The following is a 72089-nucleotide window of genomic DNA, read 5'->3' on the forward strand; positions in this document are numbered from 1 at the left end:
AAAAAATAGACAAGGGAGATAAGTGCCGGTGGTTACCAACGAGGGACTCTCCAATGCCTAAGTTAGGTATCTTTAGCAAACAGATGAAATAGTAAGAGTTTCAAGAATGTGATCCCCTTGCATGGGGTATTACCTCCCAATTTATAGGGTTGTTTCCCTTTGGTTGACATGGTAACGTAAAGGTCTTGATTTGATTGATGGTGGATCCCTCCTGTTATCAGGAGGTAGAGTGTTCATGTTTATCGGGTCATGGAGAGTCCTTATCTAATAAGACCTCCTACGGTCCTGGGAGCCTTGTTTGGTGAGTATCAGTAAATTCTCATTAATGCCATTGTGGCATAGGAAATGGTTTCCTTTACTGGATAACCATACTTAGTGGTTGATGATGTGCTAATGCCTTAGTTGAGTAACCATACTTAGTGGAAGATGATGTGCCAGGGCGTGTAGACTTGCCCTAGTCAGGCTAATTGACCAAATAGGTGCACCAGCTTCCTTTTGCTACCTCGAGCGGATCTTTAGGCCTTTGGGATGGGTCTCGCACGGGTATAATTTATCTGGCTTACCCGACCGATTGCCTTTGCTGATGCCATGTGTCATACTATTATTGGTAGCTATTATATGGTATAACATAAAAGCCCCCACTCTAACAGATTCCGTTCGGATATGTTGGAGTAGGACAGTTTTGGCATGCTCCCTACTTTTCATGCTTCATCTTCTTGGAGAACGCCCCAACCCCATGTTTTATGTTCTTCGCTGGGTTGGTTGAGACTCAGCTGCATAATTGTCGCGTTTACTCGAGTGGTGTGGCTTCCTATTGGTTCCTGGTTACCGCCAATCTTGGGATTGACTAGGGTAGCATCGGCATCATCATTTCGTAATGTGAGTTGTAACCGTCACATTACTAAGGCTCTTCTGGAGTGATGATTCTTATTCTCCGCCTTTACCTTTGTGAGTATCTATGCATTGAACCTGTGAGGATCTAACGCTTCACGTGGAGTAGCCGTCTTTTTCAATGAATCTTCATCAACGTTCTTATTGGAAAAGTCTCCATTTGGGGTACCCCGTTGTACTCATAGTCCTCCAAAGGGAAATTATCACATTTATTGGTGCAGTTATTTCCTCTGTAATCTTCTCAGGCGCTAGTCTATCCTTCCATCTAGACCATTGCATGTTCTTTCCATTTTAACCGTTCCTTCTTCTATAAAAGGGTGGTTCCTTAGTCATTCCATGTCTTCTTCCTTCGATTTCTTACTTTTATAAACGCCATGAAATCCACCTCTACTACTTTTGCTTTGGGTCATGGCACCCATTGCTCTAACTTTAAGTTTCTTGTTCTGGTATGGCGTCGCCTAAGAATCCTTCTCAAGTAGGGGTTGGCACTGTGCTGTAACTCTGCATGTGTTTGTTGTTTTCCTTCTGGTGGTTGTATCCCTAAAAACTTTCTTTCGGACTTTATCTTTCGATGGCCTAACAAACCTGGACTTTATCTTCCAATGGAACCTGGGGTACGTGGCCGTGGTGCTGATACAGTCGGGTTTGTTTTCCCCCTCAGTCGCCTTGAGGAGTCACCTGTAGCTCGAGTTCTGGGAGGGGGAAGAACACGCACCCTGGGAATTGCTTCCTGCTTCTCCAACTCCTTGTGTCTTTCTTAGGAGGTGGTCCCTGGGCACAGGGTGGATCCGGGGAACAACTGATCCTACTATGGTTCCCATGAGCATAGTGGGATCAGCTATGCCTTTGGGGCTCCTGTGAAGAACATCAAAGATTTCTTCATAGGACTGCCTGGCGGTGTTGGTCTGGTATCTCTTCACATGACCCGACGGCCGGATATTCCACATGTTGACCTTCTGCGAGAGCTTAAGAGGTTTGGTTGACCTTGGAAGCTTTTCACTTGTTGGAGACTTAGGAGATCCAGAAGCCCTGCCCGATGTTGAAGATTTAGAAGACCTCGAAGATCAGCCAGATGTTGAAGAATTTTTTCATTCTGGCCCTTAGCCTCTTTGTAATGTTGTATGGCCCTTGGCCTCTTTATAATGTTGTATAGCCCTTAGCCTCTTTGTATAATTCTTTTGTAATTACCACTATTGTTCGGCGCAATCAATAAAATGAACCTTTTGTTATATGTTTCCTTTGTTATCTTTGAACGGCTCTTGACTTTTTCTATTGCCTTGATATTCTCTAATCAAGGATGAGATTATTTTCTGACTCTTTTAGATAATCTTCTTTTCCCTTGGGTTTTCACAAGCGGTGGGAATACATCCTTGCCCCCCCGAAGGCTCGGTCAGCAACGGCAGCCTCTTGTGTCCAAGGCCATGACCGAGGATTCTGTTGGACAGTAGTTGCTCCGCTTGGTATCTTTGGAGTTGTCGCTTGTTTAATATGGTGTTGTGGATTGTTGATGTTTCTGCTACATGTTGGATTTTTCTAACTTCTACCCCCACCACTCTCGATTGAGCGACAGGGATGCCTTGGACAACCAATGCCCTCGATCAAGTGTTGGCCTTCTTTGAAATTTTATCCCCCATGCTTGACCGAGCGGTGGGGATGTCTTGGACAACCAACACCCTTGGTCGAGCGTTGGCCTTTTTTGAAATCTTACACCCCACTCTTGACCGAGCTGCGGGGATGTCTAGACAACCAATGCCCTCGATCGAGTGTTGCCTTCTTTAAAATCTTACCCCCCACTCTCGACCAAGCGGCAGGGATGTCTTGGACAACCAACGCCCTCGATCGAGCGTTGGCCTTCTTTGGAATCTTATCCCCATTCTTGACTGAGCGGCAGGGCTGCCTTGGACAACAAATGCCCTCGATCTAGCGTTGGACTTCTTTGAAATCTTACCCCATACTCTCGACCGAGTGGTGGGGATATCTTGGACAACCAATGCCCTCGATTGAGCGTTGGAATTTTTAAAATCTTTCCCCCACCACTCTCAACTGAGCAGTGGAGATGTTATGGACAACCAATGCCCTTGATCGAGCATTGGAATTTTTAAAATCTTACCCCCACCACTCTCGATCGAGAGGTGGGGATGTCTTGGACAACCAACATCCTCAATCGAGCATTGGCCTTCTTTGAAATCTTACCCGCTCCATTCTCGATCGAGCGGCAGGGGTGTCTTAGATAACCAATGCCCTCGGTCAAGTGTTGGCCTGTTTTGAAATCTTACCCCCACCTTCCTGACGTTTGAATTGCTCAGGGTCTCATCATAACTTCACTGCTTTCCAGGCGTCAGGGTAGGGTGGGAGGGTCTTACTTGTCACTTCTTGTGTCACCTTGGTAGGATGTGCGTTTGAATGGATGAATGGTTATGCGCCACATCTTCTCCTACGCTGCACATAATCATAGGAGATCCAAAAATGGCAACTGACTCATTCACGTCTTTTCAATGCCTAGTGCTGCTTTTGAGGGGCATTAAATGCCCTTTGATGAGCGTGGTTTGGGATCTTGTTTAAAACTTTCCTTCTTCCCTCTTTTTCCTATTTTCCTGCCACTGGGTTTCTTCTTTGTAGTTGATCTTTTGCAGGGACCATTTTCCTTGATAAAACGCTGGTTCTTTGCTTTTGCAGGCGTCTGATTCTTCTGGTTTTCACTATTTTCCCATCTCTCTCCTTCAAGCATGCTTTCATCAGTAGGGCCTTCTCCTTTCTAGGTTTCCTTTTGTACTTTCCTTTTTCTGCTTTTCTCTTTTCTTTCAACTTTTGTGCATAGCATCCTCTGGTAGGGCAAATCCTCTCTCCGGGAGAGGGCTGAGGAAGAGAATACTACCTCAGCATTAGGATGGGTGTACTCCTTAGGGGGAGTGATTGACCTTCCTAAATTTTTGGTTTTTCTCGTGGGACTTCTGCCTCTGATTGTGCCAGTAAGACTTCAACTTCTAGTTCCACATATCGGTGCTGCTTCCTTGCTGGAGGCGATTCCTGAGGACGGCCCTCTTCATCCTGTGGGGGCTCCCATGATACCTGTGAGTCCTCGAGGGCTCAAGCAGTCTAATGGTCAGTCCCCTCCTTGGGCTGCCAAGGATTTTGGTAGCACAGCCACAGAAGCTGACTTGGCCAACTCTAGGAGGAAATTCGGCATCCTTGACTGTCACACCCCCATCCCAATAAATGATATAATACAAGAAAAGGGGTGACTAGGCTGATAAGTGTCATCCCAATACTACCAAAATCACAGATACAGTGTCCTGATCCACAGCCTACCCAATATCAAGGCATGATAGTGTCAGGGTGCGTAAACCAATGGAGTAAATCATTCTAAAATAAAGAGATCGAATTCAGCGGAAGCGTAAATCATTTTTAAATCGGGTAATACAAGATATCAGTTCACTAATGATAACATACATTACAGTTACTATATCCCGTATCCATCTATTAAAATTCATAAATTTATACATGGAGTCCGTACATGACTAAAGATGAATACAAAAGTAAAGATTTAAATCACGTCACAAGAGCACCATTCTTGGGTGTACATCGACATCCAAGTCCAAGTCACTGGCTCCACTCGATTCGCATCAAAAGGAGCACATCAAGAGATTACCTGCATATCAACTAAAAGAGGTTGTACAACGGGGTTAGCTTCATAAGCTAGTGAGAGAGCAAAGGGGAATGCACATACACACAAACACACCAATTTGAAATCAATCCATGATGCATGCACATGTTAGATTCAATTTCCACCTAGCACACAAATCTAAGTCAAGTGTATGCTATTATGCTAACTTGGGAGACACTGCAGGTCACTTAACTTGTCGTCACAATGAAACCTCAGTTACCACATGGGAGCCTACACCGGTCGAAGCCATCAGACCACCCAATGGCAGACCCCAATAGCCATCACTACCCCTGACCTAGCCTCTCTCCCCCACAGGCAACAAGTGCTCAGACTATCCAATACATAAATCCTTGTTGGTAAGGGTTGTAGCATAAGGGAACAAGAATCCTAACCACAGGTATACTATATGCAAGTCCTATCGTCCCGAGAGGTATTCCAGGTGTATCAACGTCCCATTCCATCTAGTACCCGGGTACTAGCACGGCACAACGCATACAGATCAGGATGACAGTCAACATATTTATAAATAGTTCTGAGGTTCCGTACCGGTACACCCGACACCGTGACCCGATACAATAATGAAATAAGTAACACATCCACATTCGAACCAGTTCACAATCAAGATAAATAATGCAAATGTGTAAGATGCTTATAAGTCATATAATAGCATGATATTGAATGTTTAATATATATTCAAGCCCAAACAATCACCCATAACCCACTCACCTAATTCGGGTATCACCCGACGTGATTGACATGAATTTCACCGGTGCACATTCTTTCCATCGAGTTGGGTAGCCTAAGGATGCAAAAGCAAGTGTTAAAAGATGTATAGAGGGGTCCCATATTATGCCCCCAAAGTTAAAGTTGGATTTCAAACAAGACAGCACGAACGGACTCACAAACAGAAGCAACAAGGTGAGTCCATCCCTGACTCCATTCAGGCCAACAAGTTAAAATATGAGGGACGGATCCACAGATAGAACCTCCACCTAAATCCATTCCTGCATCCGTTCAAACCTTGAAACATACCCGAGAGTGAACTGAACCATGAGCGGAGGCAACAGAGTGAATCCATTCCTGGCTCCGCTTGAACCAGTTATCAATATACACTGGACGGACTTACGGACGGAACCACGACGGTGCTCCATTCGTGCATCCATCGAGGTTCTTTCCGAGATTTCATAAGATTTTCTTTCCCATCTTGGAACTTGGAGTTCACATGGCCCTCAGAGTCATGCAGGGGAGCCATAGGCCTTCCTAGGGTTACTAGAACCTAGTCCTACCTCATGGGTCAAAGATCATACAAAGATCTTACACCTTTTGGTCCAAAATAGGGCTTAGGGTTTGAAAACCATTAAATAGCAACAATGGTTGTAACTTGGCTAAGTAGAGCTTACATTAGGGATTGGTCTTCATTAATAGAGCCCCCATTAAGGGCTAAGTCCCACCTTGAGTCCCAAATGGAACCTTAGGTCAGATCCTCCTCCAAATAAAGCTACCTAAACCTAAAATAATGGAGAAGAGGGAGATCCCATGAGATGGAAACATACCTTGGTGAGTGGAGCTCAAACCCCAACTCCAGCCAACCTTAAAGATCCACCTTCTCCTCTCTCCTTCTTCCCTTTTTCTTCTTTTCTTCAATCCTTATCCGGACAACAAGGGGAGTGGAGGTAGGGCAGCAAGACTCCTCTTACTTTCCTTCCATTTTCTTCCTTCCCCTCCCATTCCTCTTCCTTTCTTCTTCTCCTCCATGGTTTGGCTTAGAGGGGAAGAGATGGGAGAGTTTAGAGCTGAGCCCTCTCTTTTAAAAGATAAAAATGGGCCTTAGGGCTTGTTTGCCTAGGTGCCCCCAAGGCTAATAATCTCTTAAGTTCAAGTGGGCTTTAGGGCCTGTTTAGCTAAGGTTACAAACCTTATTAGGTCTAATTGATTAGGGCACATTTGGTTTAGCCTAAGGTCCTATAAAGACATTTTAGTTTTAGGGCTTGTTTGGCTCAAGCTAAATAAAAGAACCCATTTTTCATTTAAGTCCTATGGGCCCACTTTCATGGCCCAATCAACTCTAAGAAGGTAAGGGTGGGAGTCCATCTTGTCCGAGGACCTAGTTATCATGTTCGGAACACGAGGACGTGGGTCCCACATGAAAATACAACAAAAGGGCAGGAAACAGTATGGATGGATCCACAAATGAAACAAGTCTGGTGAGTCCATTCGTGACTCCGTTGCCGCTGTAAGGGCCCAAATTACAAGGAAAGTTGCGGGGGCTTTGACCCACACTTCCAGGACTCCGAAGGGGATAAGTATAATAAAAATTCAGGGTTCAAGCTTTACCCATGGTGGGGTCCAATCGCCCATCAAGGTGTGAATGCAAACCTTGAGTTCGAGCTTTCCTCCTCTTGACTGTTATAGTCCAAGGTCACAGGTGTTGACCATTGGCATTGTGGCATCACCCATCAGTAAAAGTTCAATTTGACCCCAGGGTATTAGGGTGTATTTCAGGCACGGGTGTAACATTGACTCCATAGCCCTTAGGCCTCCTGAGAAAGAAGAATCTTCTTGTGATCTTGTCAGGGAGGAGATCTGTCTCTTTGAAGACTATCTTATCGGGGGGCTTAGGTATCCCATTCAGTTATTTCTTACCCAAGTTCTAGAATACTGTCACCTTTCTCCTTCTCAGCTTGTTCCCTAATCTAATCGGAGCATCATCGGCTATATTGCCTTGATGTCCGATCTTGAGTTGCCGATTTCCTTCAGCCTTTTCTAGTACCTTTTCCATATTTATGGTCATCATCGCTATCGGGGCTGGTATTTCATAAGACAACATGCAAGGGTAAAGGTCATTACCGGCCTGCCTTCTTCTAGTAAAGGATGGAAGAATCGATTCTTTTTCTCTCTAGGGTTGGTGGCATGCTGCTTGGTAATGTTTAGTCCAAACTAGAGGTCATGATACTGAATGTCAAGAGCGAGTCAGACCTCCAATCCTTAGAGAAGTTGGCAAATATGGATCATCCCTTTGATGTTTATTCTCTGACTGATGAGGATTTTCTTGCTCGGCATGGTCTCACTCCTGGTGAGGCTCCCTTTTTGCTCTTTTTTGTGTACTCATAGTGTTTGAGTCTTGTGCTGACACTTTCTCTATTGTGTAGTGCCTATTAACCAGTGCTCACTCCAGGAAGCTTTCAAGCAGCGTGTCATATGGCCCCCGAAAAGGGGTTCAGAGGAGGCAAGTCTCAAGTCCTCCCGTGGTGGAAAAAATGCTTAAAGAAGAATGCTACTTTGACGGCCAATAATTTGGAGCAGGTTGCTGATCCTCCTACCATTCTGGAAGATTGCGAGGATTCTTATATATCTACCTAGGGGAGTTTAACTGATACTTTTGGTCAAACAGATGGTGTGTCGATCGACCTAGAAGTCAAGGTAACTAACCCTCCCCTTCCTATGGACCAGAACGAGTTATAGCTGGTAGAAGATTCTTCTTGCTCGTTGGGGCTAACGAACGAGGATGAGGAGATACTACAAAATTCTCCCCGTTCATCCCCCCGATGCTCGGATGAGGATGCCCCCTCGACCTTCGTCCCTTAGTGACACCTCTCCACCTCTTGCTTTGTTCTCAATGATCTGTCATGGGCCAATTCCTAGGTTCAGGAAGGCAGGCTTCCCCAAGACCATGACTTGGTAGGGAAACTCTCCATTGAAGCTCTGGTACTGAACGGCCAGGGTGCCCTGGCTCAAGTAAATCCTGCTTAGGCTGTAAGTTGTGCCTGGGATTCTTATTAGCTCTTATCTAACTTACTTTTTCTGCTCCTTCAGCATGTTTCCTATCTTGGGGATGCTTTTGATTATTTGGTGTCCCTCCATGAGGAATTGAAGAAGAAAGACCTTCAAATCCTGGACCTTCAGGATTCGCTCCATCTGTGGACCGCTGAGCGTGATAGTGCCAACTACTCCCTCAAGACTGCCAATTCCCATAATAAGGAACTCGAGGCCTAGATAATGATGGCCATCCAGATGCACCACAATAAAGAGGGCCGTCGAAGGTGATTCATAGCTGGCTCATGCATGTGCAGGAGAACTAGAGAAGGCGCAAGCTTTTGTTGACTGTTACCTTTAAGAACTCGAGTCCAAGCTGAGGGATGTTGAGATAAGGCTGGCCGGGTTTGAAGAGCAGGAGAAGGCTATAATAGCTAGGGCAGTCACTGAGTTCAACGCTTCCAAAGAATACGATGATGCTCTGGTTGAGGCGGGCGTAGACTCATACATCCTCTGTGCTTGGAATGCTCGAGATCTTATTTGAAAGTCTATTCCAAATTTTAATTTTTGAGTGTCCTATGGCACTGGCAAAGACCTCTAAAGAGCAGGCAGAGGAGTCGGGTGGTGAAAAGGAAGGTGAGGGAGAAGATGGAAAAGAAGGCGGGGCAGAGGGGAGCAAAGAGAGCAAATAGAAGAACGCTTAGGAGCAAGAACAGGAGCTTGACAAAGTCTTGGAGGAAGGAAATGTAAGGGATGCTGCGGAGGCTAGCATTAATGAGGATGGCACTCATCATACTGCGGACGGTGCCAGTCTCATTGACTTGGTTGATGAGGGCAATAATGTAAACCTTCTTCCTTAGTGAAATGTTTGCTTTGTGTTACAACAGTGCTCAAACCCATACTAATTTAAACTTATGTTTAGGTACTGAACTTACCTACATCAGTGACCTCTGGACTATAACAGTCAAACCAACATACAAGATCATAGACCGATCGACGGGTAAACCTATGGAAGAAAGGTTCCTTGATAAGGATCTTCGTCGATGGTTGGAGAATACCTCCCTTCGGATACAAGTGAAGGAAGTAAAGCACATCGTAGAAAATACCTAAAACCTCCTTTTTCGGATGATTGAAGGTACGTGTCCCAAACTAGCATGCACATACCTTCCTAGTCATTTATGCATGATGTCGACACCCTAATTATGCCCCCATACAAATACCCTTGCATATGGCCTTGGACAGAAGCATTTAAACCTTAACATTTGCTGTTTGTAATGTCAGGTCAATCATGTGGTTGATCAAACCTGCATCAATCGGAAGATCAACTTGAGGGGGTCAAAAAGCCATTTTTCATATTGTGGGCCCCACTGATCCTTGGGGTGTGTGCCAAACCCTTATGGCATCATAATGTAGGGTTGTTCCTAGTCCAACCATACCCATTTGTGTGAAGCCTACCTCTAAATCGAGTCTAATTTGAACTTGTGAAACCTCAGGTTTGGGTTCAACTGCTGTAAGTGCCTCCGTATTGTTGGCCTTGTCTGTCGAAGTAGCGGATCGATTCCTCAATCCACCAGACTCCGAAGAACCATCCAACATAGCCCTAATGGAATTCAAAGAGCCTGGAGAAGCCTCACACATTGCCTCTGCATGCGAAAGATGCTGGACAGAACATATGCGAGGTCTATCCATTTTGGATGTAGAATAATAGGTAATACACCTCTCAAGTTATTCAAACAAAATTTCTTTTTTGTAATCCGTGCTGATCGGCTGTGTTTATCGGACTGCTACTAAAGACTGGCCTTGCCGGCTTAATACTTAGTTTTTACCCCGTGGGCCTGCACATTTTAATTTTGTTAAAAACCCTGTGTCATATATCAGTATGGTCTAAATAACACCCAAGGCATAATATTCCGATTTCGGCATCGGAATCCACTTAGAGCCAAAGTCATTTTCCAAAACCCATTCTCTTAAGTTCCCTAACCAAACATGCCCTAAGGGCTAGGATATATAAACAACACTTAGCCTTTGAGAATGAATTTTCAAGGGCTAAAGCTTAAATCAGTTTTGGAAGGAGAAGAAGCTTGGAGAGAGTGTTTGGAGACCCCTTTGTGGACTGCATGCTACCAATTTCTTTTCTCATTTGTGTTGATCATCAATAGGTAACCTCCTAATCCCTTCCATGGCTTTCAATTATGCTTTTAGGCATCAATTAAAGTCCATTTTTGTGTTCTTGAGTTATCACAACTCAATTCCTCCAATTGTTCTTCAATTCTTCCAAATTATTATTTGGATTTGTAATTGCAAGTGTAATCCTTTGATTATGCATGCCATTAGTTCTAATTAACTTTAATTGTGAGTTCATCATCTTCCCTAAGCCTCTGGACCCTTAGGACTGAGTTTGGAGACCAAACCAGCCAAACTCCTGTAAAATCTTGGTTATCGTCAAGGACCCGGATGGAAAGGACCAGACGTCCGGACCTTGACAGGGCCAGACAATCAAGGTCCCTGTTGTGTGGTGTTTTTGACCTAGTTTGGGCTGGGTTTGGATGCATGCCTTGTGTGACCTATTCTAACCCTCTGTAACATCTTACTAGGGCCTTCCTACTATCTTGAATTGCCTCTTTGATTTGGGGAAAACTCTTCTAGTTACTTGGCTCATTCCAAGATCTAAGGTGAGTTGGGGTTTGGCTTGACTTTTTATGTTTCCATATTTTGATACTTGCAATTCTAAGAATCCCCATGCGTGCACTATGTAATACATCTGATTCTTGTTCCTCATTTATCAATCATATACCTTATTGTTAAGACTAGGTTCTAATCATGACTAAGTAACGTATGTTAATACCATGTAATTACTATGCTTGCTGAAATTATGTGTTAAGAGATGTAGATTTCTTATGGATTGCTTCTATTGAGCATGATGGTTATGAAATCAGATGTTGTGGATATTTGTTAAGAAATGAATCATGTCTTGATGTATGCATATAAATTCCTATGTCTTTGAGTTGACGTGTATATGGAACACGGTGAACTCTTGGACATAGCATGTCATCATTTAGAACATGCATGGTTTCATTGGAAACCCTATGCTACAACCCTTACTAGCAGGGGTTTAGGTGCTGGGTAATCAAGCACTTGATGGTTGGAGTAGGGGGTATACCAGGGTCAGAGTGTCCTTGATTATTGGGGTCTGTCCGAAGGTTTGGTACTGGTATCAAGCGTGGAGGTGGGCTCCTTATGATAATGGCTGAGGAGGTATTGCACCAATGAAGGAGTAGTGACCCAAGATGCTTCCCGAGTCAGTATTGTAGCTTGAACTTAGTGACATAGCCTATTTGCTAGGTGGATAATTTAAAAAAGAAATTTTGCATGCATCATTGGAATGTCTATGTGTTTCCCTGTCATTGGGGTCAATGGAGCTCACATTCGTAGAAAACCTTTTTTAGATGTTTGTGCAGGTGATGGATCACCTGTATATGAGTATGTAGACAATGGTGGTGAGGAGTTTGCAGAACAAGAACCTGAGGGACATGACGGGTCTTACATCTGTGATCTATATGCCTTTTTGTAGGTGGGCCTAATGGTTTAGGCCAAACCTTTTGTTACCTTCCTTATATATATTACTTTTACTTTCTTCCGTTGTTTCAATTATTTATGTTAGTATTTGCCTGGGTAAGAGTGCTGCATTGTGCTCTTGGTAGTCTTGGGTGCAAGATAGCATCTGCTCATACTATACCCGGACTGGTCGTGCGGGGTGTGACAACTTGGTATTAGAGAATTTGCGCTTACCGGCACTCTAAATACCAATGTAACAACATTCTTGGTTCACAAATCCAAAGGTGAACCTATAACTTGGTTTAAAAAAAATAAAAGTCTGAACTAAAAACCATCATAAGTAATAGAGACTAATTAGCAAGATACTAAGTGGTAGTGAGAAACTGTAATGATGGGAAAGAAAAGAATAAAATATAACCAAACATGGGATTTTATTGAAAGAAATTCACATTAACATATAACCAATGAGTTGTAATACAAAATTCAGCAATGAGACTGTTGGATATAATAAGCAGGATTATAAGACATGAGAGGAGAGAAACTATATTAAAACCTAAAACTTAAGATAGAATTCTATAATACACACTGCTAATTACATAGTTCTTTCAAAAAAACCAAAAACTAAGAGGTTGGCACACTGGGCTGCCTCTATTGTGGTGGAGGTGGTGGTGATGGATGCTGTTAGAAGTAGGGAGTCCATTCCCTCATCTGCTTCTCCAGGGTTGCCGCCCGTTTGTCAAGACCTATATTTTGACCAATTTCCTGTCTCACCAATCCCTCTATGGAGCTGAGACGATCCATAAGTAGATTCCACCTCTAGTTCCCATTAGTAGGAGGTAGGGTAGAAGATGTAGAAGCACCCGTACGTGAAGGAAAGACACTGGGCTGAACACTTGTGTGGAAGCCACCCAGTGTTTCCACCTATGATTCCTCAGCCCTGAACCCAGTTCCATCCCCTTCCTCTTCCTCCTCTATTTCCATTAGAATACCCTCAGACCTTTCAGGAGATGCCCTAGAATATAACTCTCTTACATTTATGCCCATCTTGGAAAGAGAACTCGTAGTGAAGTTCACTACCCTTTTCCTAGAACTCTTCTATTCCCAAACCCCTACCTCAAAATGTCGAAAGACTTTTGTATGTAACCTTCCATAAGGAAGATTACCAGTGTCAGGATCATCACCATGTAGGGCCATATTCCACATGATCAGATACTGCAAGTTCATATTTTGATTGCAATAAAGACAGAAAGTAATGTAAGCATGAAGGAGGGACACCTCTATCAAGTGACCTATCTTGAGTAGAATGTTGTAGCTACAAATTCTTGAAATGATTCGAGCAGAAGTTTCAAACTCTAACTCAGACTTCACCATAGTCATAGATCTCCCATCAGTAACTACTAAAAATACCCACTCGTATTCTCCATCCTCAAAGAATTCTTCCACCTCAGTTTTGGGAGTACAGAATCTCCACTTTCCTTCGTTGGATATCCCTAGTATAGCTGCCAACTGACTTGTGTTGAAGGTGATAGTTACTCCCTTCATGTAACTCCTAAGAATGAACTCTCCATCCTAATGGGAAGAGCTTAAGTTGTTGTAGAAATGCCTTATTAACTTGGGATAGCATGACTCACTGAGCTCTAGCATAGGACCCCATCATAGATTCTCAAACCTCTCTTGAATCCTAAACTGCTCCAAGTCTTGTGTTACCACTTTACGCTCTAACTCAACTTGTTTTCCTGTGAAGTGAGCTTCGAATTGTTCTTCTTCCCCTATGCAAGTGAACTAGTAGTTGTCGTATGGAAAAAAGAGACCTTCATTCTCGTTAGCCATCTATTATAACCTGTAGTAAAAGAAGAGAAAATAGATTAAAAAAAAATTAGCAAGTAACCCAAGAGTTTAACACTCCATCCATATGAAACTATGTTGGGTCTGATGAGTTGAGAACCCAACAACCTTAAAGACCTTATGTAATCAACCCAATGGGACATATAACTTGAATAACCATGTAATAAAATTATCATGATTGTAAAGTCTTGCATTGATAAAAAAAAAAAATCTGAAATGTACATGAACCTAAGTTGAATGTAATGCAAGCTAAATGAGTGGAGAAAGAGAAAGTAATAGGTATGAATACCACATGGGAACATTCATGGGTTAAACATACATCTTGGTTTATTCCCAATTCCTAGAATTGTATGATAAAGATTCTTAGAGTTAGGTCAAGCATTCTGTCAAATGGTTTGTGGGCATGGGAAATAGATGAGATTTTCTCAAGATGCTAAAACTCTTCCATTAGGTAATGTTATGAACTAGAAACAACCATTGAAGAGCATAAAACACATAAGGCAACATACAATTCTAACTAAACCCAAAACAAAGCAAAATGTAGGGTAGAGATTTGAGAAACAAAAGAATTGCTGAAAACCAAGAAGGAAATTCATAGTTTGAAGAAAAGAAGGATGAAGATAGGTTAGGAATCTTACAAAAAAGGATTTAGATCCTTGGAATGGAGTTTGATCTTTAAAAACAAGTTGGAGGGCCTTAGGTTGAAGATTCCTCAAGTTGGAGTTCTTTGGAATTGAAGACAAGAGGAGACAATAAGGAGAAATGAGCCTTAGGCTCGATTTTAAAAACCCAGCAGTAAGGAGCCGGTCGTTCAGGTCATTTGACCCAGACAATCCGAGTCCCATCATCCGGGTGGCCTAGACTGAAAATCTGAATTTTTTTTCTTTTTGAGCCCCCTTATTGTGGACCCCACACCCAAGAATACTTCTAATAAATTAGCAAATAGAGAATAAAAAAATTATGATAATAATAATTAAGTAAATAATTTGATTAAAAAAATCATATTAAATCTCTTCCATAGTAGGTTATTTTGGATTCCATATTATGTTCCCTATTTATGAGAGATAGGAGCCATTTAAATTGTTACTGAAATACCGTAAATTTTAATTATGGATTTAATACCCTCTTCCATGTGAGATTATTAGTACCCTAGTGAGAGTACTTGACTTAATTCTAATAGGCTAATAACCTCCATCCTACAATTGGAAATGATCGTGGTACATGTGCTTAACCCATCCCCAGCACTATGAGGTATTTGAGGAGACTAAGAAAAAGGATAAGTCAACTTGAGAGGTCCAAAACCGAAGCAAAGGGTCAGTTAAGACAATACCTAAGTTATCCAGATGCTTGTGAATTTGAAGAAAGACAGTATTTTTTTTATTTAGCCAAAGACGTTAGAGACGAGATATTTGACATTAATTACAAACTATATATAAACAAAAGGAATCTCGAACAATTCACATTTTAGTATCATGATCGAGATACATAAGCCCATTAAGAAGAAGAATTTTGGAGTTGAATACAATCATAGAAACCACAAAAAGAATACTGAGGGAAAGTGAGGAGTCATATAAAACGTGTGAAGCCGGAGAACAAGTGAATTATCATCAAGTGATGGAAGAACAACAGCAAATAATAATTTCACATGACTGGGAGAAATACCACCTTGGACTTGATGAACTTCAATGGTTGGCCTCTTGAAGCTGTCAGGTATTCCTTACTATTATATATGCAAATCTACTCGAATAAATATAAGTCCAACTCCTTCTGCAATGTTTCAAGATGAAATTCAATACTTAACTGTGATCATTCATGCCATAAATTGATCTGAACTTTTATCCTACGATATATTATTCAATGTTAGAACACTTTGTCATTTTAGTAACGTTGTATATAAACCCTCTCAGGGAGTACCATAGTTAGAACAAGCTTCTTCTGTGACTATTCTCACTTTACTCCTCCAAAACAATGGTTCTACCTCCTCATGATCCTCTTCCTCCTATGAACACACAGTCACGCTCTAATGTAGCCTCTACATCAGGACCTAATGATGAAGGTCAACCAGCGGTGGGCATGCCTGATGCACCACCTATTCCATCTGCCCATGAAGTCACCTCCATAGTGGGTAACATGTTGGATCAACAACAACGACAAATGGGGGGATTGCTACAAGATATGCAACCCAATCCCAAACCTTATTTCCACTAAAATAAGCCTACTTCTATTATTGTCCAGCATCACTAAATAATTCTTAAGTCAGAACTAGCTAGAATTTTGGTGGAGTGGTCCGTGAAGATACTGAATCCTACATCTTGACATACTCATTTCTGAGTGCAACAGACAGGTGTGATAGATGTTAGGATGAATTTTAACAGGAAAAGGGATTTGCAATAATGGATTAATAGAACAGAGCACATAAATATAGATAACAGTATAATGATTAGATTATATGACTATGTCATGAACAAAATAAAATAAGATAGTGGAAGAAAAGAAATGCACACAGAAGAACAGGAAGAACAATTGAATATAAAATAGAGAAAAACAACCATAGTTATCATAGCCTATCAAAGCGCCCCTTGAGGTAGTAGGTGTGATTGCTTGCCTTAGGAACCTAAGCGTTTGGACCAAAAACCTGATGATCTTTCTTAGGCAGTGCTAATCTTAGGTATATGGAAATCAGTTTGCGACAAGATTGCAGGTATAGATACAACTCTGATATGCAAGAAATTTTATTTAGCCTATTTGTCAAGGAGAACAGGTCTATAAAATATTATGCTAAACTAATGATCAGATTTGAAGAAGAATAGTTCAACTTGAAAGATCCAAAGTTGAAGCAAGGAGACAACTGAGAGAACATCTAGATTGGGCTGACGCTTGTAGAATTGAAGAGTGGAGATACTTCCTATACCAAGCAGACGCGGTTAGGAGTGAAATATTTTATATTAACTCTCAGCTATACATAAATAGAAAAACACTTGAACAAATTGCACTTTAATCGCATGAGGTACATAAACCAACTTAGAAGAGAAATCTTCAAACTTAATACAATCATCGAAGCTTCCTGGGAGCGGGAAGATTTCATGCGGGAGAGATACCCTCATCTTTTTGGTTTGCCAGGTATGACAATTTTGAGGCCGAAATTTTTATAAGGAGGGGGGAATGTGAATCCCACCTCTAAATCGAGTCTAATTCAAACTTGTGAAACCTTAGGTTCAGTTTCAATTGCTATAAGTGCCTCCACACTGTGGGTGTTGTCTGTCGAAGTAGTGGATCGGTTCCTTGATCCACTAGACTTCAAAGAACCATCCAACATAGCCCTAATGGAATCCGAAGAGCCTGGCGAAGTCTCACACATTTCCTTTACATGCGAAAGGTGCTAGACAGAACACATGCGGGGTCTATCCATTTCAGATGTCGAACAATAGGTAATAACCCTCTCTAGTTATTCGAACAAAATTCCTTTTATGTAATCTGTGCCAATCGGTCGTGTTTATCGGACTGCTACTATAGATTGGCTGTGTCGGCTTAATATTTAGTTTTTACCCAGTGGGCCTCACACGTTCTAATTTTTTTTAAAACCCCGTGTTGTATATCAGTACGATCCAAATAACACCCGAGACATAATATTCTGATTCCAGCATCGGAATCCACTTAGAGCCAAAGTCAATTTCCAAAACCCATTCTCTTAAGTTCCCTAACCAAACATGCCCTAAGGGCTATGATATATAAATAAGACTTAGCCTTTGAGAATGAATTCTCAAAGGCTAAAGCTGAAATCGGTTTTGGAAGGAGAAGAAGCTTGGAGAGTGAGTGTCTGGAGACCCCATTGTGGACTACTTGCTACCAATTTCTCTTCCCATTTGTGTTGATCATCAATAGCAAACCTCCTAATCCCGTCCATGGCTTGCAATTCTATTTTTAGGCATCAATTAAACTCCATTTTTCTGTTCTTGAGTTATCACAACTCAATTCCTCCAATTGCTCTTCAATTCTCCCAAAGTACTTTGGATTTGTATGTGCATGTGTAATCCTTGGATTATATATGCAATTAGTTCTAATTGACCTTAATTATGAGTTCATCATCTTCCCCAAGCCTCTGGATCTTTAGGACTGAGTTTGGAGACCAAACCAGCCAAAATCCTACAAAATCTAGGTTTTGTCAAGGACCCGTATGGAAAGGATCGAACGTCCAGACCTTGATAGGGCCAGACAATCCGGGTCCCTTCTGTGTGGTGTTTTTTACCCAGTTTGGACTAGGTTTGGATGCATGCCTTGTGTGATCTATTCTAACCCTCTGTAACATCATACTAGGGCCTTCCTAGTTACCTTAAATTGCCTCTTTGATTTGGGGAAACTCTTCTAATTACTTCTAAGGTCTAAGGTGAGTTGGGGTTTGGCTTGACTTTTTATGTTTCCATATTTTGATACTTGTAATTATATGAATCCTCATGCATGCACTATGTACTACATCTGGTTCTTGTTCCTCATTTATCAATCATGTACCTTATTGTTAAGACTAAGTTCTAATCATGACTAAGTAACATAAGTTAATACTATGTAATTACTATGCTTACTGAAATTATGCGTTAAAAGATGTTGATTTCTTATGGATTGATTTTGTTTAGCATGATGGTTATGAAATCTGATGTTGTGGATATTTGTTAAAAAATGAATCATGTCTTGATGTATGCATATGAATTCCTTTGTCTTTGAGTGGACGTGTATATGGAGCATGGTGCACTCTTGGACGCAACATGTCATCATTTGGAACATGCATGGTTAGGTTGGAAACCCTATGCTACAACCCTTACTAGCAGGGGTTTAGGTGCTGGGTAATTAAGCACTTGATGGTTGGAGTAGGGGGTACACCAGGGTTGGAGTGTCCTTGATTATCGGGGTCTGCCTGCAGGTTTGGTACTGGGTACCAAGCGTGGAGGTGGGCTCCTTATGGTAATGGTTGAGGAGGTATTGCACCACTGAAGGAGTAATGACCCAAGATGCTTCCCGAGTCAGTATTGTAGCTTGAACTTAGTGACTTAGCTTGTTTGTTAGGTGGATAATTTAAAAAAAGAAAATTTACATGCATCATTGGAATGTCTATGTGTTTCCCTCTCATTAGGCTCAATGGAGCTCACATTCATAGAAAATCCTTTATAGATGTTTGTGTAGGTGATGGATCACCCATATACTAGTATGTGGACGATGGTGGTGAAGAGTTCACAGAACAAGAACTCGAGGAACATGACAGATCTTGCATCTGTGATCTGTGTGCCTTTTTGTAGGTGGGCCTTATCACACTCCAAACCACACCCTGGGAGGATTAGGTAGGTGACCCGTATTGCATGACAGCAATCCGCCAAATCCCACGGATCTAGAAGCAGTTAATCCATTCACAGACACACATCCACCATAATACATTATGTAAAACTCAGAGTGTTGCGAAAAAACTATAATTACATTAAAGCATTTAAAAGATAAGGTAGTTCAGGAAATGATAATATATACATAACTGTCTTTGATCATTCTCTCACCCATACCCACAAATAAAATAGTAAAACTTATATCTACCATATACAAAAAAAATATATACATGGCAAGGTAACCCGAGCCCCAAAAAGAAGAAAACAAAAAACTAGAACGGGGAGAAACTCCTGTCAAAAACAAAACTGTGTCCCCAAGACAAAAAGCATCAAGAACACCCTTCACGGGTCATCTTCAGTAGTCACCGAGAACACTCGTACCATCGGTATGACCTCCGTCTGGGTCCACACCAATATAGTCATAACCACCATGGCTCTCCTCCGGGTAATAAGCCTCCCCGCCACAGTGACATCCACCTGCAGAATCATCTAACATAAAACATGTATAACAGAGTGTGAGCTCCACCGAGCCCGTGAATGAAACACATCATCATGCATGCACATGCAATCACAACCACATGAATCCTACATGAGGTGCAGTTCAATTATTTATTAGCCACCTAACATCACAACTAAGGCAAGTTAGTGCTATTATAATCCCCAATACATGTATCCCTGGTGCGGGCTTTCAACCCCTTTCCACGATACACCCATTAAGTTGTCGAAGAGGACCAGTCAGCTCCCGCATCAGCCACCAAGGTCAGCCCGACTAGCCCTCTGTGATTAACCTGTGAGGCATTGATCGAGTCGTTGAACCAATAAAAAATAAACCTAACTAAACACTAATACAGTGGAAAGTATGGGTATCGAACTACAGGGAACAGAGGCTAAGTTGCATAAAATTAAATCAAGTCTAAGGTGGAACTAAAAATGCAAATTAATTAAATTAAAGCTAACACTAGAAACTGATTAAATCAAATAAAAGATGGTGAGAAAATACTGTTTTTAGGTTGAATCAACATTAATTCAGATTCATCATTCAAACTGTCTCATATTCGGCTCATGGCGACTACAAGCCCCATGGTAACCACAGAAAATAGGGTCCCTTCTAGGTATAAAATATCTTGGCAAAATTATCGTCCGATCGCTACAATGAATCGAAAGTTCAAAGAACTCGGGTTTGCACAATCCACTCAAGTATACCGTATCATCGATACGACCACATGAATCAATTCAATACTATTGTTTGGTAGGTTAAATTGAATCACTGAAACAAATTACCGTAACTAGATGCAAACATGATTACACAAAAATCACAATGAGATGCCTAAGTCTTTTCCAAGCAATCAATAATAAAAGAGAATGAATAATTAACTCATCCTTAAAGTATCATCTTCCCAAAAACAGCAGCAAGTTTAGTTACTCATTTAACACAAGTGAAATGAAGAGAAGTTAGGGATACAAGCCAAGGAATTAGAGGGAACAAGAGAGTAGAAGCAATGGCAGCAATGGCGATGGTAGATTCTCTTCCTCTCCTCTTCTTCTTCTTCTTCAAGTCTTCTTCTCCCAAAATCGTAGAGCTAGCCTCCTCTCAAAAAACTAAGAACGAACTCCCCTCCTTTTCTCCCTTGTTGAATATATATATCCCCTTTTTAATTCTCCCCCCTTCCTTTTGAAATCCAATCTATCTCCCTTCTTTTTGAAATCCATCCCTCTTTTTTAGGGGAGAAGTGATATGGGTTTTGAAATAAAAAACCAAAAAAATAATCCAAGGGAATTGGGTTCGACTAGGAGAGTAAGAGAGAGGGAGGGAACGTGCGAGATGGGAGAGATGGAGAGAATGAGTGAGATGGGATGACTTAAAAAAAGTAAAAAGATGTTTAAGAGTTTTTGAATTAACAAACTAGAAGGAGAGAGAGAGAGAGAGAGATTTACGTGGGAGTAGGGCTGTAAACGGCTCGGATTCACTACTATCCGAATCCGAATCCGTTTAACGAATGCAATATCCGAATCCGATCCGATCCGATATCCGATGGATATTTAAAAGGCATTACCATATCTGAATCCAAGAGTTTATCGGATATCTGGACATTATCCAATTCGATAAACTATCCGATTTGTGAACATTACACTTATGGATTTCTGACTCCGATTACATTCTACACCCAATTTTGTCATCCATGCTTTTGCCCTCTGTCACCAAGAGCTGTGAATAACTGTAAAAAAAATCATCTACAGCAGCCCCATTTCCCCAAACCCCCCTCTCGACTGTAAAGAGCTGTAAAAAAAATCATCTACAGCAGGTCAGCAGCCCCATCTCCCCAAACCCCTCCCTCTCGACTCCAACAGTAAAATCTATTCTCCTTTCATTACCCTGCTGTAAGCCTGTAACAGCGAACAACAAAATACAAACAAAACCCCTCGACGTTCACAGCAAAACACTCCTCCCTTCTACTCTTTTTTTTTTTTTTCCTACCATAAAAGTTACCTTTCAAGATCTCCAAGAGAAGGGCTTCAACTTGCATTTCTAACTCATACATAAACGAATCAGATATTCTTGTTTACTAAAAAACAATCATAAAAGTAAACAAAACTCAGATCTAAAGTTCTAAATCCCATCAGGGGTCCAAGAATACCAAAACAAAAACCGAAACAATGGCAAACTGAACTCCTGACCTAGTAACCACTTTTGAGATCATTAACAACATCATGGGGGATGGGTTTCCCAAGTTGCACCTTCCACCATGAAATTGCACGTTTGGTGACGTTCCAGACCCTACCGCTGCGGCCATGGTAGAATTTGTGTGGCATACCCTTGTGAATGGCTCCGTTAACCTTGATATCGATGAAATCTCCGATCTTAAATGTCCTTAGATACGTCATCAATGGAATGTAACCCTTCTTCCGGAAGGGACGAGCGAACAGATCTCTCATTCTTGATTGCATACCATGGCTAGCCAGCATCTTCTCACCCTCCCCTCCCTTTGACTCTCATTCCCACCCAATTCCTTGACCCCAAACCAGATAACTTCTTCAATTTTCACTAAAAATCACCCCACCCATTTGACAAAAAAAAAAACCCACCGTCGATTCCCATAGAAAATGCCCACCACCCCTGTTTTTCCCTCTTAAACTTCGATCAACCCCTTCTAGAGTTCGACCCAGTGAAAAGAAAAAAAAAGGAAAAAGAGCAAAGAGAAGAGAGCGAGAGACAGAACCCAGAGAAAGTGTCACTGCCGATGAGAATCGAGGGTCGAGAGCGTTGTGCGTGTGTCATTGTCGGTGCCGTTTAGAGTCGAGAATCAAGAGTGAGTGACCTTGAGGCTTAACTGCTTGAGGCTTGAGTGCAGATTGCCGACGCTGTTGAGGGCTTGAAATGTTGAGACTTGAGAATCGAGAGTGAAAGAGGGAAGAAGAGAATAGGGTTACTCGATTAGGGTTACACTCCTAGTTTGTTAGGATCATATCACGAGAATAACCTTGTAAAAATACTAATATCACAAAATAACCTTGTAAAAATACTAATAATAAGGGTGATATAATAATATTCATATATTTTTATCAAAAAATATTAAATAATCATAATTTCCAATCGGATAACAAATTATCTGATTATTATCCGACTCCGAATCCGATTAGCTTTCGGACGAATTCAGATATTTTTCGAAAACCAAAATTTCGGATTCAGAACCTCCTAAACGGATTCGAACTCAGATCGGAGTTGGATTATCGGCTATCCATTTACAGCCCTACGTGGGAGTAGATTTCTCTCTTCTTTATTTTATTTTATTTTATTTCATTCTTCACACTTCCCAACTTTGCCATAATCTATTTTTTTGCCATAATCCCTCCTTCCTTGACCCGAATCGATTCGACCCAAGAATTAAATGTTAACCATTTAATTTTTCTGATGCAATGAGTCCAATATCGATTTTTCTTGAAAATCCTCCTCTTTGTCAAATTACGATAATGCCCTTGAGATGACGATTTGCACACATGCGGACCCTTGACCCAGCTGGTAAACATCCAAAATCGACTAAGGGGGCTGATTCTATCACTGATTCATGCTTTTCTCCTTCCAGGTCTGCAATCATAGAAATCACATAACAGTATCAAATCCTTCATAAATATTCAAATAAAAACCATAAATAAATAGTGATTTCTATCTAAGATTACAGCCCAATCAGGCATCCATCCTTTTACATCACTTTTCTTTTCTCTGGCTTATAGCCCATAAATCACCTTTTCGGTATCATAATATTTCTTTTCTTTTCTTTTCATTTTTATTCTTTTCTTTTCTCATTCATATGGTCACTCCCACAGACATCCAACACCTTAACCCCTATTGGCAAGGGTGCGTAGTACGGGTGATGAAACTCTAGCCCAAATGTCTATATGGCATCTTATGAGTCGGGTGGTGTCAACCGTATCCCATTCTACGGGCTACCGCAAGCCTCATTTCCATGTCGGCTACGGCATCTAGTCTAGCAATCACATACAACATTAAATGTCCATTTACAGGATCCAGCAGTCAAACATATCTTTGTTTCAGATTTCAATGTTTATGCAATAAGTAAACAACATGATTTTTTATTATATTATAATTCATTTCAGCATATTAATTATGTTACATTTACATACACGATGACATTCCACTCACCTTGGTCTGGTCCTACAGGTTCAGTTGCTGGTTCAATTCCGGCCGGTGTCTGGCAGTGCACCTTAAGCGTGGGATCAAATCCTAAAGTGATAAATTAGACATGTGTTATTTTAATTATTCAAAACTATTTTGGATAACCTAGTGTTGGTCTAGGCTCACTGGTCTCACTCGGTGTTCAGTATGGTGTCACTTGGAATACTCCGGGTCTTGCACTGGGACTTCGGGTCCATGTCTTGATGCATCATCCGGAGATGTGGATCAGGGTCAGATCTGGTATTTACCAGTGTAATCAATTGTACATAGTCCTAATAGTCTTACAAATCAGTCCTCAGGTCAGCAGTTCAGCTGGACCATCTCTAGCAAGGTTGCCAGGCCCTGTGGGGTCAACTTGGGTACCCAAGGTATGGATACTACCAAATAGATGTGAAGAGGGGTATTTTGGTCATTTAACTCCTCCTCACGCTGTATATGGCCCACTGGTGAAGGCCCACTGAGACAGGACAGGAATACATCCCTTTTTAATTCTCTGGGCGATTCACTGGGTGATAGGGCAATCGCCCAGTGCATCGCCCAGAGCCTGTTTAAGGCATGAACAGGCTCAAATTCTTGGATTTTCCTACATGGACAGTGCCAAGGTCGATCCGAAATGCATGTGGGGTGGTTGTGGACCCTATTAAGAGTGGATCCCAATGGTCCACATGGATCATGGCCTGGATCCACCATTTGGAAGCTAGGAGCTGTCCAGTCAGCTCAGAGAACAACAGCCCAGCTGTGTTCCAGCTCATGGCCACATTTTGGGCTACATGCAAGGACAGATTTATGTATATAATCATGGCAGTAGGTTGTTCCTACATAAATCCAAGCAAGGGCTATCTTGTATGAACAGATCCAAGCCCAGACTGCCTGTTCTGGGTGCAACTGGGCAGTGCAGTCTGGCACAGAGACTGATCTTAGTCTTAGATATAAAATAGTAGGTATAACATATGTAAAATGCTCAGATCTTACAAGCAATAGGTTTGTATGCCAGATCTGAGACAGCACAAGGCAGCCCCCAGGTGTCCTGGGCTGTCCTTAGCTAGTTTTACCTCCATAGAGCAGAGATCCATAGGAGAATAAAGGAAACAACAATATGAGGAGGTATAGATGTATACCTGAGGTGGATGAGTTGCTAGAAACTGAGGCTGGATGTAGTAGTCCAGTGTTCTCTTTCCCCTCTTCTCCTGCTTCTCTTCTTCTTCCTTTCTCTCTCTTTTCCTTCTCTTATCTCTCTTTTCTCTCCTTCCACGATTTGAATAGTGTAGGGATCTAATTTTGGGCTGGGTCTGCCCATTTATAGGCCAGCCCTATTTAAGGCCTGTTTGGTAGGCAGCCCCCCCTCCAGATGCATTTCCCAAACTGATTCTGGGCCATTTTGGCAACTCAGGTGGGGTCCACAAGGGTCCAAGGGTAGGTAATGGTTCCTAAAATCCCCATCTACCCCTAGTGGGTGTCCATGGTTTGTATGGGTGGTCCCCACATGTCTGGAATCCAAAATAACCAATTCAGCCACTCTGGGCGATTCATTGGGTGATAGGTCCAATCGCCTAGTGCATCACCCAAAGAATACAGCAAAGCTATAATTCCTCTGTGCTTGCACAGGGTCTTGGCCTAGGGCTTGGGCCTTACACCAACATCACACCCAGGGTTTAATACACAATTTTACAGGTGTGGGCCCCACACTTATGGATAGGAGAGAGAATACATGGGATTTATGCTCTACATTATGTAGTGTGCAGTGCAATTGCATGGAGCTGCAATCCACCTTTTGGCAGGTATGTAGGAGGTCATCCTCAGTGGTTCAACTACTGGAGTGATGCTCCACAGGGTGTTTGGATGATTGGCTAGAGGTTCCTGTCTATCATTCAAAATTTCCAGCCAGTTAGGGGCAGGCTTGACAGGCCTAATTGTTTAAGCCAAACCTTTTGTTACCTTTCTTTTGTGTTTATAATATTTTTGACGTATGAAGTTCGGTCGGGATAATTGTAAGTATGGATTATAAGGATTGATGATCAAAACTCTATGTGTATATATATATATATATATATATATATATATATATATATATATATATATATATAGATATAATATAGTCCTTTAACGGGCTTCCTTGCATATATTACTTTTACTTTCTTTCGTTGTTTCAATTATTTATGTTGGTATTTGCCTGGATAAGAATGTTGCATTATGATCCCGGTAGTTTTGGGTGCAAGATAGCATCTGCTCATACTCTGGCCTGGACTTGTTGAGCGGGGTATGACAATTTGTGTGCTTTGTTGTGGGTCCCATTGCCCAAACTTAGGGTTTAATGTGATTTAAAAAGGAGTTTGGGGCTACAAGCCAAACAGGCCCTAACGACCACTTAAAATTATAAAAAATACATGAGCTTCCTTTGCTCATTTCATTTCTTACCAACCAAATTCGTGGGAGAGAAAGGAGAAGAGAAGGAATGAAGAGAAAGAATAAGAGAAGAAGAAGAGGTGGGAAGGAAGTGAGCTAGGGTTATGCTATGATCTTCCACATGTATTTCCCTTGTCATGTACGCCATTATACATCTTTCCCTATACCCAAACCCTATGGCATTGACTAACCCATTGGTGAAATTGACCCAAACCCGATTGGTACATGCCTTACCAGAAATCCCCTCATGCTCCCATGCATTTGTGGGTTGATCTTAGTGTAATTAAGACCACCCCATGGCTGTGGACATGCTATCCATCTTCCTATTGAATCCATTTTGGATTTGAAACCTAAACTAGGGTATATACATATGGAATCCAAGTTGTGGCCAACCCCCATGAATTGGGGTGTGCACTTGGCCATTACATGACCAAATAGATGTAATTATGTTGTACCCTAACCCCCTTGAAGCCCCCATGCAAGTTGGACCAAGATTGACCAAAGGCAAGGGAAGCACAGCTTCGGATGCTTGTGCAGTCGATCATGCGGTCGATCAGACTTGCATTTACCGTAGGATTGACATAAGGCTATAAAGTGCTGATATTCTCCCAATTTTTTGATTGGCCCTTGGCCACTTTGATAAACCCTAATTCAGTCATATTCCACACATGAAATAGGTTAGGTACAAGGTCCCGGTGAGGCTGTGTTGGTGATATACATTCGAGTACATCAAAGCACCTATGTGCCCAAGGTGAGTGGGTTGGATCTTCGATTTAATTTATGAGTGTTTGGTCCTGAGATGCGTATTGACATGCATTGTATAATCATTGAATCATTTGTGATTGGTTGCGCTTGAGGTATATTTAATGTTCATAATCCTCTCAATGATTGATAGTCTAGGATAGTGTTGAGTTATGTAACCCGATATGGGTACTTTTAGTCTTTTTCCTTATTTATTCCCTGTTATGAGCATAGTCAGCTATACAGGGATAGTATTTAAATTTGCCTTATTATTGAATGATATATATGAAGGGGCTGAGTAAACAAACAACTCACTCAAGCCATTGTCCTATTTTCAACTCTAAATTATTCTCTCATCTTCTAACATGGTATTAGAGAAAAACTAATCCACCTTTAGAACAACCATCACCACCATCGTTTCTCTCTCTCTCTCTCTCTCTAACCACACCTCTCTTCACCTTCAATCTACTTAGCACGGGTGTCACACCCCAAACCACCCCCTGGGAGGATTAGGTAAGTGACCCAAATTGCGTAACGTCAATCCGCCAAATCCCACGGATCTAGAAGCAGTTATTACATTCACGGTTCCACATTCATCACATTACTACAGGTAAGATCAGAGTGCTACAGATAAACTACAATTACAATAACAAAGAGAAAGAGTAACGATACGGAAAATGATAATAATATATACATACATATGATTGTTCTGATACATTCCCCAACTACCCACAAACTGAAAAGTAAAGCTGACAAGAAACAAAATCAAAGAAAATACATACATATATATACAGGGTGAGCTGACTCAACCCAAAAAAGAAAGTAAGAAAAATTACAGCTAAACCACATGCAAGACGGGGATAAACTCCTAAGGTCAACCTGACCAGCCCTCTATGATTAACCTGTAGGGCAATCCATCACATTTCTCTTTTCTTTTCTTTATTGGCTTATAGCCCATAATCACCATTCCAGTACAAACACATTTCTTTCTTTTCTCATATACACATATGGTCACCCTCACAGGCATCCAACTCCTTAACCCTTGTTGGCAAGGGTGCGTAGCACAGGTAATGAAACTCTAACCCCATGTCTATATGGCATCGTATGAGTCGGGTGGTGTCAACCGTGATAAGGCATTAATTACTCCACTAATCAGAAGCTGACACATGGCAGAGTTGAGGATAGTTTGTTGAGCAAACCGACCCATGCTAGGTCGAGCCTAGCCGACCCCTGACAAATCAGACATTCAGACTTCCGTGTACCGAGCACATGCTCCATGGAGCACTGCCCTCAGGGCTGACCTCACACCAGTAGGCCGAGGTTGGGGCCTAGCATTAAGGCGGTGGCTACTAGTGGGGCCGACCACCCAGGCCGACCACAGCAGCCGACCACCCAGGCTGACCACAGCAGCCGACCACCTAGGCTGACCAAAGGGGCCGACCATAGAGGCCGACCACAGGGGCCGACCACCGAGGCCGAACCCTCCACAAAAGCCATCGTAACGGCTCACCGGGAATCGTAGAGCCACGTCAGCACAATCCGAGAATCACGGGATAGGGATTGAGCCACAATCCTATCGCGATACGAAATCACACTTAGATATGGACTCTTACCTTAATGGGAGTTCGACCCCCAAAATGACTCCCCACTCCGCGCAATGGGGTAGAGCCTTCCAAGAGAAGAACTCCTACCATACTAGGACTCCTCCAACCTCCTCATCTCCCTCTATAAATACTCAGGTATGGAGCACCATTAATCATCTCACTTTTACTATCTGTTACGCTGTTGCACTGAAGGCTTGACTTGAGGGTCAGAGATTCCTAGGCCGGAGCCACATCGGCTCTCTTGCGCTCACTCATCTTTTTACAGGCTCATCTGTGGGTGAACTGGGTGACGAAGGTTTTCACATGCAATAGATTTGGCACCGTGTGTGGCAACGACGTCAGCAAGCCATCGTCGTTTCTACCAACTTCAAGAGAAGGAACAATGGTGGATACAAGATCAGGGCAGCATGGCTCAACTTCCCGGGGAGATGAGATACAGTCGGTTGGGCAGGCGAGGCGATCACCGCCCCCTGAAGCATCGCAGCAAGGCGTGACAGGAAGACCCCCTAGGGCAGGGGGTGTGTTTCCAAGCACGAGCGCTGCGGCCAATCCAATTCCCATGACTGAGGGTAGGAATGGTGGAAGTGTGCTGGACACCGCAGCGGCTGACCGGACACAGGTCAAGCCAAACTTAAATCGGCTGAACCTACCACCGCTGCCACCGCCATTACCAGGGAATTTGGATCCTGAAGCCCCGGAGAATAACTTGCAAGTTATGGATTTACAGCTGCAGATGCTCCACACCAATGAGACGCTGCGTGCTTTCATGACCCAGATGGCTCGGGGTGGGCTGATGGGTCAACCATTGGTCATGCCCCCTCCAGCCCTGGGGCGCATAAAGGAAGACCCGTGTAGGCAGGTTGACCGGCATTGGGTCGAGCCGAGCCTGGCCGCATCATCACACCCGTCTCATAAGAAGGCTCCTCCTCCACACCCTAGTAGGGGTGCTCAACGGGATGAGCAAGAACATCACCGGAGCCCGGGGGCAGGATGAGAAATTGAGCCGACGGCGTCGGCCTTGAGAAGATCAGTATTCTTCGGTCGGCTCAGAGAGGACGGACAAGCCGGAGAAAACTGGGAGCGAGGAGAACAACTCCGTGATAGACAAGACGCGAGGAATGGGGAAAGATCTCATTGTAGACCTAGGCACCGAAGCCCGCCTCTCCAAGAAGAGCAACAGAGAAGCCCCCATGGGTCAAACTTCCAAGGGGAAGGAAGAGCCGGAAGGGGTGGGGCTAACCGAGCCAAGCATAATGGCCGACCTCAATAGGACGATCGAGCGAGTTGATCCCAAGCTGAAGGATAAAATGGCCGACCTCGGCCCAATGAACGGGATAATTTGCACCAGGTGGACGAGCCGAATGGCCGGGCACCTGAAATCGAGCTGGAAAAGAGGCTATAAGATTTGGCCGAGCAGGTTGAGGGATTCAAGAAACAGGTAACCTCGGATGCCTATTCATTGGTCGGACGACACCCTTATCCTCCCGAGATCATGACCGCGCCACTATCGACCGGGTTCAAGCCACCTCCTTTCAATCGGTATGACTGGATGACCGACCCGATGGATCATATCAACTACTTCAATACGATGATGACCATATACGGGGGAATCGAGATTGTCTCTTGTCGGGCTTTCCCCGCATCTCTCAAGGACGCGATGACCTCATGGTTCTCCTGGTTGCCACTGAACTCCATAACAGGCTTTGCCCAGCTTTGTCGAGCCTTTGCCACGCTCTTCCAGAGTAGCATGAAACATAAGAAGACGACGGTCAACCTCCTCAACGTGAAGCAACTACCTGATGAGTCGATCCAAGCGTTCGCCTCACGTTTCAACAAAGAATCCTTAGACATCAAGGATTTGGATGAGGCCACGACCCATACTGCAATGAGCAACAGGCTCGTCGACATGGACCTCATCAAGGACTTGGCCCAGAAGCTGACCAAAAACCTGGCCGAGCTCTTGGAGAGGTGCAATGAGTTTATAAATATGGCGGAGGTGCTCCAAGCTCGAAGGGGGAACGAAGGCCGAGCAGAGAAGAAAAGGCCCACAACCAATGATTGTAAGGAGGAAAAGCAGCCCAGGGCTGATAATCGAGCTGAGAGATCGGACCGAGCTCGAAGCCCCGACTACACCCCACTGAATACCTCGCATAAGGAGATTTTGATGCAAATATAGGACGATGGGTACATTCGTCGACCCAGGCCGATGCAAGCAGGGTCATCTCAAAATCCCAACAAGTATTGTCAATTCCACAAGGACACCAGTCACGACTCCGAGGATTGTTATCAGCTGAAAAGAGAAATTGAAGAGCTGATAAAGGTGGGGCACCTGACGTGATATGTCAAAGAAGGTCGAGAAGAACGTGGGGGTCGGTGACCTGAAGATCACAATCAAAGGAGAGCCGAGCCGAGGCTCAAAAATAGGCGGGCCAAGCGTGATGAAGATAAAGCCCAAACTGAGATGAAAGATGATGGGTCCAGGCCTAGCAATGACAAAGGAGCTCCCATAGACACCATCCTTGGAGGTCCCGGATAAGAATCCACACGGAAGGCCAAGGCGAGTGCTCGGTTCGTAGGGGTAGCCAAGATGCCAGGCAAAAGGCTGAAGTCTGAGGGGATGATCTCCTTCACCGAGGCCAACCTAGAAGGTATAAGTTTACCTCACGATGATGCTTTGGTAGTGCGGGTGGAAATTGCAAAGAGACCCGTTCATCGCGTATTGGTCAACACGGGCGCTTCCGTGGACCTTATGTCGCTAGATGCGTATTGACAATTTGGCTTCGGCGATGAAGCGCTCAAGCCGGAGGGCACCTCACTTCACGGGTTCTCTGGAGCCGCTGCCACCATCAAGGGCTCAATCGACCTACTGGTCACATTCGGACAAGCTCCATGTTAAGCGATGATCCAAGTCAAATTCATGGTAGTGCGGTCGATGGTGGCCTTTAATGCCATACTCGGCCGCCCATCATTGATCACTCGCCAAGCCATCATCTCGTTGACACACTTGAAGATGAAGTTCCTTATAGAGAACAACATTGGAGAAATCCAAGGTGATCAAAAGAAAGCTCAGGAGTGTTACGCCACATTCGTCAAGAAAAATAAAGGCAACGTCTGAGGAATGGCGATGTGCGTCGAATACCTCCCTGAAGACCAGCGGGATGAGCTCATGGAATGGCACGATAGACCTGTAAAAGACCTCATCCCATTCTCCCTCAGCGATGAAGATCCGATAAAGATAGTATAACTCGGCTCATTGTTGAGTGAAGAACAAAGGAAGAACCAAATGAAACTGAACCCCGCTAAGTGTGCATTTGGCGTGACCTCGGGAGAGTTCCTCGGCTTCATGGTCTCCGTTAGAGGCATCGAAGCCAATTCGGTGAAAATCAAGGCCATCCAAGAGATGAGCCCTCCAAGGACGATCCGAGAAGTATAAAGGCTAAACAGGCAGCTGGCGGCGTTGGCACGATTCATGTCGAGGTCGGGGTACAAGTGCCTGCCATTCTTCAAGGCCCTCAAGAACAGTCGAAACCCGAAGAACTTCATATGGTCGGACGAATGTCAACAAGCTTTTGAAGAGCTGAAGAAATACTTGGAGAACTCGCCTCTTCTCAGTCGACCCGAGACAAAAGAAGAGCTTCAAGTTTACTTAGCCACTACCCTGGTGGCGGTCAGCGCGGTGTTAGTTAGGGAAGAAGGCCGAGCTCAGAAGCCCATATACTACATCAGCTATGTTCTTGTCGACACCGAGATGAGATACTCCAAGTTCGAGAAGGTAGCATTCGTTCTTGTCATGACCGCGAGAAAGCTAAGGCCATACTTTCAAGCTCATCCAATCACGGTGCTGATCGACCAGCCTCTCAAGAAGATATTGCACAAGCCTGACATGTCAGGTCGGCTGATCACCTGGGCGGTAGAGCTGAGTTAGTATGATATAAGCTATCGCCCGAGGACCACGATAAAAGGGCAAGCACTTGCCGACTTCGTCACCGAGTGCACAATGCCCGACCACGAGATCGAAGAAGAGAAGGCATCGAACGAAGCCAATGCGAAAGCTAAGGCCGACCCTACCTGGACCATAAACATTGACGGCTCGAGCAACCCTGAAGGTTCAAGTTCCCAGCCTCGAACAATGAGGCCGAGTATGAGGCCCTCCTGGCCAGACTCAGAGTCAGCAAAGCTATAGGCGTCAAGCAATTGAGGATACAAGGAGACTCACAACTTGTGGTCAACCAGGTCAACGGAGACTATGAGGCGAAAGATGAAAGAATGATAGCCTACTTGAGCCGAGCATGGGAGTTGATTTCCAAGCACGAGCACTTTGAGATGACCAGAGTACCAAGGAAAGAGAACGTCGTGGCCGACACCCTGTCTAGGTTGGCCGACACCGACCTCCCAAATCTGAGCCGATCAATGTACATTAAGATTTTAGAGAAGCCCTCCTTGCAAGAAGAAAGCGTCAAACACATCGAGGAGGATGGGCCAACCTGGATGGACCCCATTGTAAACTACTTGGAGAATGACCAGCTCCCGGAGAATCGGGAAGAAGCAAGAATAGTCAAAATTCGAGCTACCAAGTACACCATGTCGACGGATTGCTCTATAAAAAAGCCATCTCAGCACCCCTTCTCTGATGCCTCGAACCAAAGGGAGACGAATATGCCTTGGCTGAGGTACATGAAGGAATATGTGGGAGCCACATGGGCGGCCGAGCCCTAGCATATAAGATACTTCGACAAGGGTTCTACTGGCTGAGAATGCAAGAAGAGGCCATAAAGTATGTGAAGACGTGAGAGAAGTGTCAGCTCTTCGCACTAGTGCCAAGCCGACCTGCAACAAAGCTGACCTCTATGCTGAGTCTGATTCCTTTCGCTATGTGGGGGATGGATATACTTGGAGACTTCACCTTGACTTTCAGAAATAAAAAATACGTGGTCGTTGCCATCGACTACTTCACTAAGTGGGTTGAGGGCAAGCCCCTATACAGCATCATCGAGAAGAGTATGGAAAAATTCTTCCGAGACAAGGTGATCTATAGGTTCGGACTACCCAAAGTGCTCATCACTGACAACGGTGCGCAGTTCGACAATCCGAGCTTCCGAGAGTTCTGCAAGCACTTCTACATCAATTTTTTCCCGGTCTCAATAGCTCATCCACAAGCTAATGGGCAAGTGGAGGTGTCGAACCGAACACTACTTGCAGGGATCAAAAGAAGATTGGATGCAGCCAAAGGAAGATGGGTGGAAGAGCTGCCGAACGTCCTATGGGCATATCGGACAACCATGAGAACACCGACTGGGGAGAGTCCTTTTCGGCTAGCATATGGAACCGAATCCCTCATTCCCGTCGAGGTTAAAGCGTCATCATACTAAGTGCTCAACTTTGATGAGAAGACCTACGAGGATGGGCTTAGAGCGAACCTCGACTTTCTCGACGAAGTCTGAGAGAACGCCTTACTTTGAAACACAGCTTACAAACAGAAGACGACAAAGTACCACGACTCGAGGGTGAAGGAGCGACATTTTTGCTAAGGAGATCTCGTCCTCAGAAAGCTTAGTGCATCCCAACCAAAACAACAAGGAAAGTTAGCACCAAATTGGGAGGGACCATACATAGTCTCCAAGCAAATTCGCCCAGGGACGTATCGCTTACAGACTCTGGGGGGCAAGAAGGTACCGAAGCCTTGGAACTCAAAAAATTTGAAGAAATTCTTTCAGTAATTCCCTCAAGTATTCTGCTCGGCACGGTTTATGGCTAGCATATTTGTACTAGGCTTCGGCCTCAACGTTCATGATTCAATAAAATAAAGTCTTTCTCCACTACTTAGTGTACTTTCAAACTCCAAGCATGCCGAGTCGTAAGACCAATCCTCATAGACCTGGCTGACATCAAAGACCAACCCTAATAGGTCCGCAACCAAGTCATAAGACCGGTCCTCATAGACCTGGCTGACGTCAAAGACTGACCCTAACAGGTCGGCAACCAAGTCATAAGACCGGTCCCTATAGACCTGGCTGACGTCAAAGACCGACCCTTATAGGTCAGCAACAAAGTCATAAGACCGGTCCTCATAGACCTGGTTGACGTCAAAGATCGACCCGCATAGGTTGGCAACAAAGTCATAAGACCAGTCCTCACAGACCTGGCTGACGTCAAAGACCGACACTCATAGGTCGGTAACCACGTTACAAGACCGACCCTCATAGGTCCGCTACTAAGTCAGAAGACCGACCCTCATAGGCCGACAGGCCCACAAGCATAAACTCTTACCATGACCGAGCTAATCAAAATAAAAACTAAACAAATTTTGCTAAGGCATTGTGCTCGGCCATGGAGTCAGTTCGGCTGCACGGCCACGCATGTGGTAATCAAGCCGAGCTGATCGCTGGAGGCAGCAAATTAACTAAAGACTATAAAGACGAACGAAACAACGCATGCAATGAAAGAAAGGCCAACAATGACTGAGCTAAAAAACTTAGAGAAATTCGGAGGAAAAAAACATTTCTTTCATTAGTAGCCGATGGCTCAGCACGGTTACAAAAGTGGGCAGCTCGGCCCATTACCAAAAAAAGAAAGAGGAAAAGAAGGTTGATCAAAACCCCGAACAGGGGGGTATGTACATCAAAAGAGGAAAAAGGGGGGCCTAAAGCTCGGTAGTATTGAGGGGGTCCTCGGTGGCAACCTCCTTATCGGAGACGTCCTTAGCGGCGTCCTCGGCGAATGGGTAGACCTCATCCTGTGGAGCAGTCTCGGTCAGGCCGGCCTGGTCAACCTCCACCCCAACATCGTTGCCCAACTCCTCGACCATGGTGGTCACGTCGTCGTCGAATTGAGAAAGATTGAGGGAGGGGTAGGCGGCCTTTATCTCCTTCAGGAGGTCGGCTCAGCCCGCGTCGTAGCCCTCGTCGTATGACGACTTCCTTATCTCATAGCACACTTAAGCATATTCCTCCGACATGAGGTAGTCGATAACCGCCTCAGCTCAAGCCCATGCCAGGTCGTCCTTGGCCTTCTTCTTGACTTGGTCAAGCTGAGCCTTCAAGGCCTCGACCTCTTCCCCCTGCTTTGCTGCCGCCTCCTCCAAGCTCTTGACCATGGCCTCGGCTTTGTCGAACTTTACGGCGGTCTCTTGACTTGCCAGGATGGCCTTATGCGTGTCTCCGTTGGCTTTCTTGACCTGAGCCTCGAGAGAGGAGTTCACGGTTAGAAGCCATTCAAATCGAAGGAGGGTCTCCACGGCCTTGGAAAACCCCTGAAAAAGACAATCGAACATTAGCAAAGCTGAGCACAACAGGTCAGACCACTCAATAAAAGCCGAACAGAAAGCTCACCATATTAAAGTCTTGGAACAGGGATGAGAGGAGCTCGGGGTCGGTCAACTTCTCGAGCATTTCCCTGTCTCGAGGAAGCCAACTTGCGTCGAGCCATTCCTTTGCATGTACGGCCGACGTTAGGGCCGAGTCCCCAGGGAAGAGGTGCCAATTCAGCCTCAGCGGGACATTATTGACCGAGGCCCTCCCTAGGACATACCGGGAGACATTGGTCGGCGAGGCCATGGGCGGAGGACCACCACCCATCAGATTGACCGAGAGCTTCTGGCGTTTGATGTCCCTCGGTGGGCTCAGCTCATCCTTTCGACCCTTCCCTCTTCGAGAGGGGCTCAGCGGGGCTTTGCTCTTCTCGGCCTCGAGGCCGACCACCATGTCAGTTGGGCTCGGCAGCACAGCCTTGCCCTTCAATGTCTTAGAAGTCTCACCTTGAGACTTCTTCTCGGCATTTTTTTTCTTCCTCTCCGCAATGGTCTCGGCCCTGAGCCGAGCCGTGTCCATAGGAGGAATGTGGCCGACCACTATAAGAAAGACAGCACGTTAGAAACTTTCCAAAAGGAGAAAAGACCAAGTAAATGGGTCAGCTTCGATGCCCCAACCGACCCCCGCAGACTGAAAACAGCTCAGCTCAGACTCCTACCAGGGGTCATATGCCACCTTTGAAGGAACCCCTCGTCCTGGAGCAGGAGGACATCGAAGGGCTGATGCTAGCGGATCAGGTCGAGCGAGGTCAGCTCGTTCTTGGTCAGGGGTAAGGTCCTGTTAACGTAACCTAAGTGGATCTCCTTCCACTCGGCCCGAAAGGGGTAGTTCGGGATGGAAGAAAAGAAGAACCGAGGCTTCCAGTTATTATTTGAGGATGGCGTCCTGACCAAAAACTTATGGCTGCTCAGGGCCACGCTCTTCCCAGTGAGGCGGGTGAAATAATACCAACCCTTCTCCGGTGACTTCTTCAGGAAATAGAGCCAAGAAAAAAGAGCCACGCTCGTAGCTCGGCCCATCTCACAGAAAAGGACGTGGAAGCCGTACATAGACAGCCATGAGTTTGGCACCAGCTGACCTGGAGACAGGTGGAAATGGTCCAAGATCTGATCCACTAGGTCAAGCATGGGAAGCCTAAAGGCAAACCTGAAAGGCATCTCGTACAAGGCTACCTTGCCAGGCCGGATGTAGCAAGCCATCTCCTCAGGGTTAGGAACTCAGAGCTGGACGTCCTCGAGGATAGCATAAGTCGCCCTGAGGCGTTGGAGGTCGGCATCAGTGACTATGCTCTGGATGGTGCCGACACACCCCTCTTTAGGCTCGGGAACGTCAGCGGACAAGCTGACCGAGCTGACCCCACCTCGGGAAGAACTCTCCTCACCCGCCTCCTCGTCATCTGTTGAAGATGATCCCGAGCCCTCGGCTCGATCTTCAGGAATTGGCTGGGCCTCAAGGCCAGAGTCCATGGGCAGGGGAAGCTTAGTGACGTCGGCTTGACGTGGCTTCGCTATGACGGGCTCGTCCGAGGCCGAGCCCAATAGGCCTATTATGGGGGAGCGAGCAGGGAGCTCTCGGCTCAAACTCGCACCCTCAGCAGCCCCAGCGAACACCTCGCTCGCGTGACTACTACCAACTGACATAATGGGCAGAGGGGACTTACTAGTTGAAGAAGCTACGGAGACGAGCTGAGCACGAACTAGAAAGCTGAGAGCGCCGAGCACTGAATAAGCTGAAGAATCCGAGCTAGCTGAGCAGTCAAAAACTTGAAATAGTGAAGAATGAATGAGGAATTGTCACCTACTTATAGCCTCTGAGCGGAGAAGATCCAACAGCCGAGAAGTACTCAACAAGATCTAACAGCCCAGATCAAAAGATGATTCGAATTCTTGAGCTGGCCATAATGACTCCGGATGATGTGGCACTGACACCCCAATTGTCAGACCAAACAACGTCCAATCACCGATGAAGCAAGCTCGGCTTGGCCGCAATGAGGGACAGCCGAGCAGACCGAGATACTTCACTCATCAATGTCGTGCCGACCCCTGATGAGTGGGGGGCCTGTGATAAGGTATAAATCACTCCACCAATCAGAAGATGATACATGGCAGAGCCGAGGACAGTTCATCGAGCAAAACGACCCATGCGAGGTCGAGCCGAGCTGACCCCTGACAAATCGAACATTCAAACTTCCGTGTACAGAGCACCCGCACCACGGAGCACCGCCCTCAGGGTTGACCTCACACCACCAGGGCGAGGTTGGGTCCAAGCATTAAGGCCACGGCTACCAGTGGGGCCAACCACCCAGGCAGACCACAGGAGCCAACCACAGGGGCTGAGCACCCAGGCCGACCATAGGGGCTGACCACAGAGGCCAACCATGGGGGCCGACCACACGGGCCGACCACCGAGGCCGAATCCTCCATAAAAGCCATCGTAACTATTCATCAGGAATCGCAGAGCCACGTCAGCACAATCCAAGAATCACGGGATAGGGATTGAGCCACAATCTTATTGCGATACGGAATCACACTTAGATATGGACTATTACCTTAACGGGAGTCCGACCCCGAAAATGACTCTCCACTCCGCGCAACGGGGTAGAGCCTTCCAAGAGAAGAACTCCTACCATAGTAGGACTCCTCCAACTGCCTCATCTCCCTCTATAAATACTCAGGTATGGAGCACCATTAATCATCTCACTTTTACTAGCTGTAACGCTGTTGCACTGGAGACCTGACTTGAGCGTTGGAGATTTCTAGGCCGGAGCCACACCGGCTCTCTTGCGCTCACTCATCTTTTTGCAGGCTCATCCATGGGTGAACCAGGCGACGAAGGTTTTCACATGCAACAAACTGCATCCCATTCTACGGGCTACCACAGGCCTCATTTCCAAGCCGACTACGACATCTAGTCTAACATTCACATTCTTTAGATAAAATTCATAGTGTTGATCAATAGACAGTCAATGTGTAATAATTTGAGCAATTGAACAAAATTAGATAACACAAAATTTATAATTTAAAATTCTTAACTGCCGGCATAGTATCACAGTTACACAGACACATATGATAATACTTTCACTAACCTGGGTCTGGTTCTAGGAACTCGGTTGCAATTTCAGTTCCAACAGCACTCTGGTTGTAGGCCTCGAGCGCGGGATCAAATCCTAGATATAAATCAGAAATTGTTATTTTAATATTCCAATCTAACTTTGGTGATCCTAGGGTTAACCTAAGCTCACTGGGTTGACTCGGTGTTTAGTTAGTCTTCACTTGGAATTCTCTGGGCCTTACACTGGGCCTTAGGTCTATGTCTCGGTGCATCATCCAGAGATGGTGGTCTAGGGGTAAAAAGGTCATTCTCAGTGTTACTACTTGACCCTAGGTTATAATAAGCTTACAGTGTTGTCCTCAACTTTACAGTGCTGCAGGAATAAGCAGAGGCAGGGTTTCCAAGTCCTACGGGGCCCACTTAGGTTCCCAAGCATTCCCCCATATGGACAGATGTGGAGAGGGGCTTTTAGGTCATTTTCCACCCTCCCACATAGTACCATGGCCATTGGATGAGGTTCCCTAAGCCAGATCAGCAATTCTGCCAACTTCCATTCACTGGGCGATGTCTCTGGGCATTGGGTGCATCGCCCAAAGTCTTCAAATAGACATCTAGCTGAGATTCCTAGGTTGCTGATTATGGGCAGTGGCCAAATCATCTCTCCATGCATGTTAGGGTGCTAGGTAACCCTTGGGGTGATCTTCATCATGCTCCACGTGGATTTTCCACTGGGCCCACCACTTGGCTGCCAGAGGCTGCCCAGACAGGCCAATGAATAGTGTCATAGGGTTTTTTTCACAGCAGCAGATCTGGATTTTGGTCTCATGCAAGGCTGGAAATAGATGTAAAATGGTGTTCTAGGGCTGCTTCCACCTAGGGCTTGGTCCCATGTAGCCAGGGCTTGCATCCAGGGCTCCAATCAGCCAAACAACTAAGCATTTGGCAGTGCAGCTGTGCACAACCAGATTTTGGCTTCAAGAACAGCATATCAGACTTATAAAATTAACTAAACATCTCAGATCTCCCATGCTCTATGCTTGCATGGCAGATCTGGTGCAGTTCTAGGCAGTTCCCAGCTATTCTGGGCTGCCAGAGAGTAGAGAAATCAATAACAGTAGAGATTTCAAAGAGGCAACAGGTATTTCATTGGGTTCTATACCTGCATAGGTGTGGAGCTACACGAAAATCCAGGCCTTGGATGGGGCTGCACCTCCCTTCCTTCTTCTTCTCTTCTTTCTCTCTTCTTTCTCTTCTTTTCTCTCCCACGATATGAGGAGTACTAAAGGCTCAAAATGAGCCTAAGGCTCATCTATTTATAGGCCTAGCCCCCATTAGGGTCTGTTTGGCTGCTAAGGCCCCTTTTGAAAATGAGTTTTTAAACTAATTCTTAGTGATTTTGGGCACACTGGTGGGGTCCATAGTGAGCTAAGGGTATGAGGTGGTCCCTCAGACTCCCCTCTATCTATGGAGGGTGCCCATGTCCATTATGGGTTGTCCCGATAATTAAAAACCAATTTAATATGCTGTTTTGCACACTAGGCGATGTCTTTGGGCGTTGCCTGCATTGCCCAGTGCATCGACCAGTGATCCTAGCAAGGCTAAAACTCAATAGGTCTTACACAGGGGTTTGACTCTTGGTCAAGACATTGTCCCCTCATGCCATTTAGAGGTTTTTTACACACTTTTCCAGAGGTGGGTCCCATAGTTATGGAGAGGCGAGAGATTACCTAGAGTCCAGGCCATACATAATGCTGTGAGCTGTGCAGTCGGAAAGGTCTGTGATCCATCTACTGACAGGCATGTAGGATGATCCACACAGGGTTTCTTCATCAATCCAAATCACTGGAGTAATACTCCACAGTGTTCTTGGTTGCCTGATCAGGGGTTCCTATTCTTCAGTCAAGATTCTAATCAGTCAGGGGCAGGGTTTCACATTTCTCCTCACCTTACAAAAATTTTATCTTCAAAATTTGCTTACATTGTAATTCGAAGAGTTGAGGATATTTCTCTTTCATTTCCTCCTCACGTTCCCATGAAGCTTCTTCCACCGGGTTGTTTCCCCATCGAACCTTTACAAATGCGATAGTGCGATTATAGAGGTTATGCTCATTTCTATCCAATATCTCCGTAGGTTGCTCTTCGTAGGTCATGTCCACATCCAACTATTCAGGTTCAGTTGATAGTACATGTGTGGGTTATTAATGTACTTCCTCAACATCGACACATAGAAAACATCGTGGACGCCCGACAAAGATGGTGGTAATGCTAGTCAGTAGGCTACGGGTCCCACTTTGTTAAGAATTTCATAAGGACCAATGAATCTTGGGCTCAGCTTGCCCTTTTTGTTGAAACGTAGCAATCCTTTAGTTGGAGATACCCGAAGCAATACTTTTTCTCCGATTTCAAATTCAATGTCCTTCCTTCGATTATCCACATAACTTTTCTGTCTTGACTGAGCTGCCTTGATCTTTTCTCTTATAACATCTACCTTATCGCAGGTCGCTTCTATCATCTCAGGTCTGAGATATTTTCGTTCACCAACTTCATCCCAATATAGTGGAGTTCAACATTTTCGTCCATAAAGAGCTTCGAATGGTGCCATGCCAATGGTGGAGTGATAGCTATTATTGTATGCAAATTCCACCAAAGGTATGTGAGCATCCCAACTATCGTTCATTTCCAAAACACAGGCTCAGAGCATATCCTCCAGAGTCTGAATAGTTCTTTCTAATAGTCCGTTCGTCTGCGGATGGAAAGCTGTACAAAGATTCAGTTGAGATCCCAATGCCTTTTGTAAACTCCTCCGAAACCTTGAGGTAAACTGAGGATCTCTGTCAGACACAATACTGACAGGCACACTGTGTAAGTGGACTATATTTTCTATATATAATTGGGCAAGCTTCTCCATAGAATAACTTATCTTGATTGGTATAAAGTGAGCTGCCCCTGTCAGTCCATCTACAATCACCCAAATTGCATTCATGCCCTTCCTGGTGTTGGGCAGATTTGTCACGAAATCCATAGTGATCCTTTCCCACTTCCATTCAGGTATAGGAAGTGGTTGCAACAATCCAAACGGTCAGTGTGTCTCTGCTTTTATCTGTTGACAGGTGAGGCACTTGGACATGTATATTGCTATGGTCTCTTTCATTCCCATCCACCAGTAATACTTCTTCAAATCCTTGTACATCTTAGTACTTTTGGGGTGGATTGTATAGGGTGAGCTGTGCGCCACTTTATGAATTCAGTCTTGGACATCAAAATCATCAGGCACGCACAATCTGTCTCAAAGCTTCAGTGCGCCATCATGGGCCAAAGAAAAGTTTGGGTCCTTATGAACACCTTACTGTACTTCCCAAATGATCTTGGTCAGCTCAGGGTCCAATGGTTACTTCGTAATTACCTCTTCTCGTATCGACATCTGTAGATCCATGGCTGCTAATTGCATAGCCATTCCTTCGATCACGAATTCCAGATCAAAATTTTAAGCTTCTTCTACCAACAGTTCGCTTACAACTAAGGAAGCGAGAGATGCAGTCTGAGATTTTCTGCTTAATACATCAGCTACAACGTAGGCCTTACCAGGGTGGTACTGGATTTCACAGTCATAATCTTTTACCAATTCTAACCACCATCTCTATCTCATGTTTAGCTCTTTCTGGGTGAAGAAATACTTCAGACTTTTATGATCGCTGAAGATTTCACTCTTTTCACCATAGAGGTAATGCCGGCATATTTTCAACGTAAAAACTACCGCTGCCAACTCTAAGTCATGAGTGGGGTAGTTCTTCTCGTGTTCTTTTAATTGTCTAGAGGCATAGGTGACTACTTTACCTTTCTGCATCAGGACGCCACCCAATCCTGTCCTCGATGCCTCAGTATATACTACCATTCCTCCGGTGCCATCCAGAATGGTCAAGACTGGAGCTGTTACCAATCGGTTTCTCAATTCCTGAAAAATTTTCTCGCACGCTTCATTCCATTTAAATTTGGCTCCATTCTTTGTAAGTTTTGTCATGGGTGTCGAGATGCGCGAGAAATTCTTAATAAATCGTCGGTAATATCTAGCCAATCCTAAGAAACTTTGAATCTCAGTGGCACTCTTTGGAGTCTCCCACTCGAGAACCGCTTTTACCTTTCCTGGGTCTACTTTGATGCCGGCTTCGGTGACGATGTGTCCCAGGAATCCAATTTGGTGAATCCAGAATTCACATTTATTGAACTTGGCATAAAGTCGGTGTTCTCGTAACTGTTGCAATATGAAAGTAAGGTGTCGAGCGTGTTCTTCCTCATTCTTGGAGTACACCAGAATGTCGTTAATAAATACAATGATGAATTTATCCAACACATCATGGAATACTCTATTCATCATATCCATGAACGCAGTTGGGGCGTTGGTTAATCCGAACGACAAAACCAGGAATTCATAATGTCTGTATCGAGTTCCGAATGCCATTTTGTGAATATCACCGCTTTTGATCTTTAATTGATGGTATCCTGACCTAAGATTGATTTTGGAGAAAACTCTTGCTCCTTGTAACTGATCAAATAGGTCATCGATGCGCAACAACGGATATCGATTCTTGATAGTCAGCTTATTCAGCTCGCGGTAGTTGATACACAGCCACATACTACCATCCTTCTTCTTTACAAACAGCATGGGTGCTCCCCAAGGTGATACATTGGGTCGTATAAATCCCTTCTTTAGCAGGTCTTGAAGTTAAACCTACAACTCCTTCAATTCGATTGCCGCCATCCGATATGGTGCCTTGGATACCGGTGTTGCACTAGGAATTAGATCAATTGCAAACTCTATATCGCGGTTAGGCGGTAGCTGCGTCAGATCTTCTGGAAAAACATCAGGAAATTCTCGGATGACCTCAAGTTCTTCCAAGGATTTTATCTTTGCCTCCGTGTCTATCACAGTGGCCAAAAAACCTTGGCATCCATCGTCTAACAACCTTCACGCCTGGAGGGCTGATAAGGTTATCTTCCTGGATTTCCTTCTTGGTTCACTTTGATAGGTGAGGATTGATCCATCATCCATTTTAAACACTATTTTCTTCTCTGCACACATAATGTTTGCACCATAGGCGGACACACCGTCCCAGCTGCATTGCCTCAGAAGTTATTTTAGAAAACGCTGGCAGTTGGAGCTTCTTGAATCTCTCCATAACCTTGATAGAAGAGTTCTCCGCTAAGTGTTGAGGCACAGGTGGTAGAAATAGTACGGGCCGGTTGGGTGGTGGTGGTGCCGCACGTTCATGCATCATGGTTGTAAACTGTGTAGATATCTGACCAATCAATTCTTGTTGTTGCTGCATGGTCTGCATCATAGTGGTCATGAATGCAGTTACGTCGCCGGCTGCCACATTTAGCTGAGGTGCTGCAGCAGTGGTTTGTGCAGCCGCTGGTGCCTCTGACGAAGTAGTCGATGCCTCAAAGTTTTGAACCTCAGTTCCGTTTGGCAATTCAACCTCCAGTATAACACGAGGTTGCTTTCCTTTACGACCACCACGTGAACTTCTTCTTGTGTTAACCATTGTTGCTTCTCTGAAAAGAGGAGCATGTTCAATATTCTAATATTACTCATCATGATCAACAATTATTTCCTAGTTAGTGTAGGTACAAACCTAGTCCATAGTTCCAGTGAATTTCATGAGTCGCACCAGTAAGGTGGATTGTTAGATATGTTATCTTTGTTTATTGTGAGGTGTTTCTTTCACTTTGTGTCTCATTTCTCTTTCTTAAACATTTTATGTAATAATGTGCTATGCATGATACTATATGAGTGACTTCAAATTTTTTTTAAATTAAAAGACTTTTAATTATTTACCTGGTCTAACAGGCAAGCAATTCTAGCTTCCTTTTCGTCACAAACTCCGTCGCAAGTAGGTATTCTATGTCGGCTCTTACTTCTTCAACTAAGGACATATAAAAGTCTTGCTCCCCTGGTCCACTAAAGGCAGCAAGGGCTAAATAAAAGTTCAACCGATTCTTAGCTCGTGGTAGTACTAGTCGTATCCGTCTCAGTCTCTCTCGTAGCTGTCTAATATAGATCATGATGCTGGGGTCTCTAGCCTTGGCTGAGGTAATGGGTCCTATCATAGAAAATGGTTCTAAGCATCAGGTTATACTTAATTAAAAGAATTAAGTACATGTCTACTGGAATTTCAATGACTATAAATCAATAAAAATATACTTGGCTTGGCTTGAGGTACCTTAGCGTCTAAAGTGTTTGATTGGCTAGACAGCCTATAAGAACCTATTCTTGGCTGACTTAGACTTTGGATGGGGTAAGAGCTACGCTCCCTACACGTAGTAAATACGTATTACAACATACCTACATATCTATGTTTGGTTTTGCATAGCAACACTCCACTCAGTTCGTACATCACAATATCAAGCACATAATAATTAAATGTTACACATACCAATTCTCATAAGTATGTATATATATTTATATATTTTAGGTACTTATATTAAACATATAAACAAGGAGTTTCAATTTCCTATGTGTTCTTACTAAGATTCTCCATGTAGAAGTTGTATTCCCTTGATTTCATAAAAATTGTGTTTGTTTAATTAATTAATTAAATTAATTATTATTATTTTTTTATAAAGCATTAGTAAAAATCTTTATTTTTATGTTCAACAAAACTATTATAGGTGAAGTCCAAGTTCCCATGTGTCAAAAGATCAAAATCAGCAAAAACGCATTCACTGGGCGATGTCTCTGGGCGTTGGATGCATCGCCCAGAGAATCGGGGCACAGGTATATATGAGTCCGAGAGGGGCCCATTCCAATGCTAACTTCTTCTAAACTTCTCTAAACACTTGGAGAGACTCTTTGGAGGGTAGTGTGACTATTCCCACACCAAATCCTAACATTTCTTCGAGTTCTTCGTGAATCCATGCGTGCCTAGGTAAGATTCCTTGGTTACATTCTCCTATTAGGTTTTCTTTTATTTATTCTTGTTTTAGCTAGGGTTTTTGTTAGATTTCCTTACCCTAACTATTTTTTTCCCCTTCTCTTTTGTAGCAAAATGTCTACAAGTCACCGTACGTCTAGGAAATCGATAGCTTTGAAGAGGCTATGAGTGGAGAGTGATCATTCTTCATCATCATCATCCACAGTGCCACCATCTTCACCTAGGGACGATTCCTCTTCGGAGGAGCCCGAGTTTGACCGGTTCCTCTTCTCTAGGTATGAGTATTTCAAGGAGTGGGACAACTTTAAGTCCCTTAAGATAGTCAATGGCCGGGTAGTTCAGGTGGATGACTTTCACCAATACAATCTCTTTACTAGGTTCAATATCTTAGGTTGGACCTCTATGTTGACACCTACCAAGCCTTGTTATCCCAATTTGGTTCGGTACTTCTACTGCAACTTGGTGCCATCTGGGGCACAAGAGTTTGGATTATTGAGTAGAGTGAAGGGAGAGGATATCAGTTTGACCACTGCCTCACTAGTAGGGATATTGGGGCTTCACATCATTAGAGAGTAGGGTAGGATCTGATGAGCAGCGCTTAGATTTTTGGGACAGGTTCTACTGTGTTAACTCGCACCATTTATAGCCTCCATCGAGCGACTTGCCTCCGTCGGAGTAGTTCTTCTGACCAGCTCTAGTGTCTATGCTACGTGGTTCCAACTTAACTTTTTTTTTTTTTTAGCTTATGTACTTATTTCTTCTTTTTCTTTTGTGTTGGCTTTATATGTAATTTTTTTATCAGCTTATGTAATTATCTGAGAGTAGTACTATCAGTCAAAACTTATGTAGTGGCTCAGCCACAGTTGTCTTTTATTTAATGGAAATTATGCATCTTTTATTTAATTGCATCTTCCTCCCATATGGCTTTTAGTTATTACTTGTTTTGGTGTTGGTAGCTTATTAACCCTAATCTATACTCCGTGAATGTAAGAAGAGCCTCACACTCTTACGAGGAGGAGAGCCCTGGTTGTTATGATGATATTGGTATGGACTTCGACGGAGGTCATGCCGATGATGCGTGCATTCTCGGTGGTCATTGATGAAGAACCTCGAGGAGGGCACTTGATGCTTTTTGTCTTGGGGACTCCTTTTTGCTTTTGTTAAGAGTTTATGCCCGTCTTGCCGGTGGTTTAGTTGTAATTTTTCTTACTTTCTTTTTGGGGTTGAGTTAGCTCACCCTGTATATATATGTATGTATTTTCTTTGGTTTTGTTTCTTGTCAGCTTTACTTTTCAGTTTGTGGGTAGTTGGGGAATGTATCAGAATAATCATATGTATGTATATATTATCATCATTTTTCGTATCGCTACGCTTTCTCTTTGTTATTGTAATTGTAGTTGATTTGCAGCACTCTGATCTTGCTTATGGTAAAGTGATGAATGTGGATCCGTGAATATAATAACTACTTCTAGATCTGTGGGATTTGGCGGATTGCCGTTACGCAATTTGGGTCACCTACCTAATCCTCCTAGGCTGTCACTCCCCAAACCACCTCCTAGGAGGATTAGGTAGGTGACCTGAATTACGTAATGGCAATCCACCAAATCCCACAGATCTAGAAGCAGTTATTACATTCACGGATCCACATTCATCACTTTACCATAAGAAAGATCAGAGTGCTGCAGATAAACTACAACTATAATAACAAAGAGAAAGCATAGCGATACGGGAAATGATGATAATATATACATATATATGATTGTTCTGATACATTCCCAACTAACCACAAATTGAAAAGTAAAGCTGACAAGAAACAAAACCAAAGAAAATACATACATATATATACAGGGTGAGCTGACTCAACCCCAAAAAGAAAGTAAGAAAAATTATAGCTAAACCACAGGCAAGACGGGGATAAACTCCTAACAAAAGCAACAAGGAGTCCCCAAGATAAAAAAAGCATCAAGTGCCCTCCTCAACGGTCTTCATCAATGACCACCGAGAATGCACACATCACCGGCACGACCTCCGTCGGGGTCCATACCAATATCATCGTAACAACCAGGGCTCTCCTCCTCCTAATGAACCTCCATGCCACAGCGGCATCGATCTGCAAAATCATCTAACGAAAAACAATGTATAACAGAGTGTGAGCCCCACTGAGCTAGTGAGCAAAACATATCATCATGCACGCACATGCAGCCACATTCCACATGATCCTACATGATATGCAAGTCTAGATTAATTACTAGCCACCTAACACTAGAGCTAAGTCAGGTTTGTGCTATTATAATCCCCAATACATGTATCCCTAGTGCGGGCTTGGTTACCCCTTTTCGCGATACACCCATTGAGTTGTCAGAGAGGACCATTCAGCTCCTGGATTCGTTCACCAAGGTCAGCCTGACCAGCTCTCTATGATTAACCTATAGGGCAATCCATCACATTTCTCTTTTCTTTTCTTTCTTGGCTTATAGCCCATAATCACCATTCCAGTGCAAACACATTTCTTTCTTTTCATTTCATTTCTTTTCTCATATACACATATGGTCACCCTCACAGGCATCCAACACCTTAACCCCTATTAGCAAGGGTACGTAGCACGGGTGATGAAACTCTAACCCCATGTCTATATGGCATCGTATGAGTCGGGTGGTGTCAACCGCATCCCATTCTACGGGCTATCATAGGCCTCATTTCCAAGCCGACTACGACATCCAGTCTGATATTCACATTCATCAGATAAAATTCATAGTGTTGATCAATAGGCAGTCAATGTGTAATAATTTGAGTAATTGAACAAAATTAGATAACACAGTATTTATAATTTAAAATTCTTAACTGTCGGCATAGTATCATAGTTATACATACACATATGATAATACTTTCACTCACATAGAATATGAGGCGGTGGTTAGAACTGGTAAAAGATTATGATTGTGAAATCCAGCACCACCCTGGTAAGGCCAACGTTGTAGCTGATGCATTAAGTAGAAAATCTCAGACTGCATCTCTCGCTTCGTTAGTTGTAAGCGAACAATTGGTAGAAGAAGCTCGAAAGTTTGATCTAGAACTCGTGAACGGCTATGCAATTAGCAGCCATGGATCTACAGCCGTTGATACGAGAAGAGGTAATTGCGAAGCAACCATTGGACCCTGAGCTGGCCAAGATCATTTGGGAAGTGCAACAAGGTGTCCATAAGGACCCAGACTTTTATTTGGCCCATGACGGTGCACTGAAGTTTTGAGATAGATTGTGCGTGCCTGATGATTTTGATGTCCAAGACCGAATTCTTAAAGAGGCGCATAACTCACCCTATACAATCCACCCCAGAAGTACGAAGATGTACAAGGGTTTGAAGAAGTATTACTAGTGGATGGGAATGAAAGAGACCATAGAAATATACGTGTCCAAGTGCCTCACCTGTCAACAGATAAAAGCAGAGAGACACCGACCGTATGGATTGTTGCAGCCACTTCCTATACCTGAATGGAAGTGGGAAAGGATCACTATGGATTTCGTGACAAATCTGCCCAACACCAGGAAGGGCATTAATGCAATTTGGGTGATCGTAGACGGACTGACTAAGGCAGCTCACTTCATACCAATCAAGATAAGTTACTCTATGGAGAAGCTTGCCCAATTATATGTAGAGAATATAGTCCGCTTACACGGCGTGCCTGTCAGTATTGTGTCTGACAGAGATCCTTGGTTTACCTCAAGGTTTTGGAGGAGTTTACAAAAGGCATTGGGATCTCAACTGAATCTTAGTACAGCTTTCCATCCGCAGACGAGAGGACAGTCAGAAAGAACTATTCAGACTCTGGAGGATATGCTCCGAGCCTATGTTTTAGAATTGAACGATAGTTGGGATGCTCACATACCTCTAGTGGAATTTGTATACAATAATAGCTATCACTCCACCATTGGCATGGCACAATTTGAAGCTCTATATGGCCAAAAATGTCAAACTCCGCTATATTGGGATGAAGTTGGCGAACGAAAGTATCTCGGGCATGAAATGATACGAGCGACATGTGATAAGGTGGATGTTATAAGAGAGAAGATCAAGATAAAAAAAGTTATGCGGATAATCGAAGGAAGGACATTGAGTTTGAAGTCGGAGAAAAAGTATTTCTTCGAGTGTCTCCAACTAAAGGATTGCTACGTTTTAACAAGAAGGCCAAGTTAAGCCCACGATTCATCGGTCCTTATGAAATACTCAACAAAGTGGGACCTATAGCGTACTGACTAGCACTACCACCATCTTTGTCAGGCGTCCATGATATTTTCCATGTGTCAATGCTGAGGAAGTACATTAACAACCCAACACATGTACTATCAACTGAACCTAAATAGTTGGATGTGGATATGACCTATGAAGAGCAACCTACGGAGATATTGAATCGAAAAGAGCGTAACCTCCGTAACCGCACTGTTGCATTTGTAAAGGTTCAATGGGGGAAACAACCCGGTGGAAGAAGCTTCATGGGAGCGTGAAGAAGAAATGAAAGAGAAGTACCCTCAACTCTTTGAGTTGCAAGGTAAGCAAATTTTGAGGATGAAATTTTTGTAAGGTGGGGAAAAATGTCAAACCCTGCTCCTGATTGGCTGGAACTTTGATTGAAGGACAGAAACTCCTGACCAGGCAACCAGGAACACTGTGGAGTATCACTCCAGTGACTTGGATTGATGAGGAAACTCTGTGCATGTCTTCCTACATACCAGTCAGAAGATGGATAGCTGGCCCCAATAGCTGTACAGCTCACAGCATGATGTATGGCCTAGACTCCAGGTAATCTCTCTCCTCTCCATAACTGTGGGACCCACCTTTGGAAAAGTGTGTAAAAAAACTCTAAATGGCATGAGGGGACAATGCCTTGACAAAGAGTCAAACCCCTGTGCAAGCCCCACTGAGATTCAGCCTTGCTGGAATCTCTGGGCGATGCCACTGAGCGATGCAGACAGGGCCCAGATACATCGCCCATTGTGCAAAATAGCTGATTAAATTAATTTTAAATTATGGGGACCACCCATAATGGAAATGGGCACCCTCCATAGATAGAGGGGAGTCTGAGGGACCACCTCATACCCTAGATTCACTGTGGACCCCACCAGTGAGCCCAGAGTTGCTGTAAATGCAGTTAAAAATGCATTTTGAGAAAGGGCCTTAGTAGCCAAATAGACCCTAATGGGGGTTGGGCCTATAAATAGATGAGCCTTAGGCTCATTTTGAGCTTTAGACACTGCTCATTTCGTGGGAGAGAAAGGAAGAGAAAGAAGAGAGAAAGAAGAGAGGAAAAAGAAGGAAGAAAGGAAGGAAGGAAGGGGGGGAGCTGCTCTCACACCTGGGCCCTGATTTTTGTGGCACCCAAGCTCTGCTCAGGTATACATCTCCATGCCTATACCTGTTGCCTCCTTCTTATCCTTGTGTTTTGCTTGTGTTTCAGCTCTTTGGCAGCCTAGAATAGCTGGGAAATGCTATGGATGGCTCCCGATTTGCCATGCAAGCATAGAGCATGGGAGATTTGATATTTTTAGTTAATTTCATAATTCTGATATGCTATTCTTGGAGCCAAAATCTGGTTGTGCACAGCTGCACTGCCAGATGCTCAGTTATTTGACTATTTGGAACCCTAGATGCAAGCCCTGGCTGCATAGGACCAAGCCCTAGGTGGAAGCAGCCCTAGAACACCATTTTACATCTGTTTCCAGCCTTGCATGAGACCAAAATCCAGATCTGCTGCTGTGAAAAACCCTGTGATACTATTCACTGGGTTGTCTGGTCAGCCTTTGGCAGCCAAGTGGTGGGCACAGTGGAAAATCCACATGGACCATGATGAAGATCACCTCAGGGGTCACCTTATGCCCTAACATGCATGGGGTGATGATTTGATCACTGCCCATGATCAGTAACCTAGGAATCTCAGCCCATTGTCGATTTGAAGACTCTGGGCGATGCACCCAACGCCCGAAGACATCGCCTAGTGAATGGAAGTTGGTCGATTTGCTGATTGGGCTTGGGAAACCTCACCCAATGGCCATGGTACTATGTGGGAGGGTGGAAAATGACCTAAAAGCCCCTCTCCACATTTGTCCATATGGGGGAATGCTTGGGAACCCAAGTGGGCCCCGCAGGACTTGGAAACCCTGGCGGTGCTTAGTCCTACAGCACTATCAAGTTGAGGAAAGCACTGTAAGCTTATTATGACCTAGGGTCAGGTACTAATACTGAGAATGACCATTTTACCCCTAGACCACCATCTCTAGATGATGCACCAGGACATGCACCTAAGGCCTAGTGTAAGGCCCAGAGAATTCCAAGTGAGAACCAACTGAACATCGGGTCAACCCTAGGACTACTAGAGACAGATTGGAAACTTAATATGACAATTTTTTATTTATATCTAGGATTTGATCCCACACTCGAGGCCTACAAGCAGACTGCTGTTGGAACTGAAATTGCAACCAAGTTCCTAGAACCAGACCCAGGTGAGTGAAGTATTATCATATATGTATGTGTAACTATATGCCGACAAATAAATTCTTAAATCTTAAATGTTGTGTTATTTAATTCTGTTCAATTACTCAAATTACTACACAATGATTATCTATTGATCAATACTGTGAATATTATCTAATGATTGTGGATGTTAGACTAGACGCCGTAGTTGGCTTGGAAATGAGGCCTGTGGTTGCCCATAGAATGGGATGCGGTTGACACCACCCGACTCATATGATGCCATATAGACATGGGGTTAGAGTTTCGTCACCCGTGCTATGCACCCTTGCCAACAGGGGTTAAGGTGTTGGATGCCTGTGAGGGTGACCATATGTGTATATGAGAAAAGAAATGAAATGAAAAGAAAGAAATGTATTTGCACCGGAATATTGATTATGGGCTATAAGCCGAAAATAAAAAGAAAAGAGAAAAGTGATGGATTGCCCTATAGGTTAATTACAGAGGGCTGGTCGGGCTGACCTTGGTGAACGAATGCGGGAGCTGACTAGTCCTCTCCGACAACTCAATGGGTGTATTGAGGGAAGGGGTAACCAAGCCCGCACCAAGGATACATGTATTGGGGATTGTAGTAGCACAGACATGATTTAGCTGTATGGTTAGGTGGCTTATACTTAATCTGGACTTACATATCATGTAGGATCATGTGGAATGTGGTTGTATGTGCATGCATGATGATATGTTTTGCTCACGAGCTCAGTGGGGCTCACACTCTGTTATAAATTGTTTTTCTTTAGATGATTTTGCAAATCGATGCCACTGTGGCATGGAGGTTCATTACGAGGAGGAGAGCCTTGGTTGTTATCATTATATTGGTATGGACCCCGACGGAGGTCATGTCGATGATACGTGCGTTCTCCGTGGTCATTGATGAAGACCGTTGAGGAGGGAACTTGATGCTTTTTGTCTTGGGGACTCTGTTTTTGTTTTTGTTAGGAGTTTATCCCCGTTCTATTTATGGTTCTGCTGTAGTATTCTTACTTTCTTTTGGGGTTGAGTTATCTCACCCTGTACGTATATATATGTATATCTTTCTTTCTTTTAGTTTTTGTCAGCTTAGTTTCTCGTTGTGGGTTGTATCTGGGTGGGAATGTTTCAAAACACTTTATATATGTATATATCACTATCAATCCCGTATTGCTACGCTTTCTCTTTTATTATAATTGTAGATTATTCTGTAGCACTCTGATCTTACATGTAGTAATGTGATGAATGTGGAACCGTGAATGTAATAACTACTTCTAGATCCATGGGATTTGGCGGATTGTCGTTACGCAATTCCGGTGACCTACCTAATCCTCCTAGGGGGCTCTGTCACACCCCAAACCACCCCCTAGGAGGATTAGGTAGGTGACCTGAATTGTGTAACGGCAATCTGCCAAATCCCACGGATCTAGAAGCAGTTATTACATTCACGGAACCACATTCATCACTTTACCATAAGCAAGATCAGAGTGCAGCAGATAAACTACAATTACAATAACAAAGAGAAAGCGTAGCGTACGGGAAATGATGATAATATATACATACATATGATGGTTCTGATACATTCCCCAACTACCCACAAACTGAAAAGTAAAGCTGACAAGAAACAAAACCAAAGAAAATGCATACATATATATACAGGGTGAGCTGACTCAACCCCAAAAAGAAAGTAAGAAAAATTACAGCTAAACCACAGGCAAGACGGGGATAAACTCCTAACAAAAGCAAAAAGGAGTCCCCAAGACAAAAAAAGCATCAAGTGCCCTCCACAACGGTCTTCATCAATGATCATCGAGAATGCACGCATCATCAACACGACCTCCATGGGGTCCATACCAATATCATCATAACAACCAGGGCTTTCCTCCTCGTAATGAGCCTCTGTGCCAGAGCGGCATCGATCTGCAAAATCATCTAAAGAAAAACAATGTATAACGGAGTGTGAGCCCCACTGAGCTCGTGAACAAAACATATCATCATGCATGCACATGCAACCACATTCCACATGATCCTATATGATATGCAAGTCCAGATTAATTATTAGTCACCTAACAATACAGCTAAGTCAGGTCTGTGCAACTACAATCCCCAATACATGTATCCTTGGTGCGGGCTTGGTTATCCCTTCCCGCGATACATCCATTGAGTTATCGGAGAGGACCAGTCAACTCCTGCATTCGTTCACCAAGGTTAGCCTGACCAACCCTCTATGATTAACCTGTAGGGTAATCCATCACATTTCTCTTTTCTTTTCTTTCTTGGCTTATAGCCCATAATCACCATTCCTGTGCAAACACATTTCTTTCTTTTCATTTCATTTCTTTTCTCATATACACATATGGTCACCCTCATAGGCATCCAACACCCTAACCCCTGTTGGCAAGGGTACGTAGCACGGATGATGAAACTCTAACCCCATATCTATATGGCATCGTATGAGTCGGGTGGTGTCAACCGCATCCCATTCTATGGGCTGCCACAGGCCTCATTTCCAAGCCGACTACGGCATCTAGTCTAACATTCACATTCATCAGATAAAATTCATAGTGTTGATCAACAGACAGTCAATGTGTAATAATTTGAGAAATTGAACAAAATTAGATAACACCGCATTTATAATTTAAAATTCTTAACTACCGGCATAGTATCGCAGTTACACATGCATTTATGATAATACTTCACTCACCTGGGTCTGGTTCTAGGAACTCGATTGTAATTTCAGTTCCAACAACAGTCTGGTTGTAGGCCTCGAGCGCGGGATCAAATCCTAGATATAAATCAAAAATTGTCATATTAAGTTTCCAATCTGTCTCTGGTAGTCCTAGGGTTAACCTAAGCTCACTGGGTTGACCCAGTGTTCAGTTGGTTCTCACTTGGAATTCTCCAGGCCTTGCATTGGGCCTTAGGTCTATGTCCCGGTGCATCATCCAGAGATGGTGGTCTAGGGGTAAAATGGTCATTCTCAGTGTTAGTACCTGACCCTAGGTCATAATAAGCTTACAGTGCTATCCTCAACTTGATAGTGTTGTAGGACTAAGCACCGATAGGGTTTCCAAGTCCTGCGGGGCCCACTTGGGTTCCCAAGCATTCCCCCATATGGATAGATGTGGAGAGGGGCTTTTAGGTCATTTTCCACCCTCCCACATAGTACCATGGCCATTGGGTGAGGTTCCCCAAGCTAGATCAGCAAATCTGCCAACTTCCATTCACTGGGCGATGTCTCTAGGCATTGGGTGCATCGCCCAGTACATCGCCCAGAGTCTTCAAATCGACAATGGGTTGAGATTCCTAGGTTGCTGATCATGGGCAGTGATCAAATCATCACCCCATGTATGTTAGGGCATAAGGTGACCCCTGGGGTGATCTTCATCATGGTCCATGTGGATTTTCCACTGTGCCCACCACTTGGCTGCCAGAGGCTGACCAGACAACCCAGTGAATAGTATCACAGGGTTTTTCACAGCAGTAGATCTGGATTTTGGTCTCATGCAAGGCTGGAAACAGATGTAAAATGGTGTTCTAGGGCTACTTCCACCTAGGGCTTGGTCCTATGCAGCCAGGGCTTGCATCTAAGGTTCCAAACAGTTAAATAACTGAGCATCTGGCAGTACAGCTATGCACAACCAGATTTTGGCTCCAAGAATAGCATATCAGAATTATGAAATTAACTAAAAATCTCAAATCTCCCATGCTCTATGCTTGCATGGCAGATCGAGAGCCATCCATAGCATTTCCCAGCTATTCTGGGCTGCCAAAGAGCTGAAACACAAGCAAAACACATGGATAAGAAGGAGGCAGCAAGTATAGGCATGGAGATGTATACCTGAGCAGAGCTTGGGTGCCACGAAAATCAGGGCCCAGGTGTGAGAGCAGCTCCCCCCCTTCCTTCCTTCCTTTCTTCCTACTTTTTCCTCTCTTCTTTCTCTCTTCTTTCTCTTCCTTTCTCTCCCACGAAATGACCAGTGTCTAAAGCTCAAAATGAGCCTAAGGCTCATCTATTTATAGGCCCAGCCCCCATTAGGGTCTGTTTGGCTGCTTAGGCCCTTTCTCAAAATGCATTTTTAACTGCATTTACAACCACTCTGGGCTCACTGATGGGGTCCACAGTGAACCTAGGGTATGAGGTAGTCCCTTAGACTCCCCTCTATCTATGGAGGGTGCCCATGTCCATTATGGGTGGTCCCCATAAGTTAAAATTAATTTAATCAGCTATTTTGCACATTGGGCGATGTCTCTGGGCCTTGTCTGCATCGCCCAGTGCCATCGCCCAGAGATTCCAGCAAGGCTGAATCTCAGTGGGGCTTGCACAGGGGTTTGACTCTTGGTCAAGGCATTGTCCCCTCATGCCATTTAGAGATTTTTTACAAACTTTTCCAGAGGTGGGTCCCATAGTTATGGAGAGGAGAGAGATTACCTGGAGTCCAAGCCATTCATCATGCTGTGAGCTGTACAGCTGCAGGGGTCAGCTATCCATCTTCTGACTGGTATGTTGGAAGACATGCACAGAGTTTCCTCATTAATCCAAGTCACTGGAGTGATACTCCACAGTGTTCCTGGTTGCCTGGTCAGGGGTTTCTGTCCTTCAACCAAAATTCCAGCCAGTCAGGAGCAGGGTTTGACATTTCTCCCCACCTTACAAAAATTTCATCCTCAAAATTTGCTTACCTTGCAATTCGAAGAGTTGAGGGTACTTCTCCTTCATTTCATCTTCACGTTCCCATGAAGCTTCTTTCACCGAGTTGTTTCCCCATCGAACCTTTACAAATGCGACAGTGCGGTTAAGGAGGTTATGCTCTTTCCTATTCAATATCTCCGTAAGTTGCTCTTCGTAGGTCATATCCACATCCAACTGTTCAGGTTCAGTTGATAGTACATGTGTCGGGTTGTTAATGTACTTCCTCAGCATTGACACATGGAAAACATCATGGACGCCTGACAAAGATGGTGGTAGTGCCAGTCGATATGCTACGGGTCCCACTTTTTTGAGTATTTCATAAGGACCGATGAATCTTGGGCTTAACTTGCCCTTCTTATTAAAACGTAGCAATCCTTTAGTTGGAGACACTCGAAGAAATACTTTTTCTCTGACTTCAAACTCAATGTCCTTCCTTCGATTATCCGCATAACTTTTCTGTCTTGATCTTCTCTCTTATAACATCCACCTTGTCATCTGTCGCTTGTATCATTTCAGGCCCGAGATACTTTCGTTCGCCAACTTCATCCCAATATAGCGGAGTTTGACATTTTTGGCCATATAGAGCTTAAAATGGTGCCATGCCAATGGTGGAGTGACAACTATTATTGTATGCAACTTCCACCAGAGATATGTGAGCATCCCAACTATCGTTCATTTCAAAAACACAGGCTCGGAGTATATCCTCCAGAGTCTGAATAGTTCTTTCTGACTGTCCGTTCGTCTACGGATGGAAAGCTATACTAAGATTTAGTTGAGATCCCAATGCCTTTTGTAAACTCCTCCAAAACCTTGAGGTAAACCGAGGATCTCTGTCAGACACAATACTGACAGGCATGCCGTGTAGGGACTATATTCTCTATATATAATTGGGCTAGCTTCTCCATAGAGTAACTTATCTTGATTGGTATGAAGTGAGCTGCCTTAGTCAGTCCATCTACGATCACCCAAATTACATTCATGCCCTTCCTGGTGTTGGGCAGATTTGTCACGAAATCCATAGTGATCCTTTCCCACTTCCATTCAGGTATAGGAAGTAGCTGCAACAATCCATACGGTCGGTGTCTCTCTGCTTTTATCTGTTAACAGGTGAGGCACTTGGACACGTATATTGCTATGGTCTCTTTCATTCCCATCCACCAGTAATACTTCTTCAAATCCTTGTACATCTTCGTACTTCCGGGGTGGAATGTATAGGGTGAGTTGTACGCCTCTTTAAGAATTCAGTCTTGGACATTAAAATCATCAGGCATGCACAATCTGTCTCAAAACTTCAGTGCGCTGTCATGGGCTAAAGAAAAGTCTGCGTCCTTATGGACACCTTGTTGTACTTCCTAAATGATCTTGGCCAGCTCAGGGTCCAATGGTTGCTTCGTAATTACCTCTTCTCGTATCAACGGCTGTTGATCCGTGGCTGCTAATTGCATAGTCGTTCCTTCGATCACGAATTCCAGATCAAACTTTCGAGCTTCTTCTACCAACTATTCGCTTACAACTAAGGAAGCGAGAGATGCAGTTTGAGATTTTTTGCTTAATGCATTAGCTACATCGTTGGCCTTACCAGGGTGGTACTAGATTTCACAGTCATAATCTTTTACCAGTTCTAACCACCGTCTCTGTTTCATGTTTAGCTCTTTCTGGGTGAAGAAATACTTCAGACTTTTATGATCGCTGAAGATTTCACTCTTTTCACCATATAGGTAATGCCGCCATATTTTCAACGCGAAAACTACCGCTACCAACTCTAAGTCATGAGTGGGGTAGTTCTTCTTGTGTTCGTTTAATTGTCTAGAGGCGTAGGTGACTACTTTACCTCTCTGCATCAGGATGCCACCCAAACCTGTCCTGGATGCATCAGTATATACTACCATTCCTCCGGTGCCATCCGGAATGGTCAAGACTGGAGCTATTACCAATCGATTTCTCAATTCCTGAAAACTTTTCTCGCACGCTTCATTCCATTCAAATTTGGCTCCTTTCTTTGTAAGTTTTGTCATGGGTGCCAAGATGCGCGAGAAATTCTCAATAAATTGTCGATAATATCTGGGTAATCCTAAGAAACTTTGAATCTCAGTGGCACTCTTTGGAGTCTCCCATTCAAGAACCACTTTCACCTTTCCTGGGTCTACTTTAATGCCGGCTTCGATGACGATGTGTCCCAAGAATCCAATTTGGTGAAGCTAGAACTCATATTTACTGAACTTGGCATAAAGTCAGTGTTCTCGCAACCGCTGCAACACGAAAGTAAGGTGTCGAGCGTGTTCTTCCTCATTCTTGGAATACACCAGAAAGTCGTCAATAAATTCAATAATGACTTTATCCAACACGTCATGGAATACTATATTCATCATGTCCATGAATGCAGCTGGGGTGTTGGTTAATCTGAATGACAAAACCAAGAATTCATAATGTCCGTATCGAGTTCGGAATGCCATTTTGTGAATATCACTGCTTTTGATCTTTAATTGATGGTATCCCGACCTAAGATTGATTTTGGAGAAAACTCTTGCTCCTTGTAACTGATCAAATAGGTCATCGATGCACGGCAACCGATATCGATTCTTGATAGTTAGCTTATTCAGCTCGCGGTAGTCGATACACAACCGCATACTACCATCCTTCTTCTTTACAAATAGCACGGGTGCTCCCCAGGGTGATACACTGGGTCGTATGAATCCCTTTTTTAGCAGGTCTTGAAGTTGAACCTGCAACTCCTTCAATTCGATTGGCGCCATCCGATATGGTGCCTTGGATACCAGTACTGCACCGGGAATTAGATCAATTGCAAACTCTATATCGTGGTTAGGCGGTAGCTACACCAGATCTTCTGGAAAAACATCAGGAAATTCTCTGACGACCTCAAGTTCTTCCAAGGGTTTTATCTTTGCCTTCGTGTCTATCATAGTGGCCAAAAAGCCTTGGCACCCATCGTCTAACAACCTTCATGCCTAGAAGGCTGATAAGGTTATCTTCCTGGATTTCCTTCTTGGTTCACTTTGATAGGTGAGGATTGATCCATCATCCATTTTAAACACTATTTCTTCTTTGCACACGTGACGTTTGCACCATAGGCAGACAACCAATCCATGCCTAGTATCACGTCAAAATCCTTTATATCCATCTTTATCAACCATACGGTCAGATTCCTCCCACGGATCTCAATCTGACAAGGGTCGTAAACCTCCTTCAAACTCACAACACTACCCATCAGTGTGCTGACTACTAACTCGTGCTTTATGTCTCTCGATTGATCTTTCATCCTACTCGTAAAAGTGGTAGAAACAAAAGAGTGGGTTGCGCCCGAGTCGAATAATACTCGTGTAGATATGGTTGAGACACTCAGGGTACCTAGGGTTTGTACATAATTTAGGTCACATGAAGTAAACCAGTTATTCCCTATAATTTAGTTGTGTTCAGTAGACTTACCTGTCAACACATTGGGGTTCGCCTCTGCTTCTTCATTTGTTATTGCAAACACATTTCCTAGCGTCTGATTGTCCCGTGGCTGAAAAGGTCTGGCATAGGGCTGATTTGGCGAGTTGTTGCCATACCCAAGCGATCTGTAATCTCTAGCCATGTGCCCTTCCTTATTGCACACATAGCATTTATAGGGTGGAACAGCAGGTGTTGAGGCTTGGCTCACTTGACTTGTTGCTGGTCGGGCTGGCGAAGCTGCTGTTGTCGCTTGACTCGTAGTCGGTTGAGCAGGTCGATTGAATGTGGAGCGAAAGGGTTCTGACCCATGTTCGGCCTACGATACTGAGTCAATTTGGAATTTGAATTGGTTCCATGGTAAGCTTTATTTGTCCAGGCATAGGTCTGAAAATTATTTGGCCTCTTGCCTACAGATGACGTCACAGCTTTCTCTTTCTCTTTCTCTTTAAATCCATCTTCCATCGTTTTTGCCTTGTCAACCATCTGAGTATAATCCCGAATGTCCATGATTGACAATACTGATCCGATCTCAGTCTTGAGTCCTTTCTCAAATTTATTTGCTTTACTAACTTCCCCTTTCAGGTGTTCTGGAGTAAAATGGAACAGGTTTTCAAATCGCTGTTGGTAATCAAGCACTGACTTGGTCCCTTGCACCAGTTCGGTGAATTCAGCTTCCTTCCAATCCCTGAAACTTTCTGGGAAGTAGTTCTTGAAGAAAACTTCTTTAAATTGCTCCCACATGGGATTCGGGTGAGTAGCTTCCAAGTTAGGCTTAGTAGCTTTCCACCAGGATTTGGCTTCATTCTGCAACTGATAACCCTCACATATCAAATTTTGTGCATCCGTGCACTCAAGTACTTAAAATACCTTCTCTAGGGCACTAATCCACCGTTCCGGCTGCATTGCTTCAGAAGTTATTTTGGAAAACACAGGGAGTTGGAGTTTCTTGAATCTCTCCATAACCTTGGCGGTAGAGTTCTCCACTAAGTGTAGAGGCACAGGTGGTGGAAATAGTACGGACCGGTTGGGTGGTAGTAGTGGTGCCGCACGTTCATGCATCATGGTTGCAAACTGTGTAGACATCTGACCAAGCAATTCTTGTTGTTGTTGCATGGTCCGCATCATAGTGGTCATGAATGCAGTTACGTCGCCGGCTGCCACATTTGGCTGAGGTGCTGCAGTAGTGGCTTGTGCAGCCACTAGTGCCACTGACGAAGCAACCGATGCCTCAGAGTTTTGAACCTCAGTTCCGTTTGGCAATTCAACCTCCGGTATAACACGAGGTTGCTTTCCTTTATGACCACCACGTGAACTTCTTCTTGTGTTAACCATTGTTGCTTCTCTGAAAAGAGGAGCATGTTCAATATTCCAATATTGCTCATCGAGGTCAACAATTATTTCCTAGTTAGTGCAGGTACAAACCTAGTCCATAGTTCCAGTGAATTTCATGAGTCGCACCAGTAAGGTGGATTGTTTTATATGTTATCTTTGTTTATTGTGAGGTGTTTCTTTTACTTTGTGTCTCATTTCTCTTTCTTAAACATTTTATGTAATAATGTGCTATGCATGACACTATATGAGTGATTTCAAATTTTTTTAAATTAAAAGACTTTTAATTATTTACCTGGTCTAATAGGCAAGCAATTCTAGCTTCCTTCCCGTCACAAACTCCATCACAAGTAGGTATTCTATGTCGGCTCTTACTTCTTTAGCTAAGGACATATAAAAGTCTCGCTCCCCTGGTGCACTAATGGCAACAAGGGCTAAATAAAAGTCCAACCGGTTCTCGGCTCGTGGTAGTACTAGTCGTATCCGTCTCAGTCTCTCGCGTAGCTATCTAATATAGATTACGATGCTGGGGTCTCCAGCCTTGGCTGAGGTAATGGGTCCTATCATAGAAAATGGTTCTAAGCATTAGGTTATACTTAATTAAAAGAATTAAGTACATGTCTACTGGAATTTAAATGACTATAAATCAATAAAAATATACTTGGGTTGGCTCGAGGTACCTTAGTGTCTAAAGTGTTTGATTGGCTAGACAACCTATTAGATCCTATTCTTAGCTAACCTAGTCTTGGGGTAGAGTAAGACTTACGCTCCCTTACACGTCGTAAATACGTATTACAACATACCTACATATCTATGTTTGGTTTTGCATGGCAGCACTCCACTCAGTTTGTACATCACAATATCAACCACATAATAACTAAATATTTTACACGCACATCAATTCTCATAAGTATATATATATTTATCTATTTAGATACTTGCATTAATAAGGAAAACAATTTACATGTTTTCCACTAAAATCCCCAAATAAGAGTTGTATTCCCTCATTTTCATAAAATTTTTGTGTTCGCTTAACTCATAAAATTTTTTTTTAAATATTTATGAAAATTTATGTTTCTATGTTTAACAAGGTTATTACAAGTGATATCCAAGTTCCCATGTGTTATAATCCAAAAATCAACAAAATACATTCACTGGGCGATGTCTCTGGGCGTTGGATGCATCACCCAGTGCCATCGCCCAGAGAATCGGGGCGCAGGTATATGAGTCAGAGAGGGGCCCATTTCAATCCTAACTTCTTCTAAACTCCTCTAAACACTTGAAGAGACTCCTTGGAGGGTAGTGTGACTATTCCCACACCAAATCCTCACATTTCTTCGAGTTCTTTGCGAATCCACGCGTGCCTAGGTAAGGCTCCTTGGTCATTATTGCCAGAATAGGTTTCCTTTTTATTCCATCTTGTTTGGCTAGGGTTTTTTGTTAAATTTCTATGCCCTAACTATTTCTTTTTCTTCTCTTATTGTAGCAAAATTTCCACTAGCCACCATACGGCTAGGAAATCAGTAGCCCAGAAGAGGCTACAAGTGGAGAGTGATCATTCTTCATCATCATCATCCACAGTGCCACCATCTTCACCTAGGGACGATTCCTCTTCGGAGGAGCCCGAGTTTGACCGGTTCCTCTTCTCTAGGTTTGAGCATTTCAAGGAGTGGGACAACTTTAAATCCCTAAAAATTGTAAATGGCTGGGTTGTTCGGGTGGATGACTTCCACCAATATAGTCTCTTTGCTAGGTTCAATGACTGAGGTTGGGCCTCTATGTTGACACCTACCGAGCCTTGTTATCCTAACTTGGTTCGGTACTTCTACTGCAACTTGGTGCCATCTGGGGCACAAGAGTTTGGGTTGATGAGTAGAGTGAAGGGAGTGGATATCAGATTGACCACTGCCTCACTAGCAGGGATTTTGGGCTTACCCAACACTGGAGAGAGGTGTTACTATAAGCCTAGGATGGACATTTCTAAGATGTTCTCTTTGGAGACTAGGAGGATGGTCTTCAAAGCACTGACTGGGTCTGAGAGCACACCTAAATCTGAGGCTTCCTACAAGCCCAGTGCTCGAGTGATTAGTAGATGTGCGTCCTACAACATCTACCCGAAGGACGGGAACAGAGGCAGCATATCTATGATGATGTCCTACACCACCTATTGCCTTCTGGGAGCGGGTAGAGGAGGTCTGGTTATAAACCTCCCTTATTTGCTACTTCAGGCCATGTTGTATCATGCACAGAACCTAGCTGATGGGAACCTTCCATATGGGAAGTTCCTTACCTTAGTCTTTCGGCATTTTGAGGTTCCTTTGGTGGGAGAGTACATGGAGAAGGACAGATCCAGGCCTATTGATAAGACCTCAATAATGAAGATGAAGGTACCAGGAGAGGATCCACCAGAGGATGAGGAGATGGGAGGGATGCCAGGTGATGATGAGGATGTGGAGCAGGGAGATATTGAGGGAGACATCCAGGGCGAGCATGGAGAGGAGCAGGGTGTTGATGAGCAAGATGTGGGTCAGGGTGACTTCGAGGGTGTTGGCACATAGTTCACAGACTTGCTTGCCTATGAAGCAACGGGTGCTACTAGTTCTCAAGTTCCAGGGCCTTCCGAGTGGGCGCAGATGATGTCACATTTTTAAGGCCTCAGTACCCAGCTTTCTGACATGGCGACTAGGGTGGATCGGGGCTTCACATCATTGGAGAGCAGGGTAGGATCTATTGAGCAGCGCTTGGACTTTTGGGATAGGTTCTACCGTGTTGACTCGTGCCATTTACAGCCTCCACCGAGCGACTTGCCTCCGTCGGAGTAGTTCTTCTGACAAGCATTGGTGTCTATGCTACGTGGTTCTAAGTTATCTTTTTTTTTTAGCTTATGTACTTTTCTTTTGTTCGAGATGTATTTAGTTTTTTTTTTTTGTCAGCTTATGTAACTATCTAAGAGTAGTACAATCAGTCAAAACTTATGTAGTGGCTCAGCCACATTTATCTTTTATTGAATGGAAATTATGCATCTTTTATTTAATTGCATCTACCTCCCCTATGGCTTTTAGTTATTACTTGTTTTAGTGTTGGTAGCTTATAAACCCAAATCTGCACTCCGTGAATGTAAGAGGAGCCTCACGCTCTGATACCAAGCTAAAAAATAACAAGTCACAGGGTTTGCAATTGGAGAAAACCCTGTGACCATGGTATAAAATCTCGCGAAATATCGGCGATATATCGCGATATTTCGTGAATCTCGACATGACCGAGATACGAAACAAGGTCGAAATAAAAAAGTACAATAACTCGTCGATATATCGAGATATTTCGACGATATATCGTGGAACTCACGATATATCGCGAGATATCACGATATATCGCGAGATATTGTAAAGTGACAATAGTGTCACATTCAAAATCCTTATAAATTTCATATTTCGCAGCTCTTGGTCGATATTTCGACCGAGAGCTGCTGAAAATGAAATTTTCTCTCTTCTTCCTCCCTTCCAAGCCTCATTGAAGCTCCTTGTCGCCGGGAAGACGTCGGAGGGTCATCTAAGCTCATCATCCAAGCCTATTTTCATTATTTAAGGTAAATTATATTTCTCTAAAACTATTTTTTTTAAAAAAACTTTGTACAAATGTTGTTGGATGTTGATGATATTAATATATGTTAGACACCGGAGGCCGATCTACAGCCTCACGGTGTCGAAATTTTTTTCCCATATGTATTTTTTTTTTATTTTTTTTCTGGTTTTAAAAATTCATTTTCCTACAACTAAAATAGGAAATAATTAGGGGTAATATGACTTAGATGGTAATGAATTAAATATATGTTAGACACCAATGGCCGATCTACGGCTTCACAGTGTCGGATTTATTTTTCTGCTCTTAAATAATTCTTTTAATTTTCGAAAATTAAGAAAAATATATAAAAAATTAAAAAAACAGAAATAAATAAGGAAAAATATGAGTTTTAAGTTTAAAAAATAATGAAAAAATATGAAAGTTATTTCTATATGTTTTGAGATGCATTACATGTATATTATGTTTACTAATTCATAGTTTTGTTGTGTTAGGTCAATACTTATATTAACATTATATATAAAAAATTGGTTTTAATTTTGTGAAAAATATAAGGGTTAGGGGAAAAATATTAAATAACTATACAAGTGTATTAGTAATCTAAAAGTGTCAATTGAAGTGCATCTACATTAAGTTTTTTAATTATTTGTGTTACTTACATTGCAGTAAACAAGTATCATTATGGCGGATCGTGATAGACAACGTGCGAGGGGCAAGCAAAAGGTGGGGGAAAGTAGTCAACAAAGGGGGCGGACGGAACAAAGAGAACAGAGGGAACAAGAGAGACCAACCAGCCAGCATAGGGGTGACATTGCATGGTTACATGGTACTCCCATTGATGGGGATAAGAGAAAATCTATATGTAATTATTGTCACATGCAATTTATGGGAGGTGGGTCCAGTAGACTTAAACAACATCTGACTGGAGGATCTAAAGATGTTGTAGGTTGTCATATGGTCCCTACTGAAGTAGCCAGGGAGATTGGTGATAGTTTGAGGGGAAGAAAGAAGAGGAAGGCTGACAAGCAAAGGATAAGAGAACAACTTGAGGATACAGTGAGGAGTTCGATGGGAGGAGGAAGACGATACAATGATGATGATGACTCCTCCTCCTCCTCTGATGATGACATTGCAGTACCTGATGACATACAAACAGCAGAGGAGGCTAGGGATTTTAGGCGGACTGTTTCAAGGAGTAGAGGAAGTTTTCAAGATGATCAGCAGAGACAAAGAGTAGGGGGTAGTGGAGGAGCTGGCAGTTCTGGAGGTCCTAAAACTTTGAATCCTTTTAAAAGATCACAAAGTGTGAGGGCAACCCCAACACCTCTACCAGTACCAGTACCACCATCAACATCTGATCCTAAATTGCATAAGAAGAAAGGAAGCAGTCAACCCAGAATCAAAGGAGCATGGAAGGGGATGAAGGGATTGGTTAAAGAATCAATAGCTAAGTGGATGCTATACCATACCATCCCAGCAAACACTGCACAAGGCCCCCATTATGATACCATGATAGATACCATTGCAGAGGCTGGCCCAGGATTCAAGGGCCCCACCCCATATGAGGTAATGAATGTTTATCTACCTCAACAAAAGAGTGAGATTGATGAGTACATTAGTGAGATGAAGAATATGTGGGAGACATATGGGGTGACTATAATGGCAGATGGATGGACTGGGCCTACAAGAAAGTCCATCATCAATTTCATGATTTATTGTGATGGGAGGACAGTGTTCCTCAAATCTGTGGATGCATCCAAAGAGATAAAGGATGCAAAATATATTTACAGATTGTTAAAGGAAGTAGTGGAAAAAGATGTGGGTATTGAGAATGTTGTCCAGATTGTAACGGACAATGGAAGTAACTTCAAGCTGGCCGGTGAGAAGATGATGAACAATAATAAGTACCGGCTCTTCTGGACTCCTTGTGCAGCCCATTGCATTGACTTAATGCTAAAAGATATGGGAAAGTTAAAGTTGGTGAAGACTGTGGTTGAAAGTGCAAGACAAGTCACCAACTTTGTATACAACCACTCCTATGCACTCAATCTATTGAGGGAAAAATGTGGGGGTGACTTGGTTAGGCCTGGCATCACAAGATTTGCCACCAACTACATTGCCCTCAAAAGCATTGAGACAAAGAAGGCCGGGCTGAGAAGCATGTTTGCTTCTGAGGAGTGGTTTCAATGGAAGGGTTCCAAGACTGCAAATGGGAGGGAAGCACAAACAACGATGTCATCTGAGGACTTCTGGACCAAACTAAGCAAAGTGGTGAAAGTTTTAGAGCCAGTAATTCAAGTTCTACATGTTGCTGACTCCGCTCTGAAGGGCCCAACCATGCCAGTCCTATATGCTGCAATAGACTTGATGAAAGATAGTGTCTATAGTGTGGGTCCTCGCAGTAGCAAACACTTCTTAGATATCATAAATGCTCGCTGGGAGAATCAACTTATGCATCCACTGCATAAGGCTGGTGAGTAAATTTGTTTTATGTTTACTAATTCATAGTATTATTATTTACTAATTACCTATGCATTTGACAATACCTCTATTCTATATGTCATATTTCAGCATACTACTTCAACCCTAAGTATCAATATAACAATAGGCTTGGGTTGGAAACTCAACTTATTGATGCTGTGAAACAAGTAGTGAAGAAGTTGGAGCCAGATGGTGCACTACAAGCAATTTGCAACAATGAAGTGAGTTCATTTGGAAACTCAACTTATTGATGCTTTCAAATAAGTAGTGAAGAAGTACTTACTAATTTTCCACATGGGTATAGATCAAGGTATTTAGGGATGCATTGGGAAGTTTTGGAACTGAGGCTGCGATACAAGGCAGAGCACGTGGTGATGCTGGTAATTCTTTTAAGTTTTAAATTACATATGTATTGAAATTTGAAAGTTGAAAGTTGAAACAACATTTGACACATGTCTTTTTTGTTGTAAACTTGTAATGCAGCTGAATGGTGGGTGTTGTATGGGGAATCGGCTGAAAACTTAAGAAGAATAGCAATTAAAGTCCTTGCCCAAACATGTTCTGCATCTGATTGTGAGAGGAACTGGAGTACCTTTGCACTCATCCACTCCAAGAGGCGCAACAGATTGGGGTCTCAACGTTTATCTGACATGGTGTATGTGCACTACAACTTGAGGCTGAAACTGCAACACATACGCATGGGACATGAGGGACAGAGGGGCACCATTGATCTAGCTGACATCTTTCAAGTTGACTCAGACGATGAGGACCCTATTGTGGATTGGGTGAGGGATAGAGGTGAGCCAGTGTTGGATGAGGAGGGAGGTAGGCCCGACCCCATGATAGCTTCTGAGATTGGTGTTGATGTGGACGAGTATATGGCTGACGAGGGTCAGATACATGCAAGGGAAGCCTCACCCATACCATTCCAGCCCACTGGTGGCAATGTTGCTGATGATGAAGACTGGTCTAAGTCCTCAAATGATGATGATGGTGATGATGGTGATGCTGGTGGTGGTGATGGTGATGCTGGTGGTGGTGATGTTGGTGGTGGTGATGCTGGTGAAGAATATGACGGCATGCGAGAGCGTTATGTGGTAGGCCAGGAGGCCCAGGATTCGGCACCTGTAGACCCACTCCGATTCACTGGAGAGACACAGTTTGATCATGCCACACAAGATACGGACCACGGAGCACGTGCCCCCGCACCCCCACCCTCGAGAGGCCCCCTACATACATACAACAGGAAGCGTAGGGGTCGACAAACACAGTTGCAACCTGATCACATGGACATTGATAACCTATCTAGCTCTGTTGGTGGTTTGAGTATGGGTGATAGGGAGGGAGGACCGACTGGACATTGGCGTGCCCCATCTTTTGACGCACATGCCACTCCATTGGCATCGGATTATGGTGCATCACAACCTTACGGTGGATATGGATATGGATCATCATCATATGGGCAGTTTAGTGGGGTAGGGGACTATGACTACCAGTCCCAGTCCCAGGGACATACTGGATCATCTTTTGTAGATAACATCTTTGCATACCCTAGCGGACCTAGATACCAACCTCACCAGCCATACATGCAGCCAATGCCATCGCCTCTTGCGCCGGCGCCAACATCATATCACAGTGGATCATCTTCTTCACGGACTGGATCGATTGGTAACCCTAGTTTATATCCTAGGATAGGTTACCTACAGACTGTTGATGATTCTATTTACGTGACACTTGTGGATGACTACACTCGTTTCTTCTCCGATTCTATACCGTGGTCCACATATGTCATTCAAACAGAGAGCAATGGACGTCGACTCCAGCGAGGCATGAGTGGGATTGATCCAGGGAGGCACAGCAACTACTATTAGCAGTTTAGCACTTGTAATTTGTAACTTAAGTTGTGATTTCATTAATCTATGTGTATTTAACTATTTATACATTAAGGTCGGCGACCGTATGTCAATCAAGGGTGCAAGCCCAAAACACCAATTTGAATTCACATTTTTACAATTTTATGGTTTAAATGTGTTTATTAAGCTTAAATAAGGCTGTCCATGAAGTTTCAGGCCTAAATATGGCCAAATACCCCCCGAGATGGACCCCCGAAATATTGCAGAAAAAATGCAATATTTCGGGAATATTTCGCGATATCTCGGATATTTCGGATATCTCGGTAGGCCCGAGATACCGATATATCGCGAGATATAGTACTATGCCTGTGACACAATTCACTGGGCTGTCCAACCATATGGATAGATGTGGAGAGGGGCTTTTAGGTCATTTATTCCCCATTAGGTCTATGTGGGAGGGTGGAAAATGACCTAAAAGCCCCTCTCCACATCTGTCCATATGGGGGAATGCTTGGGAACCCAAGTGGGCCCCGCAGGACTTGGAAACCCCGCTGGTGCTTAGTCCTGCAACACCGTAAGTTGAGGACAACACTGTAAGCTTATTATGACCTAGGGTCAGGAACTAACACTGAGAATGACCATTTTACCTCTAGGCCACAATCTCTAGATGATGCACCGGGACATAGATCTAAGGCCCAGTGCAAGGCCCAGAGAATTCCAAGTGAAGACTAACTGAACACCGGGTCAACCCAGTGAGCTTAGGTTAACCCTAGGATCACCAGAGTTAGATTGGAATATTAAAATAACAATTTCTAATTTATATCTAGGATTTGATCCCGCGCTCGAGGCCTACAACCAGACTGCTGTTGGAACTGAAATTGCAATTGAGTTCTTAGAACCAAACCCAGGTGAGTGAAGTATTATCATATATGCATGTGTAACTATATGCCGGCAAATAAATTCTTAAATCTTAAATGCTATGTTATTTAATTCTGTTCAATTACTCAAATTACTACACAATGATTGGCTATTGACCAACACTATGAATATTATCTGATGATTGTGAATGTTAGACTAGATGTCGTAGTCAGCTTGGAAATGAGGCCTGTGATAGCCCATAGAATGGGATGCGATTGACACCACCCGACTCATATGATGCCATATAGACATGGGGTTAGAGTTTCATCACCTGTGCTACGTTCCCTTGCAATAAGGGTTAAGGTGTTGGATGCCTATGAGGGTGACCATATGTGTATATGAGAAAAGAAATGAAATGAAAAGAAAGAAATGTGTTTGCACCGGAATGGTGATTATGGGATATAAGCCAAGAAAGAAAAGAAAAGAGAAATGTGATGGATTACCCTGCAGGTTAATCACAGAGGGTTGGTCGGGCTGACCTTGGTGAACGAATGCGGGAGCTGATTGGTCCTCTCCGATAACTCAATGGGTGTATCGCAGGAAGGGGTAACCAAGCCCGCACCTGGGATAGATGCATTGGGGATTGTAGTAGCACGGGCCTGACTTAGCTATATTGTTAGGTGGCTAATAATTAATTTGGACTTGCATATCATGTAGGATTATGTGGAATGTGGTTGCATGTGCATGCATGATGATAAGTTTTGCTCACAAGCTCAGTGGGGCTCACACTCTGTTATATATTTTTTTTTCTTTAGATGATTTTGCAGATCGATGCCGCTGTGGCATGGAGGCTCATTACGAGGAGGAGAGCCCTGGTTGTTATGATGATATTGGTATGGACCCCGATGAAGGTCATGCCGATGATACGTTCATTCACGGTGGTCATTGATGTAGACCGTTGAGGAGGGCACTTGATGCTTTTTGTCTTGGGGACTCCTTTTTGCTGTTGTTAGTAGTTTATCCCCGTCTTGCCTATGGTTTAGCTATAATTTTTCTTACTTTCTTTTTGGGGTTGAGTCAGCTCACCCTGTATATATATGTATGTATTTTCTTTGGTTTTGTTTCTTGTCAGCTTTACTTTTCAGTTTGTAGGTAGTTGGAGAATGTATCAGAACAATCATATGTATGTATATATTATCATCATTTCCCATATCGCTACACTTTCTCTTTGTTATTATAATTGTAGTTTATCTGCAGCACTTTGATCTTGTTTATGGTAAAGTGATGAATGTGGATCCATGAATGTATACTACAATTACAATAACAAAGAGAAGCGTAGCGATACGGGAAATGATGATAATATATACATACATATGATTATTCTGATACATTCCCCAACTACTCACAAACTGAAAAGTAAAGCTGACAAGAAACAAAACCAAAGAAAATACATACATATATATACAGGGTGAGCTGACTCAAACCCAAAAAGAAAGTAAGAAAAGTTACAGCTAAACCGCAGGCAAGATGGGAATGAACTCCTAACAAAAACA

General features: G+C 43.6%; 2 long non-coding RNA genes across 2 annotated transcripts; both read right to left on the bottom strand.

Moving 5' to 3' along the window:
- Positions 1 to 14876: 14876 nt before the first annotated feature.
- LOC122640734 lies at positions 14877 to 21785 on the bottom strand. The gene is made up of 3 exons (XR_006329734.1): positions 21661 to 21785; positions 15635 to 15637; positions 14877 to 14889 (listed from the first exon to the last, which is right to left on the bottom strand). It is a non-coding gene; the product is annotated as an uncharacterized LOC122640734 (long non-coding RNA).
- Positions 21786 to 21812: 27 nt separating this feature from the next.
- On the bottom strand, positions 21813 to 39893 carry LOC122640735. The gene is made up of 3 exons (XR_006329735.1): positions 39883 to 39893; positions 37166 to 37169; positions 21813 to 22006 (listed from the first exon to the last, which is right to left on the bottom strand). It is a non-coding gene; the product is annotated as an uncharacterized LOC122640735 (long non-coding RNA).
- Positions 39894 to 72089: the final 32196 nt, after the last annotated feature.

Source organism: Telopea speciosissima, chromosome 9 (assembly GCF_018873765.1).
Source record: "Telopea speciosissima isolate NSW1024214 ecotype Mountain lineage chromosome 9, Tspe_v1, whole genome shotgun sequence".
Lineage (NCBI taxonomy): Eukaryota > Viridiplantae > Streptophyta > Magnoliopsida > Proteales > Proteaceae > Telopea > Telopea speciosissima.